This window comes from Bombina bombina, chromosome 1 (assembly GCF_027579735.1).
Source record: "Bombina bombina isolate aBomBom1 chromosome 1, aBomBom1.pri, whole genome shotgun sequence".
NCBI classification, from domain to species: domain Eukaryota; kingdom Metazoa; phylum Chordata; class Amphibia; order Anura; family Bombinatoridae; genus Bombina; species Bombina bombina.
In genome coordinates this window covers 1,524,228,859-1,524,300,947 of record NC_069499.1, presented here as the reverse complement: position 1 = coordinate 1,524,300,947, position 72,089 = coordinate 1,524,228,859, and positions in this window count along the sequence as shown.

The following is a 72,089-nucleotide window of genomic DNA, read 5'->3' as shown; positions in this document are numbered from 1 at the left end:
ATGTAGAAAAAACTTTCTCTTTAAAATGTTTTATTTGCATATAATGATTATTATAAAATCACAGGACAGAATAAAATAACAATTACTATGTTTAATCAAAATGCCCAAATCAAATAAAATAATGGTTGGCCAACCTTATATGATACAGTTTAATCCATATAGATATCGCAGGCTAGGGTAAAAACATAAACAGCATATGAAGCATAAAAAATCTCCCTGATATCTATATGGATTAAACTGTATCATATAAGGTTGGCCAACCATTATTTTATTTGATTTGGGCATTTTGATTAAACATAGTAATTGTTATTTTATTCTGTCCTGTGATTTTATAATAATCATTATATGCAAATAAAACATTTTAAAGATAAAGTTTTTTCTACATATTACATTTATTTCAAGAAATTATATCATACCTAAATTTTAAGAAATTATACTAACTCCTTTTTTGGGGATTTAAGCCTAATTGGAGGCGCTGGTTGTTTCTATCCTAACTCCTTGCTAACTTTATTAAAACCACACTTAAAAAGCATTGGAATATCCTGCAGGCTGACCTTGTGTTAGGACCCCATCTAGAGCCTTACCCAGTAACCATCTTTAAGAAAAATAGGAACATCAAAAATATTTTAGCACCATCAAAGCTGAGAGAATTGAATAACAAAAAGAAAGGGACCCTCTCAGATTGGTGTATAAATAAAGGAAGAACCTTCAAATGTGGTAGACTTAACTGTTGCATGTGCAGTCTTATCAGTAAGGGTGATAGTGTTTACAATTGGGATCATTCCAAGGAATTTAAAATTAAAGATAGAGCTTCATGTGTATCCATATATGCGGTGTATTATCTCATGTGTGATTGTAATTTGATTTACGTGGGAAGAACGAAAAGGAAAGTCAAACGCCGCATATATGAACACATAGAGAACATAACAAAAGGATACGAGAACCATAGTCTATCTGAACATTTCAGGAAGGTGCATAATAAAAATTCAAATAGTTTAAAGGTGAAAATTCTAGAGATTATACCACAGACAGTGGGCAATGAGCAACAGAGACTAATGCACCTCAGAAAATGTGAAACCAAATGGATTCACTTACTTAACTGTATGGCCCCAAAAGGGTTAAATGTCGACATAGACTTGCAAGCTTTTATGTTTTAAATTAGCAACTCTTGTTTTAAGTATAGCGTTTTAGTTTTAATTGACTCTTGTATTAACTCTTCTTTTTACTATGTAGGTTCCTTTAAAGAAAAACATTTTGAATGAATTCGTATCAACTTTAGTATTTTTAAAGAATGCGTATCATGTGTGTTAACTTTCTCGTGCAAGTTTTAGTTTTCCTTTATAAGATGTGTTTTTTATTATCGTATTAATCTGTGATTTATACAATGTTTATTTTTTATAGTCGATTTTACGATGTTTATTAAATTGTACTTTTAAGTGTTTAATAATATTTAATAGCCATATGATGTCATGTCAGATTTTATGTTTGCTCTACTCTAAGCGGAATCTATTGCCTGTAACAAGAGAGGCTTGTCCGCATACTGCTACCGGATAGGACAGTCATTATCCAATGAGAAACCACAAGTGGATGTAAATAGTGACTCATGGGAGCGTACTAGGCATCATCACTTCCTCTTGAGAAAGTCTGGACAGCAAAGATGAAACGCGTTGGGGGCGGAGCCAAGGACAGCTCTGATACATTGAGACTGTGTGTCTGTGTGTAAGCAATATCGAAGCGGCAGCACTGATAGCCGTGGACTGGAACAGATTCCTGAGAGAACTGGGACTTGCTTCTTGTTGTTCCCTATAAAGGGATTAATGCGACATCTTTTTATTCTGTCTGTAAGTGCATTATTTTCGTGTGTTAATTAAAAACTGTGAAACTACTACCTTGATGTGGGGTTGCGCTGTCTCTTCTTTTCGCCCTAGGATTCACATTTAAAGAGAGTGTTTGGAAACAAGCCTCTGGAACCAGCTGCACCTCATTATCAAAAATCTGTGAATAGGAGTTGGCAACATAAAAATCCTTGCAACTAACATTGCCATACGTGTGTACTCCTAAGACCACTTCCCTGCAGTGGGTAATATCATTCCAAAAAAACTCATCAGTATTTTTATTTACCTGTGTTTTTTATTTATTTATTATTTTTTTGCTCCTTTTAACAAATGTATTTATGAATGTGTACGAATATTTTGATTGGTTTACTAGTGTTTATTGATTTATTATTGTTGCAATATTAATTTCATAATCTTACAACTTAGAATTACTCGTAGCTATTTGCTATATTTGCTATATTTCTTATCTCTCCTTTTCCAACGCTTATTAATTTACATCCACCACTCTACCTAGCTGCGCTGTTAATACTTTTAGTGTAGTCTATATTAGGTTGTGTATTTATTTAATTTTTATCTTTATATCTATTAGTCCAGCAACTTTGGGGCAAAACTTCAACAAATTTGTAGGAATAATATTGTCCCCTTACTTTCTAATGAGAGACAAATTTGTAACATAATCCATCAGTAGCAATGTATTTTTGATTTTTATCCCTATATTTACTAGTGCACCAAATGTGGAGCAATAATATTGTTTGATATAGAAAGGGTATACAATTATAATAGAGTTTCTAATTTACTTTTATTATGTAATATTTCATTCTCTTGCAGTATCGAACATAAGGTTTCTGTGTTTTCAGACTCCCATTGATTTCAATGGCATCCGCGGCCTCAAGGGTGGCAGATTGAAAACTAGGTATGCTGCGTCTGAAATAGATGCAAGCGTACCTGTTAAATGTTTGATACATTTGGAAAAGGGTCAAATAGAGTTGAATCAGAATTCGAAACATCTGTAATGATGCAAGCATCAATCGCTTTGACAACTACGGCGGATCAATCTCGCGACAAATTTGACAGGATTCAAGCGTATTTTCAGTTGACGCTTTGATAAATATGCCCCATACACTCAATTGCAATTGAATTCAATGTGCGTTAGGATAGCGAGACTTCAGAGCTCTGCTTAACTGTTAACATTAAAAATCCGTTTAAAAAGTGCACTTACACTAATATTACTACTATTTAAAAAAAAAATCACTTGAAAGTTACATATATATAAGTTAATTGCAGCCCTTTGCAGTCAAGTAGCTGATAACATGTAACTTCATATTTCTGCAATATTGTGTAAGTAGTATAAATATTTAATATTCCAACGTTCTTCACATTGCTGAATGTTCTAAGTATTATACATATATATATAGTGCAACCTGACATGTGCAAAATGCTTGGTTCTAGCGCAGTTAACACTTGAGTGGGAATATTAAATAATTATTCACTTGTAATCTGGATCAAAATGTTTATTTTACATGAAAATATAATTGCTATTATTCGTTACACACTAATAAACATGCACATTTATGAACATTTGCTAATTAAAAATTATGTTGCCATGTTGTTTTTTTTTTTTTTTTTTTTTTTTGATAGAGAGATTACATTTTTTGGCTACAGCAAACATAATTAATGCTGGATTCCCAGATGTGTACACTGAACATTTATTTAAACAAATGGCCCATTATTTCCACAAGTGTTCATAACTCTATTTGTCTACTGCCCCAGTAGTGATTTAAAATAGCTATTGCTTTAAAATATCTCATGTGGAAATTTACAATCTTAAAATATCTAAACGTAAAGGGATAGTCTAATCAAAATTAAACTTTCATGGTTTCAAGCATTTTAAACAATTTTAAACAACTTTCCAATTCACTTTTATCATCAAATTTGCTTTATTCTCTTGGTATTCTTAATTGAAAGCTATACCTAGGTAGGCTCATATGCTCATGTCTAAGCCCTTGAAGACCACCTCTTATCTTAATGCATCTGACAGTTTTAGCTCATGTGTGCCATATGGATAACATTGTGCTCATGTCCGTGGAGTTACTTATGAGAGGGGACTGATTGGCTAAAATGCAAGTCTCTCAAAAGAACTGACATAACGGGGCAGTCTGCAGAGTCGTAGATACAAGGTAATCACAGAGGTAACAAGTATATTAATATAATCATGTTGGTTGTGCAAAACTGAGGAATGGTTAAAAGAAAGGGATTAGCTATCTTTTTAAACAATAACAATTCTGGAGTAGACTGTCTCTTTAAAGCAAAATAAACTTGTACCATTTCTTTTTTTCTTCTTTTTTTTTTTTTACTCAGCTCTTTAACCCCTTAGTGACCAGAGCACTTTTCCATTTTCTGTCCGTTTGGGACCAGGGCTATTTTTACATTTCTGCGGTGTTTGTGTTTAGCTGAAATTTTCCTCTTACTCATTTACTGTACCCACACATATTATATATCGTTTTTCTCGCCATTAAATGGACTTTCTAAAAATACCATTATTTTCATCATATCTTATCATTTACTATAAAAAACAATTATAAAATATGAGGAAAAATGGAAAAAAACACACTTTTTCTAACTTTGAACGCCAAAATCTGTTACATATCTACAACCACCAAAAAACACCCATGTTTCTAAATTTTGTCCTGAGTTTAGAAATACCCAATGTTTACATCTTCTTTGCATTTTTGGAACTTATAGGGCCATAAATACAAGTAGCACTTTGCTATTTTCAAACCTTTTTTTTTCAAAATTAACGCTAGTTACATTCGAACACTAATATCTTTCAGGAATCCCTGAATATCCATTGACATGTATATATTTTTTTTATAAGACATCCCAAAGTATTGATCTAGGCCCATTTTGGTATATTTCATGCCACCATTTCACCGCCAAATGCAATCAAATACAAAAAATCGTTAACTTTTTCACAAATTTTTTCACAAACTTTCAGTTTCTCACTGAAATTATTTACAAACTGCTTGTGCAATTATGGCATAAATGGTTGTAAATTCTTCTCTGGGGTCCCCTTTGTTCAGAAATAGCAGACATATATGGCTTTGGCATTGCTTTTTGGTAATTAGAAGGCCGCTAAATGCCACTGCGCACCACACGTGTATTATGCCCAGCAGTGAAGGGGTTAATTAGGGAGCATGTAAGGAGCTTTTTGGGGTAATTTTAGCTTTAGTGTAGTGTAGTAGACAACCCCAAGTATTGATCTAGGCCCATTTTGGTATATTTCATGCCACCATTTCACCGCCAAATGTGATCAAATTAAAAAAAAAAATGTTAAATTTTTCACAATTTTAGGTTTCTCACTGAAATCATTTACAAACAGCTTGTGCAATTATGGCACAAATGGTTGTAAATGCTTCTATGGGATCCCCTTTGTTCAGAAATAGCAGACATATAGGACTTTGGCGTTGCTTTATGGTAATTAGAATGCTGCTAAATGGCGCTGCGCATCACACGTGTATTATGGCTAGCAGTGAAGGGGTTAATTAGGTAGCTTGTAGGGAGCTTGCAGGGTTAATTTTAGCTTTAGTGTAGAGATCAGCCTCCCATCTGAAACATCAGACCCCCTGATCCCTCCCAAACCTCTCTCTTCCCTCCCCTACCCCACAAATGTCCCCACCATCTTAAGTACTGGCAGAAACTCTGCCAGTACTAAAATAAAAGGTTTTTTGTGCGTTTTTTTTTTTTTAGCATATTTACATATGCTTCTGTGTAGGATCCCCCTTAGCCCCCAACCTCACTAATCCCCCACCAAACAGCTCTCTAACCCTCCCCCTCTGACTTAATGTGCGCCATCTTGGGTACTGGCAGCTGTCTGCCAGTACTTAGTTTAGTGAAAAATATGCATTTTTTTTTTAAAAAATGTCCCTTTTCTGTAGTGTAGCTTCCCCCCCCCCAAGACCAACCCCCCACCCCTTCCAGATCCCTTAGATGCTTTACAAAAAAATTTATTTCATTTTTTTTTACACTTTTCTTTTAACTTTTTTTCCGTAGTGTAGCGATTCCCACCCGCTCCCGCCCCGTGCATGCGCCCGCCCGCCACCCCCGTGCACGCACGCCCTCCACCTTACACAGCTCACCGATGGCCGCCCAACCGCCTCCCAAGTTGGCTCCCACCCACCAACGATAACGGCCATCGATGTCCGGTGCAGAGAGGGCCACAGAGTGGCTCTCTCTGCATCGGATGGCCAGAAAGTGTTATTGCAGGATGCCTCGATATCGAGGCATCACTGCAATAACCGGAAAGCATCTGGAAGCGAGTAGGATCGCTTCCAGCTGCTTTCCAGACTGAGGACGTGCAGGGTACTTCCTTGGTCGTTAACTGACATCCTTTAGAGGACGTACCCTGCACGTCCTCGGTCGTTAAGGGGTTAAAGTCAAATTACTGTTCACTAATTAAAAGTAAAGTAGAAATTAAACTTTTATTAAACAGACAGGGAATGTATTTTTAAACAATTTTCCAATTCATTCTTTTAACAAATTTGCTTTCTTTTTAGTATCCTTTGCTAAAAAACATACACCTAGCTTACACCTAGCTTACGAGTTTTGCTTTCCGTTTTTTACGCTGAAAAAATGGCCATTTCAGTGTAAAAACCGGAATGCAGCCATTACGAGTCTTGTCGGTATAGCTATGCATCAAGCATTTTAGCTTGTAACGCAACTTCAATCCCGCACTCAAAAAAATGAAAAAAATTATTTTGGGGGGTTGGTTGGAGGGTTTTACTGTTGAGGGTCTTTTTTTTTTTACAGGAAAAAGCTGATTTTTTTAGGGCAATGCCTTTTAAGGGCTATTTGTAGTTTATTGTAGTCTAGGTTTTTTTTTTATTTTTGGGGGGTCTTTTTTTATTTTTATAGGGCTATTAGATTAGGTGTAATTTTTTTTATTTTCGATTATTTTGTTTGTTATTTTTCATAATTTAGTGTTCTTTATTTTTTGTAATTTAATATTTTTTATTTTTTCAATTTTAGAATGAATTTTTTTAGTAGTGTTAGTTTTTTTTGTATGTGTAATTTAGTTTATTTAATTTTGTAGTTATTTTAATTTTAGTATAATAGTTATGTTAAATTAATTGTTAGTTTAAACTTAGGTTTTTTAATTTCACAGGTAAGTTTTTATTTATTTTAAGATAGGGATATTGCAATTTTAATTTAAAGTTAGGGAGTTGTTAGATTTAGGGGTTAATAGTTTAATTTAGTTTTTTGCGATGTGGGGGGGTGGCGGTTTAGGGGTTTAAAGGTTTATTTAGTGGTGGTGATGTGGGAGGCCAGAGGTTTAGGGGTTAATAACTTTATTTAGTGGCGGCGATGCCGGGGAGCGGCGGAATAGGGTTTAATATCTTTATTACAGTGGCGGCGATGTTGAGGTGCGGGGGAATAGGGGTTAATAACTTTATTATAGTGTCAGCGATATCGAGAGCTGCAGATTAGGGGTTAATAAGTTTATTTTGGTGATGGTGGTGGCAAATTAGGGGTTAATAACTTTATTTAGGTGTCGGCGATGTTGGGGGCAGCAGATTAGGGTTGTTTAGACTTGGGGTTTATGTTAGGGTGTTAGGTTTAAACTCTCTCCCCATTGATGTCTATGGGGAAAGCGTGCATGAGAACATATTGTCAGCCCTTGGATTTTTTGCGGTACGGAGCTCATCGCCACCATATATCGCACGCACAAGGTGGCTTTTCAAAAATCTGTAATGGCAGCGATATGGAGGATGAAATAACTCAACTTTTGTTGCGTTCGTTTCGCACCCTCTGTAGCGCAAAACTTGTAATCTAGGTGATATTTAGATATGTTCTGGTGCAGAAATTTTCTTCTGGTAGCTAGCTAGAAATTAGTGGATGCTACATATGCTTCTTTTCATTAGCTTATCTGATGTATTCAGCTTGCATCGAGCTGATTCTGAGCCTAATACTGAGCCTTTACTACTGTACTAAACTTAAATGTGACTATGATATGGTAAGCCAGTTTAATGTCATCAGTACTATTAATAATTCAATTATGTAGAATAATATATATGATATCATTAGTGATGTATTATATTATATAGAGGGGTTCAAATGAAAAAAAAAAAATGAATAGCTACTCTGCATGCAATATTTGAAAAACAAAATATTTGAATGTGGTACAGAATATGATATTCAATAGCAAATTCAAGCCAAATATTATATTAAACATTTGTCATGACTGACACATTCAATATAAAGATTATTATATTTTTTTTTTTAAAACAATATGAAAATATTTGGCATGTTTGTTCGATAAGGACATTTACGAGTAGTAAACACATATCATGGAACACTTAACAAAATATTCACATATGAGAATGAAGACCATTGTATACACATATAAATAGGAGGCTGTATTCTATAAAGCTCTCTGGGCTTGTGGGATTTTAAAAGAAATCTTGAAGCCACTGTCTGCATTCTATAATGGCATTTTTTAATTTAGAAAGTGTGTTTTGCAAAGGGATGTTCCCTGCTTTTAAATTTGTGAAGGCGATGCATACATTACAATAGGATTCACAAAAATCATAATTAAAAAATAATTTAAATCAAATAAATTAAATATTGAAATAAATATATGCAGTAAAAAGTGTATTGTTTAATTGGATTTAAAATTCTAACAAAATTGTTCTGCAAATACATTCTCGCCAAAATTGAAATGCATATAGATGAATTATATGAATAGAAACATTATTATTGTTTGAATAGAAACATATTTAGAATACACATGTATTGCCAAAAATGTTTCTAGCAAAGGTTATCTAGTCTTAGTAGTTTTCTCTGCACGTGCATGTGAAGCATAGCTAGGTATTCTCAGTGCACCAGCATTTTAAATAATGCAGCTACTCATAGAGTCAGAGGGGCTTGTATCATGTCAGCAATAATGCAAATTGAGTTATTACCAGATTATGGGCTAGATTACAAATGGAGCAGAAGTTTGCCCTCATGTTCGAGCTCTTAAACCACTAGAAGTATTTTTTTGTGCTGGGAGAAACATGAACGCAAAATTGCATCCCCCAAACGCTTCTATGGGGCCAAAAAAGTTGAAAAAAATCTAGCGCCCACAAATTGCGCAAACACGATCACAAAGCATTTTTTAAATAAATGTATATTGCAAAAAGTAATCTATTCAAAATTAAAATGTACCCGTGTGTATTTGAATTTTGACTAGATTGTCCATTTAAATTTGTGTGTAACCATTTAAGGACTGTGAATTTTAAAGAAAAACTTGCCCAAAGTACTAGAGAGTTATTATCATTTTGCTATCACTTCATTTAAACAGAAATAAAGCCTTGTTTTTTTATTTACATATATATATAGTGTATATATATATATATATATATATATACAGTATATGTATTATTATTACTATTTAAAATCAATACAACCTAAGGTATTCATCTAGGCCCACTTTGGTATATTTTATGTCACCATTTTGCCACCAATCATATTACAATTTTTTCAACTTTTTCACAAACTTTGGGTGTCTCACTGAAATTATTTACACACAACTAATGTAGTCATACAGCAAATTATTGTAAAAGTTCTCTGGGGTCCCCTTTGTTCAGAAACAGCAGACATGCATGGCTTTGCCATTGGTTTTGAAAATTTGAAAGCCGCTAATTGCAGCTGCACAACACACTTCTGAAATTCAAGGAACGCCATATTGGATGACGTCCCTTAAAGGAACCTTCATTTTTGAAGAGCCATCGACAGAAGAGGATGCTCCCACCAGATATCTTGTAGATGGAGCCGCTCCACGTCGAAAAGGATGAAGATAGAAGATGCCATCTGGATGGACCACATCTTGCCGCTTGGATGAAGACTTATCCCGGCTTCATTGAGGACTTCTTGCCGCTTGGATGAAGACTTTTCCCAGCTTCGTTGAGGATGGATGTCTGGTCTTCAAAAACTGTAAGTGGATCTTCGGGGGTTAGTGTTAGTTTTTTTTTAAGGGTTTATTGGGTGGGTTTTAGTTTTATGCAATAAAACTACAAAAAGAGAGAAGGCTGTACCGGTTTAAGGTGCGACCGCAAAGACCAGGACAACAAGCAATCACCTTAAATAAATGAAATACCAATAAATATCATATATTTGCAATTTAATAAAAAAATCATAAGGCAAGAAACAAACATCCTAAATAAATAAACACATAACATTGAGAAATACATAGAACAGACAAACAAATCACATGGGCCCCTCATTCAACTCCTAAACTGTGACCTAAGCCGGCAATACAGTCCAGTTTCAAAGTGATATAAAGCACCATTCAAAGCCACAGCAGTTGTAAATCCACATATGAATGTAAATGAGTGAAATGACAAAATGGAAAATATCAATATGATGAATGATACTGATGATAAATGAAGGTGATAACTGTATGGAGCGGCACAGCAGTGATAATAACAAAGCAGCCAGCAATGAAGATGAAAAAGTGAATCACTTAGGCCACCTTGGAGCATATCAACATATTCAGCATTCTTGTAATCATAGGAATCTAGATGCCTAGTGTGGGGTATCCACATGCGAGAGTGTGTATGGGGGCGAGTGTAAAGGGTATTCAGACATCCATATGAAATGATCAACAGTTCGTACCAAACTCGATAACCCCCAGATAGCAATCACACAGGCAGGTGACCAGTCCCAATGCTACTCACTACTCCTCCACACTTCGGCTATCTGTACATCAAGTACATATGATGAAGCAGGTAATGCTAATCCAAAAAGGAGGTGGGGGGATCCCACGGACAAAACGCTGCACACCGACGCGTCCTTCTGTGCGTTTCACTCCTTACTCGCAGCACGGAGCTTCTTCCGGGAAGTGACATAATGTGTTAAGAAATCTCTTTTATTGGTAGTAGGAAGAACATGTGACCATTAGGTCATGGATCCTTAAAATGGCACTTAATTTTTTGTTTTCAGCAGCCATAATAAGAAAGTAGTTTACTCCTTAAAGCGGCAATGTATTTCAAAATGCCAAACGGAATACTTGATTAAACCTACTATACTAGATATATAACACAATCGTCACTTAGCAAAACAGACAAAAACACAAGGACAACATAAACACAAAAAAGTTATCTAAATATTTAATCATATTTACAAACATTACATATTGAAACCAAGGCATTAAACATTGATTTTAGAAAAAAAAACACTAAATCAGTATTTAAAATGTGTACAAAAATTCTATGTATCTCTATGTGATAGAATATGTATTCAATATCATATTTCTGCTATAACAATATTTGAAAATTTGCAAATTCAAATTGTACGTAAAGGATCAGATTGGTGCCCTAGGAAGGTCCCAGTCACTGAAAGAAGGGAAGATGTACAACTTATATACATATTTTATTTTAACCCCTTAATGACCAGACCATTTTTCAATTTTCTTACCCTTAATGACAAAGGCTATTTTTAAATTTCTGCTGTGTTTGTGTTTAGCTGTAATTTTCCTCTTACACATTTACTGTACCCACACATATTATATACCGTTTTTCTCGCCATTAAATGGACTTTCTAAAGATACCATTATTTTCATCATATCTTATAATTTCCTATAAAAAAAATATAAAATGTGAGGAAAAAATTGAAAAAAACACACTTTTTCTAACTTTGACCCCCAAAATCTGTTACACATCTACAATCACCAAAAAACATCTATGCTAAATAGTTTCTAAATTTTGTCCTGAGTTTAGAAATACCCAATGTTTACATGTTCTTTGCTTTTTTTGCAATTTATAGGGCCATAAATACAAGTAGCACTTTGCTATTTCCAAACCCCTTTTTTTCAAAATTAGCACTAGTTACATTGGAACCCTGATATCTGTCAGGAAAACCTGAATATCCCTTGACATGTATATATTTTTTTTTAGAAGACAACCCAAAGTATTGATCTAGGCCCATTTTGGTATATTTCATGCCACCATTTCACCGCCAAATGTCATCAAATAAAAAAAAAAGTTCACTTTTTCACAAATTTTGTCACAAACTTTAGGTTTCCCACTGAAATTATTTACAAACAGCTTCTGCAATTAAGGCACAAATGGTTGTAAATGCTTCTCTGGGATCCCCTGTGTTCAGAAATAGCAGACTTATATGGCTTTGGGGTTGCTTTTTGGTAATTAGAAGGCCGCTAAATGCTGCTGCGCACCACACGTAAATTATGCCCAGCAGTGAAGGGGTTAATTAGGTAGGTTGTAGGGAGCTTGCATGGTTAATTTTAGCTTTAGGGTAGTGTAGTAGACAACCCCAAGTATTGATCTAGGCCCATTTTGATATATTTTATGCCACTATTTCACCGCCAAATGCGAGCAAAGAATTAAAAAAAAAATTATTTTTCACAATTTTAGGTTTCTCACTGAAAGTATTTACAAACAGCTTGTGCTATTATGGCACAAATTGTTGTAAAAACTTCTTTGGGATCCCCTTTGTTCAGAAATAGCAGACATATATGGCTTTGGCATTGCTTTTTGGTAATTAGAAGGCCGCTAAATGCTGCTGCGCACCACACGTAAATTATGCCCAGCAGTGAAGGGGTTAATTAGGTAGGTTGTAGGGAGCTTGCAGGGTTAATTTTAGCTTTAGGGTAGAGATCAGCCTCCCACCTGACACATCCCACCCCCTGATCCCTCCTAAACAGCTCTCTTCCCTCCCCCACCCCACAATTGTCCCCGCCATCTTAAGTACTGGCAGAAAGTCTGCCAGTACTAAATAAAAGGAGTTTTTCTTTTTTTTTTATAAAAAAAAATAAAATGTTTTAGCTGTGATGGACCCCTGCCTTAGCCCCAACCTCCATGATCCCCCCCCCCAGCTCTCTAACACTCTCCCCTACCTATTTGCCGCCATCTTGGGTACTGGCAGCTGTCTGCCAGTACCCAATTTGCCCCCAAAAACAAAAGTATATTTTTCTCTTTTTGCAATTATTAATATTTTCTGTAGTGTAGCATCCCCCCACAATACCCCAACCCCCTCCCAGATCCTTATATATTTATATTTTTAAAATCTTTTTCCCCCCTCTTCCCTCCTCATTGGTGTCAGTGGCCAGCTAATCGCGCGCGCGCACGCGCGCCCCCGCACGCTCCCGGCACCCGGCGTGCACATTGCACTTACAGGAACCGGATGCCGGGTAGCGATGGGCCGCCCACCCGCCTCCCTGTTATGCTCCCACCCACCAACGAACCGGCACCATCGCTACCGGTGCAGAGAGGGCTCTCTCTGCATCGGAGTCTTCTAAAAAGGTATTGCAGGATGCCTCCATATGGAGGCATCACTGCAATACCCTGAGAGCTGCTGGAAGCGATTGCGATCGCTTCCAGCACTCTCTTAGACAACTGACGTACCAGGTACGTCTATTGTCATTAACTGGTTGTTAATGCATGACGTACCTGGTACGTCAGTTGTCATTAAGGGGTTAAACACAGACACTAATTCTTTGGGAGAAATTAGGCAAACTCTAATTTTTCATTTAATCCTATAGGGGGCAGAGTTCTTAGATCGTAAATCCATCTTGTTTCTTTTTGAAGAAGGATGGTATCAACATTGCCACCTCTTCTGTGCTGTTTTACCTGCTCAATTCCAATGAATTCCAAACCATCCAACTTGGAATCATGGAATTGGGCAAAGTGTCTAGCAATTGGACTGTCTACATTTAATTGTTTGATATCATCACGATGTTCATAAATGTGTGCCCTAAATTCCCTATATGTTTTCCCTATATAAAAACAAGGCCACGCACAGGATATCAAATAAATAATACCTGTACTGGAGCAGTTAATAAAGAATTTAATATGGTAACTTCTACCAGTATTGGTTTCAAAAGTCTTAGTTTGCTTAATAAAGGAACAAGCCACACAATGACCACAGGGGGAGCACCCCCACAATATTTTGTGAATGGTTAGATAACCAATCCATTTGGGTCATTTTCACAAATTCACTTTTCACAAGTAAGGCTTTAAGGTTACTAGCTCTCCGTGCTGTCATTGATGGGTATTCACCTATGTATATAATTATTTAGCTCTGGAATACGAGTAGTCATACTCACAGAGTTTCTTTAAGGAAGCAATCTTGTTATTGAATTATTACTTTTTTCAAATAATTGTTTAAAATTTACATAAGACATAACGTTAAATAATTCAATTTGTGTTGAAGGGTCAGGTTGGTGTCCTGTTTTGGGATGGCCTTTAAGTTATCTGATGAGCAGTGGAAGATTGATATAACTGAAGCATTTACTATACCAGAAGGTATGCAGATTGAGGGTGAGGAAGATGTAATTAATGATGTAATCTCAGCGTTTAAGAGCTATAAGGAAAAAACTCACTAAACAGGTAAAAATTAAGTGGGAACACCAAAGTCTAACTAATTATTTAAAATTGGATATAATCCCCAAAGGATTACGCATAAGGCTAGATCCTGGTATTAATCATAGGGGGATTGATGCAAATGCTGAATTTCTGTCAAAATGGAATGAGATTCTAACTAAATGTTCCTTAGAATTAATTGCACTCTTGATAGCTGAAGATGAAAATAAACTAGACCTATTTAAAAAAGAGGTTGAGACGGTATATGATTGTTTGATGAAATATGAGGCAGATTCTTCTTTTGATAAACTTAATAAAGAAGTTCAGAAATTGATTGAGAAATTACAAGGTGAATTAAAGTGTCGAAAAAGATGCATATTGATAAGGGAACAGGAAGACTATGGTAAAGACAAAGTATATATATATATATATATATATATATATATATATATATATTTATATATATATATATATATATATATAGGAATAGATTTTACACACGTAATTTCTATGACTCTGGAACTGACCATTCAGATTTTGACTCAGATAATAAGAAATCCACCTAATCCCCTGTAAATAGTGAACAGATCCCTTTAGGCCCAGGAATAGAGGGGGAGGAAGGAGAATGCACGATAGGAAGAACTCAGATAAACAGGAGAGGGGGAGGTGGGGGTGAACAAATAAACAACAGAAGATATCACATGGTGACTTGAAACAGGTTATGCTACAATTAAGCAGCACAGACCAACCCACTTCACTCCTGGGTGATCCCCCTTCCAAATGTAGTAATATAGTCAATCTGAATTTGATTTAAATTTGGAACATATTAAACTTTTGGAAAAAGGGCTAAGCTTTTGTCCTAGTGCAAGATTAGACACTTTTGAAGTGATTAAAAATCTTCACCTCTTTGCACGTAAATTGGCACTTAAGAAAATTATGACACCAAGAACCACCATTGATCTAACTGACCAAAAAGATAGAGAAGCCATCAATACCCTTGAACAACTGCTGACTGACCACAAAATTGGTGTTAGAACTGAGATAAACCCTAAGACGGGTTTCAAGAAAAAATCTACATATTTGCCTAGTTTTTCAACCATACCAAGCATAGCTTCTTTTGTTAAAAATGTTACTGTAGAAGTTGAACAGATCCAACTTACTGGCATTATAAATGATAATCTGACCCGTAAAGAACGCCTTGCACTGAATGAACTAATGCGGCACCATGAGCTACTGATAAAACCAGCCGATAAAGGAGGGAATGTAGTTATTCTTGATCAACAATATTATATGGAAGAAGCCAACAGACAATTGGCTGTTGTTGAACAATATCAAAAAGTAACCCAGGAAGAATTCCTTAAATCCCATAATGAGTTATTATTTTTGCTTAACGATGCAAGAAGGGAAGGCCTTGTAACAGGGCAAGAACAAGGCTTCCATTATAATGATAAACCTAAAGTGCCAGTTTTTTATTGGATTCCAAAGTTACATAAGTCGGCAACCAGACCCCCGGGACGCCCAATTATATCTGGGATAGGGGGACCCACTGAGGGTATCAGCCAATATGTAGATTCTTTCTTGAAACCCTTTCTACCTGAATTGAAAACATTTACCCAAGATTCAATAGACGTGATCAGAAAACTGGATGGCATCATTGTATCAGAAAACACTCTCTTTGTTTCATTGGATGTTGAATCTTTATACTCCTCCATCCCACATGATATAGGTATTCAAGCATGTGGAAGTTTTTTAAAAACAAGAGGTACTGATTTTGATATGCATACCAAATTTGTAATTAAGCTTTTGGATTTTGTACTAAAAAACAATATATTCATGTTCAATGGTAAATATTACAAACAAATTTGAGGTACTGCCATGGGTGCGATGTGTGCTCCCACCTATGCCTGCCTAAACCTGGTTGTATTTGGAGAACTGGCTTCCTGGGTGGAAGCACACGTGACCCTATGGATTAGGTACATGGACGATATTTTGATACTATGGGAGGGCTCTAATAATGAGTTACAGGAATTTGTAGCTATTTTGAATTAAAATAGTTTCAATATTTTTCTTACATGTACAAGTAGCTTTTCAAACATTATATTCTTAGATCTGCTTATAAGCAAGAAAGGTAACTTGATCCACACAGAGGTTTACAGAAAACCTACTGCCTCTAATAGTGTACTGCTAGGTACCAGCCACCATCCTGGAAATTTGAAAAAAGGAATCCCTTACAGCCAATTCCTTCGCTTACATAGGGCATGTTCTGATGTACACACTTTTAATAAGCAGGCTTTGGAAATGGCTGACAGATTTCATAAGAGAGGGTACTCAAAAAGAGCAGTAAAGAGAGCTAAATTTCAAGCTTTAAAACAAGAAAGACATGACCTTTTGTATGGTCAAAGAGAACAGCCTACTGAAGAAAACAAAATACGTTTCATAACTAAATATAACTCACATTGGCAAAAGTTGGGAATGATTCTCAAAAATAATTGGCACTTACTGTCCCAAGATGAAGACCTTTCTGAATGTATAGGTGAATACCCAGCAATGACAGCACGGAGAGCTAGTAACCTTAGAGACTTACTTTTGAAAAGTGAATTTGTGAAAATGACCCAAAAGGATTGGTTATCTAACCATTCACAAAAATATTGTGGGGTACTCCCCCTGTGGTCATTGTGTGGCTTGTTCCTTTATTAAGCGAACTAAGACTTTTGAAACCACTACTGGTAGAAGTTACCATATTAAATCCTCTATTAACTGCTCCAGTACAGGTATTATGTATTTGCTACCCTGTGCGTGCCCTTGTTTTTATATAGGGAAAACATATAGAGAATTTAGGGCATGCATTTATGAACATTGTGATGATATCAAACAATTAAATGTAGACAGTCCAATTTCTAGACACTTTACCCAATTCCATGATTCCAAGCTGGAATCACTACCCAAAAGAAGCTCTGTGCTGCGAGTAAGGAGTGAAACGCGCAGAAGGACGCGTCGGTGTGCAGCGTTTTGTCCGTGGGATCCCCCCACCTCCTTTTTGGATCAGCATTACCTGCTTCATCATATGTACATGATGTACAGATAGCCGAAGTGCGGAGGAGTAGTGAGTAGCATTGGGACTGGTCACCTGTGTGATTGCTATCTGGGGGTTATCGAGTTTGGTACGAACTGTTGATCATTTCATATGGATGTCTGAATACCCTTTACACTCGCCCCCATACACACTCTCGCATGTGGATACCCCACACTAGGCATCTAGATTCCTATGATTACAAGAATGCTGAATATGTTGATATGCTCCAAGGTGGCCTAAGTGATTCACTTTTCATCTTCATTGCTGGCTGCTTTGTTATTATCACTGCTGTGCCGCTCCATACAGTCATCACCTTCATTTATCATCAGTATCATTCATCATATTGATATTTTCCATTTTATCATTTCACTCATTTATATTCATATGTGGATTTACAACTGCTGTGGCTTTGAATGGTGCTTTATATCACTTTGAAACTGGACTGTATTGCCGGCTTAGGTCACAGTTTAGGAGCTGAATGAGGGGCCCATGAGATTTTTTTGTCTGTTCTATGTATGTCTCAATGTTATGTGTTTATTTATTTAGGATGTTTGTTTCTTGCCTTATGAATTTTTTATTAAATTGCAACTATATGATATTTATTGGTATTTCATTTATTTAAGGTGATTGCTTGTTGTCCTGGTCTTTGCGGCCACACCTTATACCGATACAGCCTTCTCTCTTTTTGTAGTTTTATTGCAGTACACTTACCAGGTAGCATATCCCTATATAAGTTATTACAAGATAGGTTGAGCTTTTTCATTTGTTCTTTTTGGGTTTTATTTTTAGCTTAGGGTTTGGGCTGAAAAAGAGCTAAATGCCCTTTTAAGGGCAATGCCAATCCAAATGCCCTTTTCAGGGCAATGGGGAGCTTAGTTTTTTTTAGATAGGATTTTAATTGGGGGGTTTGGTTGCGTGGGTGGTGGGTTTTACTGTTGGGAGATTGTTTGTATTTTTTTTACAGGTAAAAGAGCTGATTTCTTTGGGGCAATGCCCAGTAAAAGGCCCCTTTAAGGGCTATTGGCAGTTTAGTTTAGGCTAAGGTTTTTTTTTATTTTGGGGGGGCTTTTTATTTTGATAGGGCTATTAGATTAGATGTAATTAGTTTAAATATTCAATAATTTCTTTTTTATTTTGTGTAATTTAGTGTTTATATTTTTTTGTAATTTAGTTAATTGTATTTAATGTAATTTATTTAATTTTAGTGTAAGGTTAGGTTTTAGTGTAACTCAGGTTAGGTTTTATTTTACAGGTAAATTTGTATTTATTTTAAATAGGTAGTTAGTAAATAGTTAATAACTATTTACTAACTAGACTACCTAGTTAAAATAAATACAAACTTAGATGAGAAATAAAAATAAAACCTAAGATAGCTACAATATAACTATTAGTTATATTGTAGCTAGCTTAGGATTTATTTTACAGGTAAGTATTTAGTTTTAAATAGGAATTATTTAGGTATTAATTGTAATTTTTATTTAGATTTATTTTAATTATGCTAAAGTTAGTGGGTGTTAGGGTTAGGTTTAGGGGTTAATAACTTTAGTATAGTGGCAGCAATTTTGGGGGCAGCAGATTAGGGGTTAATAACAGTAATGTAGGTAGTGGCAATGTTAGGGATGGCAGATTAGGGGTTAATAATATTTAACTAGTGTTTGCGATGTGGGAGTACGGCGGTTTAGGTGTTAATATGTTTATTAAAGTGGCAGCGATGTCGGGAGCGACAGATTAGGGGTTAATAATTTTATTTTAGTGTTTGCGATGTGGGAGGGCCTCAGTTTAAGGGTTAATAGGTAGTTTATGGGTGTTAGTGTACTTTTTAGCACTTTAGTTATGAGTTTTATGTTACGGCTTTGTAGCTTAAAACCCATAACTACTGACTCTCAGTTTACGGTACAGATCTTGACGGTATTGGCTGTACCGCTCAATTTTTGGCTGGACAGGCAAACTCTTAATACCGGCGCTATGGAAGTCCCATTGAAAAATAACTTTTTGAAAGCTGCGGTAGTTACGTTGCGTTACGGACAAAAAAGTGCGCGGTACAGATATACCTGCAAGACTCGTAATACCAGCGGTAGTGAAAAAGCAGCGTTATGAGGCTTTTTCACTCATAACGCAAAACTCATAATCTATCTGAAAGTATATTAACCCCTAATCTGCCATTAATCCACATCAGAACTAATAATAAAAGTATAAACCCCTAATCCACCATTCACACACATCGCAAACTACCTAATAAAAATATTAAACCGTATATCCGCCAACCCCAACATCTCAAACTACCTATTAAAACTATTAACCACTAATCTGCCATTAACCCACAATGCAATAAACCCAATAAAACTATTAACCCCTAATCCGCAAAACCCCACAATGCAAATAACTTATCATTAAGACCCCAAACCTAACACCACCTAAATTAATCCCATTACATAAATTAAAATAATACTAAATTACAATTAAAATAAAAAACCTAACATTACTTTAAAAATAAAAAAATAAACAAGTTTAAATTAAGCTAAAATTACAGAAATAAAAAAAAAAGTCTAACATTACATAAAATAATAAACAAAATTATATCTAATCCCTATGAAAATAAAAAGCCAATCCCAAAATAAAAACACCTCCTAATGTAATACTAAACTACCAATAGCCCTTAAAAGGGCCTTTTGAAGGGCATTGCCCTAAGTTAAACAGCTCTTTTCCTTAAACAAATACTAATCCCCCCTCTAACAGTAAAACCCCCACCCACCAAACCCCCCAAAATAAAAAACCTAACATTAAAAAAATCCTAAACTACCCTTGTATGGGCATTGCCCTTAAACTGGCATACAGCTCTTTTACTGCCCTTAAAAGGGCATTCAGCTCTTTTTCAATTGCCCGAAATCCCTAATCTAAATTTTTTTTTTTTAAAAAGCCTAACTCTAACCCCCAGATAGGTACTCACAATTCCTGAAGTCCGGCGGAGAAGGTCCTGTTCAAAGCGGTGAAGTCTTCTTCTAAGCGGCCGACATCTTCTTCTAAGCGGGGACCTCTTCTTTCTTCATTCAGGACCAAGCCGTCGATGACCGCGGACCCGGGCCGTAGACCGTGGAGCCATGGAGCATGGAGGATCCTCTTCGTACGATCGCTGCCGTACACTAACTATTAAATGCAAGGTACGCAATTAAAAATGCCGTCCTTTGCATTCCTAATGGTTGATTTGATTCTTCAAATTCAAATCAGTCAATAGGATGAGAGCTACTGAAATCCTATTGGCTGTTCAAATCAGACTTTTAGGGAATTGAAAAAGAGCTGAATGCCTTGTTAAGGGCAAAAAAAGAGCTGAATGCCCTTTTATAAGGGCAATGCCTGAACAAATGTCCCTTTAGGGGCAATTGGTAGTTTAGGATTTTTTAGTGAGGAGTTTGGTGGGTGGGAGGACTTAGTATTTTTTTAAGGAAAATTGCTGTTTAACTTAGGGCAATGCCCTACAAAAGGCCCTTTTAAGGACTATTGGTAGTTTAGTATTAGATTAGGGGGTGTTTTTATTTTGGGGGGGTTATTTTCATAGGGATTAGGTATCATTTTTTATTTTTGATAATGTGTTTATTATTTTATGTAATGTTAAACTTTTTATTTTCTGTAATTTTATCTTAATTTAAACTTATTTTTTTATTTTTAAAGTAATGTTAGGTTTTTTATTTTAATTATAATTTAGTATTATTTTAATTTATGTAATGGGTTAATTTAGGGGGTGTTAGGTTAGGGGGCTTAGTGATTAGTTATTTGCGTTCTGAGGTTTGGTGGATTAGGGGTTAATAGTGTTATTAGGTTTATTGCATTGTGGGTTAATGGCAGATTAGAGGTTAATACTTTTATTAGGTATTTTGCAGTGTTGGGGTTGGCGGATTTAGGGATTAATACTTTTTTTAGGTAGATCGCGATGTATGTTAATGGCGGATTAGGTGTTAATAGTTTAAATTGGGCATATTGCATTGTGGGGGGTTGTCGGTTATGGGGTTAATACTTTTATTATTAGTTCTGATGTGGGTTTGATGGTGGATATAGGGGTTTTACGTGTCAGGTTTATTTTTGGGAGACGGATTAGACTTTTATGGGACATTTTTTTTTTTTTTCTTAGGTGCCAGCAGTTTCTAAAGTCACTAGCGACTCCAGAAATTTGTATTTACGGTCATTTCTGGACATCGCTAGTTTATCCGATTTACGGCATTTTATGAACTGCCTGCAGGGTTTATTGTATACCCCGATGTGCGAGGTGAAATTACGTGCAGCGCGGGTTTCAGCGTTTGCGCTGAAGCCTGTGCCATATATGCAAACTCGCCCTTAGTGTTTATTATTTTTGGTAAATTAGGGAGTTTTAGATTATAGGTGGGAGATTAAGAGTTAGGTAGTTAAGTAGTGTAGGGGTTGTTTGTGTTGGTGGGTTGTGGCAGTGTATGGGTTAATAGGAGTGGGCTATTAACCCCTGCTACAGGTTAATAGCAGGGGCTAATAGGTTAGAAAGTTTATTGCAGTAGGCTATTGGCGGTATAGGAGTTCAGTAATGTACGGTTAGTTTGCGGTGGGGGGTTATGGCGGTTTGGGGTTACTTAGGTATAGTTATTAGGCTTGGTGCCATATATTTAAAAGGGATCCTTTACTTTACATCACCAATGTAGGTCCCGAGGCTGTTAGGAATATCTCGCCAGCATTCCTATCCATTGCGATGTAGAGTATAATGCCCCCCTGCAATGCTACCTTTAAAGAGTAAGGCTGGAACTTTTGAATATTTCGCCAGTATTCTCAACATTGCATCAGATCCCTTTTGAATATTTCACCACTTCTCAGCACTTCCAACCATCGGGGCCTCAGTGTTGGGCTTTTGTTTACAAACAGGTATAATATATGGAAACAAGTGTGTGTACACAAAGTGATAACAAAATGAGATATAATTTTACTTGCAAACTCAACCCATTGTAATAGGCTGTGGTTTCAAAGCACAAAACCAGCAATCTCATATAAACAAATAAACCTAATTCTATATCCTGCAGCTGGTATAGCAAGTCATTGTAAATAAATTAAGGGTAAATAAAGTGTACAGTATACTGTCCCTTTAATTATTTTTCATAATATGAATAATACTATAATACTATATCCATGCATTTTATAAACTCATTTTTGTACAATTTTTTTCTTACTATTTCCAAACAAGCAAACTCCTCAAAAATATTAAACATTAAATGAAAATAAAAAACAAAGGTGTGTTTTATTGTTCACTAGTTATTTTTCTATATAATGGTTTTACAATATCACATGCCAGCATTTTTTTAATATATAACACCCCGTGATGGTTCAACGGCAACATCTGAAAGGAACATGTGCATAGCCAATCATATCCTGTAGGAGGTTTCTAGGCTATGAACAAAGTCAAGATGGTTTAAAATTAATGAGTACACCATATTGCTTTATGATCATAATAAAGTATTCATTATAAACTCAGGTTGTTTCATAGATCTTGCAAACTACTCCTTAGGGTTATTGAGATATTTGAAAGAATTATAAATGGATGAGTAATGTTGAAAATGGCAAAAAAAAAATAATAAAAAAATGAAAATGAAACAGATGCTGTCTGATAGCTTTGTGAACACAAATTCTATAAGAGAAAAACTATGAATATGGTTTTGCTTCCTATCATATTATAACAGACGGTCTACCTGATTTGCATTCACTTTACATTCTCTCTTATCTTCGACCTATCCTTTCGAAGCCATTCAAGGAAGGGAATGTCAGTTTATCTACCTGCTGGGCTGCCATCTGTCTTTGCAGTGCATGAATAGTCTGAAAATTGTATTTCCTTTTCAAAACTTGAATGGCAGAAGTACTCACCGGACTTCATATATATACAAAATAATCCAATATTATCTTCTCAGTGTGGGAATAAAACATAATGGCACAACACATCTGTGCAGTTTTGCCAGTAACAGGTGCTTAACAAAGCTTTTTTTTTTTCGGATTCCCGGAATGTTGCATAATTTCCCCAAAAGTTCTCCCATCGTCTCTCCTGTCTTAAACACTTTACTTTTGCTAATCTCTGGGGATGTGTTTAACTATAATCTTTAAATCATTTATACACTGAAAAACACAAAACATATCTCAGGAGGTTCTGGCAGAACTCCAACAGAATCACATAAGTGTTTTCTTCATATAATGTAATGATGCATATTTGCGTATTATGACTGATATTTTTTTTTTGCTTGTGTTTTAAATGCAGATTGTTGATTAATTTATTGTGTTCTAAATGTCAGCATTTTTTTTAAAATTTGTTTAACACCTTACATAAAATTAATATACTCGTTATTGTGAGGGTTTTCTGGAAGTATTAGGTGTATTGGAAATATTATACATATAAAATAATCTGCCTTTTTACTAAACTTTGCTACATTATTTAAAAAATGGTCATTAGCAAGAATAATAAAGTAGAACGCAAATAACAATATAAAAAATATAAAAATGTATATTTATAAACGATTGTTATCACTGTGCTATTTTGTGTACTATTTATTTTTTGATCTTCTCAGAGGACCAGATTTCAATTGCTGCAAAATTAATGAGCCAAGAATTAATGGCACTCCTGGTACTATCACACTATTAAATTAAAGGTGCTAAATTAGTTAACTCAAATGGCTTAGTGACAACTATTAATAGCTGTTACTTTCTATGTAATGATAAAAACAATCGGCTAGATTACGAGTTGTGCGTTAGGCTGAAAAAGCAGCGTTAACAGGTCCTAACGCTGCTTTTTCACTACCGCTGGTATTACGAGTCTTGCTGGTTTAAGGGCACTGCACACTTCTTTGGCCTTACCGCAAAACGACTCACGTAAACTTCGTAAAGTCATTTTTCTATGGGACTTAAATAGCGCTGATATTACGAGTCCCTCTACCTCCAAGATCCGTAACGCATTTTAAAGTCAGTAGTTAAGAGTTTTATGGTACAACGCTGTAGCATAAAACTCATAACTAAAGTGCTAAAAAGTAAACTAACACCCATAAACTACCTATTAACCCCTAAACCAAGGCCCTCCCACATTGCAAACACTAAAATAATTTTTTAACCCCTAATCTGCCGCTCCGGACATCGCCGCCACTATAATAAACATATTAACCCCTAAACCGCCGCACTTCCGCCTCGCAAACACTCCCAACATCGCCAACACCTACATTATTTTTATTAACCTCTAATCTACCGCCCCCAATGTCGCCACAACCTAACCTAAGTTACAATAACACCTAACCTTACACTATAATTAAATCAATTCCCTAAATTAAATACAATTAAATAAATTAAATACAATTATCTAAAGTGAAAAAAAAACAAACACTAAATTACAGAAAATAAAAAACAAATTACTGATCTTTAAACTAATTGCACCTAATCTAATAGCCCTATCAAAATAAAAAAGCCCCCCAAAAATATAAAAACCCTAGCTTAAACTAAACTATCAATAGCCCTTAAAATGGCCTTTTGCGGGGCATTGCCCCAAAGAAATCAGCTCTTTTACCTGTAAAAAAAATATACAAACACCCCCCCAACAGTAAAACCCACCACCCACACAACAAAAACCCCAAATAAAATACTAACTAAAAAAACCTAAGCTCCCCATTGCCCTGAAAAGGGCAATTGTATGAGCATTGCCATTAAAAGGGCAGTTAGCTCTTATGCGGCCCAAAGCCCTAAGCTAAAAATAAAACCCACCCAATACAGCTTTAAAAAAACCTAACACTAACCCCCTGAAGATCGACTTACTGTTCTGAAGACCGGACATCCATCCTTAAGGAAGCAGCAGAAGTCTTCATCCAACCGGGCCGAAGTCCTCAATGAAGCTGGGAGAAGTCTTCATCCAAGCCGGGCGAAGTGGTCCTCCAGACGGGCAGAAGTCTTCATCCAGACGTCATCTTCTATCTTCATCCATCCGACACGGAGCGGCTCCATCTTCAAGACATCTGACGTGGAGCATCCTCTTCATCCGGAGTCTTCTTACTGAATGATGATTCCTTTAAGTGACATCATCCAAGATGGCGTCCCTTAGATTCCGATTGGCTGATAGAATCAGCAAATCGGAAATTAAGGTAGAAGAATTGAAGTCCAATCCTATTGGCTGACCAATCAGCCAATAGGATTGAGCTTGCATTCTATTGGCTGTTCCAATCAGCCAATAGAATGCAAGCTCAATCCTATTGGCTGATTGCATCAGCCAATAGGATTTTTTCTACCTTAATTCCGATTGGCTGATATAATTCTATCAGCCAATCGGAATCTAAGGGACGCCATCTTGGATGAGATGTAGAAACTCGGATATTTCCACCGTGCTGAATCCCTCTCCCCACAGACTTCTATGGGGTGAGCTACATAAAAAAACTATTAGTTACCGCTTACATGCTAACCTGACACTGTGCTAGATCAAATGCGCTAGTGCTGAAGGTGTGTTGGGAGTACTTACATTCCTATGTTCTTCAAATAGAAGAAACAGTTATTTTTATTTTGAAACAGATAATATATATATATATATATATATATATTTGTAAAATATTTATCTAAATAGCTGTTGTATATACTGTACATCTATTTAAAAAATAAAAAGAATCTAAGAATGTAAAGTATTTCTATAAAAATATATCCAATCATATTAAAAATGTTTCAAAATGATAAAGATAGGAACAAGTCAAATTTCTAACACGCCCTGTACAATTTCGAAGTCGCTCAAACATTGGAATCTTTCTAGTCAACACCTTGCCATATACCATATCCTTTTTAAACCTTTTAAACCCTTCTTAAAGTGAAGGTAAAGTTCGTTATATCTCATTATTGCATTATACAGCCCAGCCTAAATGAATGGCACTTTCATTCATCAATTTTTTAAAATTTTATTCTAAAGTCTGTTTTCGCCGTTTTTACTTACTTTATTTCAATATGTAAATTCAACCCGTTCATGTAATTTTTTTTTACTTGCTGGTCACGTTTTTCCAGCAGCCAATTGAGATTCTGGCCGTTAGGCGGCCGTCATCGGCCGTCATTCAACGTCATTGCCCTGTTTGACAATATGCGCATGCGTTCCTATTCTTTTCTCTTCCTTGGAAGAAAAGTGCTCCTGTTTTGCGCATGCCTATTGCAATTGTTGCAATACGTAGGCTTCTTTCTCCAAATGGGAAACAAGATCAGAGGCTGAAATCCCTTTATGCACATGCGTACTTATTGTGATCCACGTAAACGAGCCTAAGAGAGACGTATTGAGCGAGTGGGACCGCTCTATACGTCAGACATCAGGAAATGGCTGATGGGAGGAGTCCGTTACACCACGGTAGGGATAATATAAATCATGTTTATTGGGGAAATAGATGATGACATGTAGAAAAGAAGTTAGCGATTAGATTATTTATGATGTTAACAATTGAATAGTGTTTATAGATAGTTCAAACTTTACCTTCACTTTAATGTGAAAATTAATTTTTTTTTTGTATTAAAAACTGTACATATGAGTGTAATACTTTATTTTAATATGTTTCTGATGTGATTTGCAAACCCTTACACTTTACTTCAGGTCTAAAGTCACACTAAATATTCTTTTGCAGTTTCGACTTTCACTTGAGCATAAATTATAACTTTCATATTGTGATACCAATGCTATTTAGTGTGGTCAGAATATCCATTGAAAGTATAGGTTGCGTTAGAGTGATCTCAGATGAGCTAACCCTTCTCTGGTAAATGGGATTTACCATGGACTTGTAACATCAAGGTTTGCACTAATGTTAGCATGATCAAGTGATATTGCTTTTGAGACCCACATTATCATTAGTGTGCCACTTGTATTCTGGTCCAGAGTTGGGACAGCATAATTACCTTGATAGATAACCCCTCACTTGCAAACTTTCCTTCTGAACCAGGAGACCTTGGTTCACTAATTATACACTCAGAATCATGAAGAATTGTAATTTAGACATTGGTCTCTCCTTTGTAAAGTCTGATGTGTTAATTGTTTTAAATAATTTTAAAATTAAAAAACAACCCAGGAGAGATATGGTTTTTGCATAGGCATTATTTAGCGTCTGGAGCCTCTTAGGGTCTGAGGAGTTCTTTGAGTGTTTTGGAGTTAGAAGCTCCATGCAGTAGAACAGTGTCTCTCAACGCCGGTCATCAGGTAACCCCCAACAGGCCAGGTTTACATAGCTGAACCAGAGCACAGGTGAAATAATAAACTGATCAGTAACTATGGTTACTAATCTGCTCTCACCCATCAGCTGATTATTTTTCCTGTGCTCTAGTTCAGCTATTATGAAAAGCTGGCCTGTTAGGCGTACTTGAAGACCACGGTTGAGAAACTCTGTAGTAGAAACTTATATTGGAATTGGAATCCAGTTGTTAAGTTGTTTATAATGTTTAGAGATGTTTAGTTTAGCTGAGGCTAGTGCGGTCAGAATGAATTATAGTAAGGTGTACTAAGTTAAGTCATGGGTAGAAAATCAGGGGAAGTTATGGTTAGAATGGTCACAATAGGGTAGCTATGGAAAAAAAACTTTGTACCTCACAATTGATCACAAACAACCATGTCCTGCTTAACCACAGACTCAGATCTTTGCTTCTTTAAAAAAACATGATGTCTTCTTATCATCCTCTAATCTTCAGTGCCTTTAATTCAATTACTTCTGAATTGCTGACCTCTCTTGTATTCTTCAGACACATTATATTCCTCAAAACAGGGCAATTTCTATCATTCTGCAAACATGCACTAGTCAAAACTTTCATTAAATAACAAACCTTTCCTTAAAAAACACTTGATTACTCCTCTTTCTCCCACTACTGTTAGATCCCTCTACTCACTGTTTACCCTAGGCATGTTACTAATATATCTGTGTTTTGCACTTTTTTACATCCCGTTTGCTACTTAACCATCTTCAATGTGGGTTTCTTCTCCAAAGCTTCCAAACACTGCAATCATTAAGGTGACAAAAGCCAATAGCCAAGTCTAAAGGGCTTTTAACTCTTTAAATGCATCTTAATGCATCTGCAACCTTTGATACTATTGACCACCCTTTTCCTGTCTCTCTAGGTTTTATTCTCTGTGTATCCTTCTGAGCCTAAGGGGTAGATTTATTAAATCTCGAGCAAACATGATTCGCTATAGCGAATCATGTTCGTTCAACATTAATAAATGAAGACAGCATACGCTGTCCAGCGAATCATGTCTGTTCAACATCAATAAATGAAGACGGCATACTCTGTCCAGCGAATCATGTCCGTTCAACATCACTAAATGAAGACAGCATAAGCTGTCCACATTTATCATTGCACAAGCATTACTAGTGAAATACTTGTGTAATGCTGCCCCATGCTCACTGGCAGCCAATTGGCCACTAGCAGAGTTTGCCAATCATTCTGATCGTATCAGATCGGGATGATTTCAATCCACCACCTAAAAGACAGCGGGAAGGTTAAATAACTTAAGATCTTATGAGATCTTATGACCGCTGCTTCTTAACTTCAGTTTCAGAGGTGCTTGAAATTATGGGCCTCCAAAGCAACATCAACTGCTTAATAATTGGAGTCCTAAGACTTTCTGCCAAATTAGCACAGTGCTCTTTTCTTGTACCCCTTCTCTTTGTAGTCCACATATCATTCCATGAATTTTAGTATAATCTGTATGCAGATGACACTCAAATATATCTCTCTGCAACAATTCTTCCAACTTGCTTGTGTCGCTATCTATCAAGTATTTCATCTAGGATGTCCTCTTAATGTCCAAATCCCCAAAACTCCTCTCCCCTTCTTTATTTGCAATCTCTGCCTATTAAATCTCAATTACTTTCAGTGCTACAACCACTCATTTCTTCTGGTTTAAATCAAAAGTAAGTCTGAACTTTAATTTAATTTTTTCTGTGCCGTTTGTTTTCTAACACTCTGCAGTGTTTGTGTTTTGGCATGGATTCTCAGTTCCTGTTATGTGTTACTGCCAAAAAACACCTTAATATGTGTTCAACAACATCTCCTGAGTACAGTGATAGCACCCATGTATAGGTGTGTTGGGCTCTCTGGGGGCTAAAAAGACTTATTTTTAGGGGGTGCATTCCAGTTTTTCAACTTGGAATTTTCACATCTGTCATCATGCACCCATGTCCTATTTGCGATATTTCTGAAGCCGGCCAATGTATATTACCCCCAACAAACCATATATTTTTTTAAAAGTAGACACCCTAGGGTATTTCAAATGCTGGTATTTTAACTCTTTCCATGCACTAATTTAACCACCAGTCTTTGTTAAACTTTTGGGTAGTCATTTCTTTGTGTTATTTTTCACACACATTGTACTTTAGGCATGGATTCTCAGTGCCAGTTATGTGTTACTGCCAAAAAACTCCTCAATATGTGTTCAACAACATCTCCTGAGTGCAGTGATACCACCCATGTATAGGTGTGTTGGGTTCTCTGGGGGTTAAAGGCCTTATTTTTAGGGGACGCATTCCAGTTTTCTAACTTGAAATTTTCACATCTGTCATCATGCACCCATGTCCTATTTGCGACATTTCTGAAGCCGGCCAATGTAAATTACCCCCAACAAACCATATATTTTTGAAATGTAGACACCTTAGGGTATTTCAAATGCTGGTATTTTAACACTTTCCATGCACTAATTCAACCACCAGTCTTTGTCAAACTTTTGGGTAGTCATTTTTTTGTGTTATTTTTCACACACATTGCATTTTTGGCATGGATTCTCAGTTCCTGTTATGTGTTTCTGCCAAAAAACACCTCAAAATGTGTTCAACAACATCTCTTGAGTACAGTGATAGCACCCATGTATAGGTGTGTCGGGTTCTCTGGGGGCTAAAAGGCCTTATTTTTAGGGGGCTCATTTCAGTGTTTCAACTTAGAATTTTCACATCTGTCATCATGCACCCATGTCCTATTTGGGACATTTCTGAAGCTGGCCAATGTAATTTACCCCCATCAAACCATATATTTTTGAAAAGTAGACACCCTAGGGTATTTCAAATGCTGGTATTTTAACACTTTCCATGCACTAATTCAACCACCAGTCTTTGTCAAACTTTTGGTTAGTCATTTTTTGTGTTATTTTTCGCACACATTGTACTTTAGGCATGGATTCTCAGTTCCTGTTACGTGTTACTGCCAAAAAACACCTCAATATGTGTTCAACAACATCTTCTGAGTACAGTGATACCACCCACGTATAGTTGTGTTGGGTTCTCTGGGGGCTAAAAGGCCTAATTTTTAGGGGGCGCATTCCAGTTTTTCAACTTGGAATTTTCACATCCCATGCACCCATGTCCTATTTAGGACATTTCTGAAGCCGGCCAATGTAATTTACCCCAATCAAACCATATATTTTTCAAAGGTAGACACCCTAGGGTATTTGAAATGCTTGTATTTTAACACTTTGCAAGCACTAATCCAACTACCAGTCTTTGTCAAGCTATTGGGCAGTCATTTTTTTGTGTTATTTTTCACACACGTACTTTAGACATGGATTATCAGCTCCTGTTATGCGCTACTGCCAAAGAAGAATGTGTGTTCTGTTCACCAACATCTTCTGAGTACAGTGATATCACCTATGCATAGGTTTGGTGGCTTTTTGGGGGGGTGCAATGCCAAATATCTGACATGTGTTTGTGATTTTTTTTCCCAGTTAACATATTTTCTTTGCCTATCATCTTTTTGGGGGTCTTTTTACATACCCCAATTTATTTGTTTTCCATAAATGTGCATATATTTGAAAAGTTGACACCCCAAGGTATTGTATATGGAGTATTTTGATGCTTTCGATGCAACCATTTTAGCCAAAAAAATTGGAGAATGTGTTTGGTGATAATTTTTCAATTTTCCTTTTTACACACACATTGCTTTTTGACTATGATTTAGGAGAGACTGTTGTAAGTTATTGCAATAAACCGCTCCAGGTTGTTTTCTGCAATACCTCCTGAGTACACCTATGCCCCCCATGCATAGGTTTGCCAGGATTTTGGGAAGGTTCAGTTACAATTTATTGACTTGTAATTTGAGTTGAAAGTGAGAGTGTTTCTTCTGATAGGCCTATCTTTAGTTTGGGGCCTATTGCATACCCCAGTTTTATTTATTGCCATGAAAGTGTATATATTTGAAAAGTTGACACCCCAAGCTATTGTATATGGAATGCTTTGATGCAACCGCTTTAGCCAAAAAAAATGGAGAAAGTGTATGGTGGTAATTTTTCCATTTTCATTTTTACACACACATTGCTTTTTGACTATGATTTACTTCAGGTTGTTTTCTGCAAGGCACCCTGAGTACACCTATGCCCCCCCAATGCATAGGTTTGCCAGGATTTTGGGAAGGTTATGTTACAACTAGTCGATAAGCCTACCCAGATGGCAGTCTAATTATTTTTTAAACTACAGATGTAGAAACAACATAAGTTTACAAAAAAAAGAAAAAAAACTAACATTACAGAAAATAAAAAAATCAAATTACCAAATTTAACAAAATTAAACCTAATACCTATTAAAATAAAAAAGACCCCCCAAAATAAAAACACCCCCTACTCTAATAATAAACTACCAGTAGCCCTTAAAAGTGCTTTTTGCAAGGCATTGCCCCAAGATAATCAGCTATTTTACAAAAAATATACAAAGTCCCACCTAACATTAAACCCCCCCACCCCCCAAAATAAAACCTAAACTACCTATTGCCCTGAAAAGGGCATTTGTTTGGGCATAGCCCTTAAAAGGGCATTTAGCTCTTTTTCTGCCCATCCCTAATCTTAATAAAACAAATCCCCCCAAAAACCCTTAAAAAATCCTAAGTCTAACCCCTAGGTTGGTACTCATTGTTCCTGAAGTCCGGCGGAGAAGGTCCTGTTCCAGGCGGTGAAGTCTTCTTCCAAGCGCAACCTCTTCTTCTTCCAGGAACATCCTGCGTGGAGCTGAACTGAAGACTGAAGACTGCGGAGCTGAAGACCGGTGACCCTGGAACTGAAGACCGGCGACCACGGAGCCATGGAGCGTGGAGGATCCTCTTTGTACGATCACTAAACACAGGTCTCTTTCTCTCTCCAACAAAATCACAAGTGAGGAGAGTGAGGGAGATCCACACTGATCAGAGTCAATATTTACAAATATTGGCATGATCAGACAAATGGGATATTTTATTATATGGGTGACCCTAGCTTGCCCCTATGATGAGGCAGACTAGGGACACCCCCCAGAGGCCCCATATTGCCCTGGGCATTGCCATCTTGGAAGCCTCATAGTGGTGGGGGGGCTATATGGGGCTTTTTATTTTATGTAAAAAACATTTTTTATTTTTTTATTTTCCTTTATTACTAACTAAGTGTCTCGACCCACCAAGGCACTTAGCACACAAGCAAAGCATCGGAAGCCTGTCCGATCACTTCTGATGATCTGCTGCACTGCCTGGCTCCATGTGGAGAAAACCGGAAGTATTCACTCGTGGGGGAGTGATCAATCCGGTCCCGGCACTTGGGGACAGTATTGCAGGATGCCTCAACATCGAGGCATCGCTGCAATACTGTTAGAGCAACTGGAAGCGATCTCGATCGCTTCCAGCGCTCAGTTTAGCAGAGGACGTACGCCGTACATCCTCAGTCATTAACTATATATTTTTTTTGAGGACGTACGGCGTACGTTGTTGGTTGTTAAGGGGTTAAATAACGTAACTTTTGTTGCATTCGTTAATTTCCCTATTGCGCGCAATACTTGAAATCTAGCTGTATATTACCCAAAAATAGTCTTATAATATTTTAAATAATCCACCAGAGATTTGTACACAAATTTATCAACTCAACATATACCACTTAATATAGCATTAAATAGTTCCAACTTAGCCACAATAATAAATGCAATTTCTAAAATATATCACAGTAACTCAATTTAACTTATGACACAATACAAAAATCTTTCCCTCTTAATAGTAAATCGCTTAATGCTAGATATGATTTGTATAGACTACACAGGTTTGTGAAATATAAATTATAACTTATAAATTACCCCTTTAAATACAGCTTCAATTAAACTATGGCTATAAAGAATATCTTTGCTATTAACTTTTAAAAGTATTAGATTGTGATACTATATCAGATACCAATAAGAGAGCTTTAGCTTTTCCAATCAGATATTTTCCAAAGTCATACGTAAAGGTATTTTTGCAAACAGTGTATCACAAACACAGAGGTATTTCTCGATTTTCAAAATAGAGTTACTCCAAGTCAGACCTCAAATCAAAGTGTTTTTTTTTCCTTCCCTTCTTTGCATAGTCTTTTTGTCTGAGACCAAACTCACCTTCATTTCTAAATTACCCAATGGAATTTTCTGGGTATGTCCTTTTAGTCTGAGCTTATCTCTCATTGGCCCTTGGAAATGCATATGGTAATTTTAAATCCCCTGACAATTTAAAATACCCTCTGGTTGCAATTCTTGTATTGAACACCGGGGGACAATAGGCAATGGAATGTAGTTTCATTAGCAAATACTACTACTACAGAAAAGTATATTTTCTTAAATGTATATTCAATATATTTATTATTTCCTAGTATTAATAAACTATCTGTTTAGTATATGGCCCACCTAATATAACTGAGTGCGCATTTTTGAGACTAAACATGGGTACACTTAGAATATATATATATATGTATATATATATATATATATATATATATATATATAAAATAATTCCAGACAGTGTGCACTCCTGAATAATGAGAACAACAGCCTTGCGTGCAGCCAAATAACAATAATAGCTCCGGACAAAAAGCGCGACTCCACAGGTCTTTTGCAAAAGAATAGTCACTTTATTGTGAACGTTTTTGGTTTTAGAAAAATATTTATATGAGTGGTCTAGTAGTTATAATTCAATATAGATATATGTATATTTGACTTTATTTGTGTATCAGTTGATAATTAGTCATACTATTATTTGATTTTAATAGAATCATATCATTCCATACCTAGTGTATCTCTAATGCTGAGTGTATAAAAACATATGCTATAATTCACAGCACAAATTACATAGGCCTTTATATAGCAGTATCTACTAGTCATATTTGGAACCTCATTTTCACACCAGATTCCTGAAACAAAGAAAAATAAATGTAGTTTTATTTTGAAATACAGTCAAATATTTTAATTCACCAATACAGCTACCCACTCAATACAGCCAACACTTTTCTATTATAGTATATCAGGCATAAAGATAAATCTCCAAGACCAATATATATATTATTTATATAATCTGAGTATTTTAATAGATCTAATAATTATACTATTTATATATTTGCTTTTAAAGTTTTAATCTTATATGCTTTCAAAATACACAGTTTTTAAAAGACTTTCTTAGATACCTTTAACTCAGATGAGGAGTCTATGGTTTTGTATATTAAACTCAGTATGGAATAATTAAAGGGACAGTCTACCCCAGAATTTTTATTGTTTTAAAAGATAGATAATCCCTTTATTACCCATCCCCCGGTTTTGCATAACCAACACAGTTATATTAATATACTTTTAACCTCTGTGATGATCTTGTATCTAAGCCTCTGCAAACTGCCCCTTTATTTCAGTTCTTTTGACAGACTTGCAGTCTAGCCAATCAGTGCCTGCTCCCAGATAACTTCACGTGCACAAGCACAGTGTTATCTATATGAAATACGTGAACTAATACCCTCTAGTGGTGAAAAACTGTTAAAATGCATTCTGAAAAGAGGCGGCCTTCAAGGTCTAAGAAATTAGCATATGAACCTCCTAGGTTAAGCTTTCAACTAAGAATACCAAGAGAACAAAGCAAAATTAGTAATAAAAGTAAATTGAAAAATTGTTTAAAATTACATGCTCTATCTGAATCATAAAAGTTTATTTTGGCCTAGACTGTCCCTTTAACACTTAGATGATAGACATTTACATTTCCTGGCCATCCTCAAACTGCAAACTTCCAGTCTCTCTCTGACTATAGGAGTTCAGGTGATCTAATTATTTAGGCAGGAAACTCCATATATGGGCGTTCAAACCTGAGAGTGTCATGTGATAAAAATCCCTTTGAAGTGACCTTCACTATTGGGACAAATGTTTATTTCCTTTTGTTCTTTGAGGCATCTATCTTTATTTGTGTATAGCTCGGAGGAGGTCTGTGCCTGGGATGTAGTTTCAGCCCTGTTTGAATAGACCTGTACTTTACAATTTCAAAACATTTGTACCCAGGGATAATATTTTAAGATAAATTCATTATTGATCTATATAATGCATATATATGTGTATATACCTTATATAGGGCCATATTTATCAAGTTCCGTATGGAGCTTGATGCCCTGTGTTTCTGGCGAGCCTTCAGGCCGCGAATCTGCAGGGGGCGGCATTGAACTGCTGGTGCCATGATAAATGCAGAGAGTGTATGCTGTCGGCATTTATCGATGTGCAGCGGACATGATCCGCAATATTGGATCATGTTCGCTGGCACAATGATAATTCGGCCCCATAATTTCACTTAGCAATACCCTGGCAAAAGTTTAATTTACTGTCCCTTTAAAACTCTTCAAATCAGCAAAGCTGGCTTTTTACAATTCATTTTAACCATTGCTTGTTTTAAAACTGAATTTATAAATTATATTAAAGTAATAAGTGAAAACATTGGTGTCAAATATAGAGCTAGATCAGAATCCACACACATATTGCAGCGACACAGTCTGCACATTCCTATTATACTGCAGCTGCAATGTACAAGTAGTTATAATTAAGATACATAAAAATGTAGCAGCAGCTTTGACTGTGGTGCCACAAGTATATATGACAATGAGAGTTGCTACATCAACTTAAAGGGATAGGAAAGTCAGAATTAAACTTGCATGATTCAGCTAAAGCATGTAATTTTAAGACACTTTTACATTCACTTCTATGTTCAAATGTGCTTTGTTCTCTTGGTATCCACTGTTGAAAAAGAATATGCACATATACTACACTAGTGGGAGCTAGCTGCTAATTGGTACCTGCACATATTTGTCTCTTGTAATTGTCTAATTATGAGCCGGATTACAAGTCTATGAGCCAGATTACAAGTGGTGCGGTAAACCCATTGCGTACATACCACGCAAAATTTGACCGTACCGCTATTTGCACAGCACCGCCATAAACACCATAAAACTTTCTTTTCTTGTGCGGTATGGTGTAGTAAGCAACATACCACACAAAAACCAAGTTCCGACTTGGCGTGCGAGTGCATGTATTCCCTCAATGGAGAAAAAAAATGTAGGAAAAACACTAGTGATTGTGAAATCCATACCGCATTTTCTCATTCCCCATTGAAGTCTATAGAAAAAAGAAAGTTTTACAAAAACTTAACACCCTAACATAAACCCCTTGTCTAATAATCCCTAAACCGCCATCCCCCGACATCGCCAACACTAAATAAAGCAATTAACCCCTAAACTAAATTAACCCCTAAACTTCCATCCCACCACATCGCCAACACTAAATAAATGTATTAACCTCTAAACCGCCATCCCCATTACATCACCAACTCTAAATAAACCTATTAAAGCCTAAACCACAGCCCACCCACATCGCGACTACATTGATTAAACTATTAAATCCTAAACCTACCTCCCCCTAACTTTAAATTAAAGTTACAATATACTAACTACCTTAAAATAAATTAAAGGTTACATATAAAAAAAAAAAGACATAAACCCAAATTACCCCCCCCAAAAAAAATCCTATTCTAATACCCCCAGTTAAAAAACCCACCCCAAAATATAAAAAAAACTAATTTCTAAATAAACTACCAATAGCCCTTAAAAGGGCCTTATGTAGGGCATTGCCCTAAAGTTAACTACTCTTTTGCAAAGAAAATAAAGACATTACCCCCTAACATTACAAACCCCACCCTCACACTCCCCAAAATAAAAAAAACCTAACTAAAATAAAAACTAATCTACCCATTGCCCTGAAAAGGGCATTTGTATGGGCATTGCCCTTAAAAAGGCATTCAGATCTTTTTAAACCCATAAAAATAAAAAAGGCCAAATCTAAAAAAAAAAAAAAAAAAAAAACACCCCCAAACACTAACACTAACCCCCTATTTCTGAAGTCCGGCGATCCATCTTCACCCAGGCGATTCCATCTTCATCCGTTGCGGAACCATATTCTATCTTCTTGGTGGAGGCGGAGTTGTCAGCGGATGCGGAGCGGTCGGCAGAGGGGAGATGAAATCCTCTTCATGCAATTTTTTTTTCTTTTTTTCTTATAGAAATTACTTTTATTCTTCATGCAATTGTCCGTCGCACATTGAAGATAGAATGCAAGGTACCCCTTTTATATGGAGAAGGGGGTACCTTGCTTTCCTATTGGCTGAAACATTCAAATCAACCAATAGGATGAGAGCTGCTTAGATCCTATTGGCTGATTTGACTTTGATCAAATCAGTCAATAGGATGTAAGCCTGTAACAGAAACGGTGCACACTCAAAGATCAGTAAAATCGTCACCTTTTTTTACAGCTGTATAATGTGCTTCAGGTTAGTGTGCAACATAGATTTTTGCATTTTATACACAGTTTTAAATTTACACAAAAAAAATAAAAAATAAAAAAATATATATATATGGAAATCAGGAGACAGCACTCACTGGTCTTGACAATACTGGATTTATTCAGTGACGTTTCGGGGAATACACCCCTTCATCAGACCCTGGGTCTGATGAAGGGGTGTATTCCCCGAAACGTCACTGAATAAATCCAGTATTGTCAAGACCAGTGAGTGCTGTCTCCTGATTTCCATATTCTACACCATATTCTAGCACCCTGGCATTTGGAACTAAAGTGTTAGTGAGAGTGCACCTGCCAATACCTGCTGTATATATATATATATATATATATATATATATATATATATATATATATATATATATATATATATATATATATGAAAAAAAAAAACACTCAACAATAATATAGAGCAATGCAGCCACAGCAAAAAATGTAAATCTCCTGCTTTGTATCATACATCCTAACTTGAAGCACATTATACAGCTGTAAAAAAATGGGAAATATCACTGATCTGTGATGTGCACTGCTTCTGTCACAGGCTGTGAAAATACCTGAGCTCCAAGATGGCAGCCTCCAGTACATAGAGGCGGAGCTTCACTATCTGGCACATTGAAAAGAGCTGCAAGAACAGGATGAAATGCAATAACATACACCAAGATTACAAGTTGTGCACTAAACCTGGTGCGTAAGTAACGCAAATAAATGAGCGGTATTGCACTCTCCATAGCACTGCCGTTACAAGTTTCACAAAAATCTTCTTTTGTTGTGCGATATGGTGCGTTAAGCTTCATACAGCAAGTTTTCCCCCATAAACATCAATGGAGAGAAAGTGTTAGAAAAAAAACTAACACCTGCGATTGCGGAATGGTGATCGCTATAACGCATTCCCCATTGATGTCTATGGGGAAAGGAAAGTTATGTGAAAACCTAACACCCTAACATAAAACCCTAGTCCAAATACCGACACTAAATAAATATATTAAGCCCTAATCCGCCGCCCACCCGCATCGCTAAAACCTAAATAAACCTATTAACCCCTAAACCGCAGGCCCCCCACATCACAACACACTAAATTAAACTGTTAACCCCTAAACCTAACACCCCCTAACTTTAAATTAAAATTACAATATAACTACCTTAAAATAAATAAAAACCTACCTGTGAAATAAATAAAAAACTAAGATTAAACTATAAATTAACCTAACATTACTATTTAAAAAAAAATAAAAATAAAAAAAAAATAAATTACAATATTAAAAAATACTAACACTAGGAAAAGTAAAAAAAAAACCTAACATTACAAAAAACAAACAAACACTAAAATTACAAAAAATGTAAAAACCTAACATTACCAAAAAAACACACACTTGAGGCTCCATGTACTAAGCAGCGGGTGGACAGCCTCTCAACTCGTGAAGCAGTCCGCTCGTCTTCGATACACACGGGTAGCGGATCTGATGATCCGCTGCCTGTATGTATCATTACACACTCATCAGAGTATGTAATGCCCGTCCCTTCATTCGCGCGAAAATAAAATAACCTAAGTCTAAAAAAACCTAAGCTATCCATTGTCCCTAAAGGGGCATTTGCATGGGACAATCAGCTCTTTTGCATTCATATAAAAAAAGCCCACCCCAAAAAAAAAAAAAATAACACTAACCCCAGAAAATGTACTCACCATTCCTGAAGTCCAGACGGAGCAAAGTCTTCATCCAGGCGGCCAAGATTTTCTTCCAGGGTGGCATCATCTTCTATCTTATTCCCGGATGTGTGGAGCGTTCTTCGCCGATGTGCAGATTTGGAGCGCTGGTCCTCATCTGGAGCACTGGTCCCCTTCAGCTTGCATGCAAAATACCCCTTTTATATTGGGGTACCATTGCATTCCTATTGGCTGAAATTTTCAAATAAGCCTGTAGGATGAGAGCTGCTTAAATCATATTGGCTGTTGAAATGTTTGTTTGTTTTTGTAATGTTTTTTTTATGTTTATTTTATTTTTTTTAAATAGTAATGTTAGGTTAATTTATAGTTTAAACTTAGGTATTATTTATTTCACAGGTAAGTTTTTATTTATTTGAAGGTAGTTATATTATAAGTTTTATTTAAAGTTAGGGGGGTGTTAGGTTTAGGGGTTAATAGTTTAATTTAGTGTGTTGCGATGTGGGGCGCAGGCAGTTTAGGGGTTAATACGTTTCATATAGTAGTAGCGACATAGGGGCGGCGGTTTAGGGGTTAATAGGTTTATTATAGTAGTAGCGATATGGGTGGGCAATAGATTAGGGGTTTATAGGTTTATTATAGTTTTTGCAATGCGGGGGATAATGATTTAAGGGTTAATACTTTATTTTAGTGTTGGCGGTTGGTGGGTGGCGGATTAGGGGTTAATTGGTTTTATATAGTATTTGCGATGCTGTGGTTGGCGGTTTAGGGGTTAATAGTGTAGTTTATGGGTGTAAGTGTACTTTGTAACATTTTTGTTATGAGTTTTGTGAAATATTTTGTTCCGCAAAACCCATAACTACTGGTCTTTGATCGCGGAATGGATCGTGGCGGTATAAGTTATAACGCTAGCGTTATAGCCGGAAGAGAGTTGCGTAAAGGCTAAAATGCTAGTGGTATAGCTGTACCACCGCGACTTGTAATACGGGAGACCTGCATATTCCGTGCGCAATTATTCTGCAGTATAGCCATACTGCAAAACTTGTAATCTTGCTGATAAGGAGTATTAAACATTCTAGGGTAGTTGTGCCCAGCAAATTAATGTCCCTTTAAGGGATTAAAGGGACAGTATACTGTAAACGTGTTTTTCCCTTAATGTGTTTCCAGTGATTTGTTATACCAGCTGCAGAGTATAAAATGTATGAAAAATTGTGTTTTTAGGTTTATTTGTGTATATGAAATAGCTGGATTATTGCTTTTAAACCACAGCCTATTACAATGGGTTGAGCTTGCAGGTAATATCAAATCTCATTATATTATCACTTTGTGTACACACACTTGCCTCCTTATCTTATATTTGTCTGTAAACTAAAGCTCAATATATAAAGAGAACAATAGAAAATTCATATTTTATTACTATCCTACAAGCCACCGGGGGTGTAATTTCTTCTGCTGGCTGTGTTTACATAGGCTTATCAGTAGACTAGACTCCAGTATAAAAACTTTTAGTGTAGGCTGGGATTCCACAGGCTAAATCAGCTATTTCAAATACCAAAATATGGGTAAAGGAGCTACTTGTAAAAAATTTAATACACTCCAGCAGGTAAAATGGATCACTGGGAACAATTTAAAGGGGGGAAAATGCTGGGATAAACTGTCCCTTTAAGCTATGCAACAACAATCTCATTTATATATAGGGGGGTAGTTATCAACGTGTCTACTTTTCCTGCCTTCGCCGGCCCAATACGCCCGCCCAAGCTCGCCTCACATCGCCGCCGCGGACCTGCAAAAATTCGCCTAAGTTATCAAAAAAGCTGTCAAAAAGCCGCGCACCAAGTACGGGGCGATGAGCAGCGGACTGTGAGAGTTATCACTCATCCGATCTCGCTGCTCTTCGGCTTTTTTACAGCTTTCTTGCTAGCCTGTCACTAAGCACCCACACTATACTACACTGTTCTACCCCCTATACCGGTGCCCCCGGAGCCCCCCGCAACTAAATAAAGTTACTAACCCCTAAACCGCCACTCCTAGACCCTGCCGCAACTCTTATAAATGTATTAACCCCTAAACCGCCGCTCCTAGACCCCGCCGCAACTCTTATAAATGTATTAACCCCTAAACCGCCACTCCCGGACACCGCTGCCACCTACATTATACCTAGTAACCCCTATCCTGCCCCCTATACCGTCGCCCTCTATAATAAAGTTATTAACCCCTATCCTGCTGATCCCGCACCTCGCCGCAACTAAATAAATAGTTTAACCCCTAAACCGACGCTCCCTGACCCCGCCGCAACCTATATTAAATTTATAAACCCCTATCCTGCCCCCCCTACACCGTCGCCACCTATAATAAATTTATTAACCCCTATCCTGCCCCCCACTACACCGCCGCCACTGTAATAAATTTATTAACCCCTAAACCTAAGTCTAACACTAACCCTAACACCCCCCTAACTTAAATATTAATTAAATAAATCTAAATAATATTTCTATTATGAACTAAATTAATCCTATTTAAAACTAAATACTTACCTTTAAAATAAACCCTAATATAGCTACAAAATAAATAATAATTATATTGTAGCTATCTTAGGATTTATTTTTATTTTACAGGCAAATTTCAATTTATTTTAACTAGGTACAATAGCTATTAAATAGTTATTAACTATTTAATAGCTTACCTAGCTAAAATAAAGAGAAATTTACCTGTAAAATAAAAACTAACCTAAGTTACAATTAAACCTAACACTACACTATCATTAAATTAATTAAATAAATTAGCTACAAATAACTACAATTAAATACAATTGCATAAACTAACTAAAGTACAAAAAATAAAAAAGCTAAGTTACAAAAAATAAAAAAAATAAGTTACAAACATTTAAAAAATATTACAACAATTTTAAGCTACTTACACCTAATCTAAGCCCCCTAATAAAATAACAAACCCCCCCAAAATAAAAAAATGCCCTACCCTATTCTAAATTTAAAAAGTTCAAAGCTCTTTTATCTTACCAGCCCTTAAAAGGGCCTTTTGTGGGGCATGCCCCAAAGAATTCAGCTCTTTTGCCTGTAAAAGAAAAATACAACCCCCCCCAACATTAAAACCCACCACCCACATACCCCTAATCTAACCCAAACCCCCCTTAAAATAACCTAAGACTAATCCCCTGAAGATCATCCTACCTTGAGTCGTCTTCACTCAGCCGAGCAGCGATGGAACCGAAGAGGAGACCCGGAGCGGCAGAAGTTATCCTCCAAGGGGTGCTGAAGAAATCTTCCATCCGATTGAGCTCGCATTCTATTGGCTGATCGGAACAGCCAATAGTTAGTGTTAGACTTAGGTTTAGGGGTTAATAAATTTATTACAGTGGCGGCGGTGTAGTGGGGGGCAGGATAGGGGTTAATAAATGTATTATAGGTGGCGATGGTGTAGGGGGGGCAGATTAGGGGTTAATACATTTAATATAGGTTGCGGCAGGGTCCGGGAGCAGCGGTTTAGGGGTTAAACTATTTATTAAGTTGCGGCGAGGTGCGGGATCAGCAGGATAGGGGTTAATAACTTTATTATAGAGGGCGGCGGTATAGGGGGGGCAGGATAGGGGTTACTAGGTATAATGTAGGTGGCGGTGGGCTCCGGGAGCGGCGGTTTACGGGTTAATATGTTTATTATAGCTTGCGATGGGCTCCGGGAGCGGCGGTTTAGGGGGTAATAACTTTATTTAGTTGCGGCGGTGTAAGGGGGACAGATTAGTGGTGTTTAGACTCGGGGTACATGTTAGGGTGTTAGGTGCAGACATCTCCCATAGGAATCAATGGGATATCTGGCAGCAGCGAACTTGTACTTTCGCTATGGTCAGATTCCCATTGATTCCTATGGGATCCGCCGCCTCCAGGGCGGCGGTTTGAAAACCAGGTATGCTGGGCCGGAAAAGTGCAGAGCGTACCTGCTAGTTTTTTGATAACTAGCAAAAGTAGTCAGATTCTGCCGAACTTGTGTGCGGAACATCTGGAGTGACATAAGAATCGATCTGTGTCGGACTGAGTCCGGCGGATCGAAGTTTACGTCAAAAAATTCTTCTTTTGCCGGTCTCTAGCCTTTGATAACTAAGGCGAATCAGCCTCGCCACAAATACGCTGCGGAATTCCAGCGTATTTGAGGTTGACGGCTTGATAACTAGGCCCATAGTCACTGCTTATGTAAAGCTGTCTCTACATTGTTTTTATGTGTCACTAGACAAAGTATAATAGTGCAAACAGGTACCCACAAACAAAGTAATGCAGATGATTAGATAAAAAACAGTGAACTAATTGTGTTTGGATGCACAGATGTACTACCACAGTAAATTCTTTTATTTAATTTTGCTTGCGATTGAGGGATTTTTCTCTTGCATTTTTTCTCAACATTACTTGTATTGAGGCAGATATATATATACATTCAGCTGGAATAAGAATGAGAAACCTTCTGTTGTATGTTGCATATAAGATATATGAACAGTATCAGATGAGCATAAAGTCCAAAACCCGGGACCCTAAAACAGCCACACAATGCAAGCTCTTAATCCAACAAACTGGGAACAAATGAAGGGTGCACAGCTTATGTAATCACCCTAGACATATACAAAACATGGAAGGGGACTGAACTCTCAGACTGGACTGGGTACACATCCCTTGATATATATATAAACTTTGCAATTTTCATTGTTTATTTTGTCCCCTTTTCCTGTAATTCCATGCTGAATTTGTAAAATTTCCTGTTAGAAAAAGAAGTGTAGACCACTGTTATATTACACACAGCCATTGGCTGCACACTCTAGTGACCTATTTATAACTAGTGATGTCGCGAATAGTTTGCCGGCAAATAGTTCCCGGCGAACATATCATGTTTGCGTTCGCCGCAAAGGGCGAACATATGCGATGTTCGATCCGCCCCTATTTGTCATCATTGAGTAATACTTTGACCATCTACCTCACAGTCAGAAGACAAATTCCAGCCAATCAGCAGCAGACACTCCCTCCCAGACCCTCCTACCTCCTGGACAGCATCCATTTTAGATTCATTTGGAAGCTGCATTCTTAGGGAGAGGAGGGACAGTGTAGCTGCTGCTGATTAATAGGGAAATCTATAGCTAGGCTAGTGTATTCAGTGTCCACTACAGTCCTGAAGGATCTCTGCTGTAAGGACAGCACCCGAAAAAGCCCTTTTTAGGGCTGCTTTTTATTTCCCTGTGTAATCTAATTGCAGTTGCCTGCCTGCCAGCGTGTGTGTCAGGCTCACAGCCTATACTGTGCCCACTTGCCCAGTGCCACCCCTCTGGTGTAACAGTAGTGTAAATTAAAAAAAAAAAAAAACTTTTTTTACTGTGAAACATCAGTCTGCTTGTGTAATCTAATTGCTGTTGCCTGCCTGCAAGCGTGTGTGCCAGGCCCACTTGCCCAGTGCTACCACTCATATCTGGTGTAACAGTAGTGTAAATTTAAAAAAACAAACTTTTATGACTGTGAAATATCAGTCTGCTAGTGTAATCTAATTGCAGTTGCCTGCCTGCCAGCGTGTGTGCAAGGCCCACTTGCCCAGTGCCACCACTCATATCTGGTGTAACAGTAGTGTAAATTTAAAAAAAAAAACTTTTTTGACTGTGAAACATCAGTCTGCTAGAGTAATCTAATTGCAATTGCCTGCCTGCCAGCATGTGTGCCAGGCTCACAGCGTATACTGTGCCCACTTGCCCAGTGCCACCACTCATATCTGGTGTAATAGTAGGGTAAATTAAAAAAAACAAAACTTTTTTGACTGTGAAATATCAGTCTGCTTGTGTACTCTAATTGCAGTTGCCTGCCTGCCAGCGTGTGTGCCAGGCCCACTTACCCAGTGCCACCACTCATATCTGGTGTAACAGTAGTGTAAATTTAAAAAAAAAACTTTTTTGACTGTGAAACATCAGTATACTAGTGTATTAAAATTGCAGTTGCCTGCCTGCCAGCGTGTGTGCCAGGCTCACAGCGTATACTGTGCCCACTTGCCCAGTGCCACCACTCATATCTGGTGTAACAGTAGTGTAAATTTAAAAAAAAAAAAAATTTGACTGTGAAACATCAGTCTGCTAGTGTAATCGAATTGCAGTTGCCTGCCTGCCAGCGTGTGTGCCAGGTTCACAGTGTATACTGTGCCCACTTGCCCAGTGCCACCACTCATATCTGGTGTAACAGTAGTGTAAATTTTAAAAAAAAACTTTTTTGACTGTGAAACATCAGTCTGCTTGTGTAATCTAATTGTAGTTGCCTGCCTGCCAGCGTGTGTGCCAGGCTCATGGCGTATACTGTGCCCACTTGCCCAGTGCCACCACTCATATCTTGTTTAATAGTAGTGTAAGCGTACATTTAAAAAAACTAAAAACTTTTTGGACTGTGAAACATCAGTCTGCTTTTTTGTGTCAGGCTCACAGCGTATACTGTGCCCACTTGCCCAGTGCCACCACTCATATCTTGTTTAATAGTAGTGTAAGTGTACATTTAAAAAAAAAAAATTTTTGGACCGTGAAACATCAGTCTGCTTTTTTGTGTCAGGTTCACAGCGTATACTGTGCCCACTTGCCCAGTGCCACCACTCATATCTTGTTTAATAGTAGTGTAAGCGTACATTTAAAAAAACTAAAAACTTTTTGGACTGTGAAACATCAGTCTGCTTTTTTGTGTCAGGCTCACAGAGTATACTGTGCCCACTTGCCCAGTGCCACCACTCATATCTTGTTTAATAGTAGTGTAAGTGTACATTTAAAAAAATAAAAACTTTTTGGACTGTGAAACATCAGTCTGCTTTTTTGTGTCAGGCTCACAGCGTATACTGTGCCCACTTGCCCAGTGGCACCACTCTGGTGTAACAGTAGTGTAAATTAAAAAAAACAACAACTTTTTTTACTGTGAAACATCAGTCTGCTTGTGTAATCTAATTGCTGTTGCCTGCCTGCCAGCGTGTGTGCCAGGCCCACTTGCCCAGTGCCACCACTCATATCTGGTGTAACAGTAGGGTAAATTAAAAAAAAAAAAAAACTTTTTTGACTGTGAAACATCAGTCTGCTTGTGTAATCTAATTGCAGTTGCCTGCCTGCCAGCGTGTGTGCAAGGCCCACTTGCCCAGTGCTACCACTCATATCTGGTGTAACAGTAGTGTAAATTTAAAAAAAAAACTTTTTTGACTGTGAAACATCAGTCTACTAGTGTAATCTAATTGCAGTTGCCTGCCTGTCAGCGTGTGTGCCAGGCTCACAGCGTATACTCTGCCCACTTGCCCAGTGCCACCACTCATATCTGGTGTAACAGTAGTGTAAATTTAAAAAAAAAAAAACTTTTTCGACTGTGAAACATCAGTCTGCTAGTGTAATTGAATTGCAGTTGCCTGCCTGCCAGCGTGTGTGCCAGGTTCACAGCGTATACTGTGCCCACTTGCCCAGTGCCACCACTCATATCTGGTGTAACAGTAGTGTAAATTTAAAAAAAAAACGTTTTTGACTGTGAAACATCAGTCTGCTTGTGCAATCTAATTGCAGTTGCCTGCCTGCCAGCGTGTGTGCCAGGCTCACAGCGTATACTGTGCCCACTTGCCCAGTGCCACCACTCATATCTGGTGTAACAGTAGTGTAAATTTAAAAAAAAAACGTTTTTGACTGTGAAATATCAGTCTGCTTGTGTACTCTAATTGCAGTTGCCTGCCTGCCAGCGTGTGTGCCAGGCCCACTTACCCAGTGCCACCACTCATATCTGGTGTAACAGTAGTGTAAATTTAAAAAAAAAACTTTTTTGACTGTGAAACATCAGTATACTAGTGTATTAAAATTGCAGTTGCCTGCCTGCCAGCATGTGTGCCAGGCTCACAGCGTATACTGTGCCCACTTGCCCAGTGCCACCACTCATATCTGGTGTAACAGTAGTGTAAATTTAAAAAAAAAAAAAATTTGACTGTGAAACATCAGTCTGCTAGTGTAATCGAATTGCAGTTGCCTGCCTGCCAGCGTGTGTGCCAGGTTCACAGCGTATACTGTGCCCACTTGCCCAGTGCCACCACTCATATCTTGTTTAATAGTAGTGTAAGCGTACATTTAAAAAAACTAAAAACTTTTTGGACTGTGAAACATCAGTCTGCTTTTTTGTGTCAGGCTCACAGCGTATACTGTGCCCACTTGCCCAGTGCCACCACTCATATCTTGTTTAATAGTAGTGTAAGTGTACATTTAAAAAAATAAAAACTTTTTGGACTGTGAAACATCAGTCTGCTTTTTTGTGTCAGGCTCACAGCGTATACTGTGCCCACTTGCCCAGTGGCACCACTCTGGTGTAACAGTAGTGTAAATTAAAAAAAACAACAACTTTTTTTACTGTGAAACATCAGTCTGCTTGTGTAATCTAATTGCTGTTGCCTGCCTGCCAGCGTGTGTGCCAGGCCCACTTGCCCAGTGCCACCACTCATATCTGGTGTAACAGTAGGGTAAATTAAAAAAAAAAAAAACTTTTTTGACTGTGAAACATCAGTCTGCTTGTGTAATCTAATTGCAGTTGCCTGCCTGCCAGCGTGTGTGCAAGGCCCACTTGCCCAGTGCTACCACTCATATCTGGTGTAACAGTAGTGTAAATTTAAAAAAAAAACTTTTTTGACTGTGAAACATCAGTCTACTAGTGTAATCTAATTGCAGTTGCCTGCCTGTCAGCGTGTGTGCCAGGCTCACAGCGTATACTCTGCCCACTTGCCCAGTGCCACCACTCATATCTGGTGTAACAGTAGTGTAAATTTAAAAAAAAAAAAACTTTTTCGACTGTGAAACATCAGTCTGCTAGTGTAATTGAATTGCAGTTGCCTGCCTGCCAGCGTGTGTGCCAGGTTCACAGCGTATACTGTGCCCACTTGCCCAGTGCCACCACTCATATCTGGTGTAACAGTAGTGTAAATTTAAAAAAAAAAACGTTTTTGACTGTGAAACATCAGTCTGCTTGTGCAATCTAATTGCAGTTGCCTGCCTGCCAGCGTGTGTGCCAGGCTCACAGCGTATACTGTGCCCACTTGCCCAGTGCCACCACTCATATCTGGTGTAACAGTAGTGTAAATTTAAAAAAAAAACGTTTTTGACTGTGAAATATCAGTCTGCTTGTGTACTCTAATTGCAGTTGCCTGCCTGCCAGCGTGTGTGCCAGGCCCACTTACCCAGTGCCACCACTCATATCTGGTGTAACAGTAGTGTAAATTTAAAAAAAAAACTTTTTTGACTGTGAAACATCAGTATACTAGTGTATTAAAATTGCAGTTGCCTGCCTGCCAGCGTGTGTGCCAGGCTCACAGCGTATACTGTGCCCACTTGCCCAGTGCCACCACTCATATCTGGTGTAACAGTAGTGTAAATTAAAAAAAAAAAAAAATTTGACTGTGAAACATCAGTCTGCTAGTGTAATCGAATTGCAGTTGCCTGCCTGCCAGCGTGTGTGCCAGGTTCACAGCGTATACTGTGCCCACTTGCCCAGTGCCACCACTCATATCTGGTGTAACAGTAGTGTAAATTTAAAAAAAAAACTTTTTTGACTGTGAAACATCAGTCTGCTTGGGTAATCTAATTGTAGTTGCCTGCCTGCCAGCGTGTGTGCCAGGCTCATGGCGTATACTGTGCCCACTTGCCCAGTGCCACCACTCATATCTTGTTTAATAGTAGTGTAAGTGTACATTTAAAAAAAAAAAAAATTTTGGACCGTGAAACATCAGTCTGCTTTTTTGTGTCAGGTTCACAGCGTATACTGTGCCCACTTGCCCAGTGCCACCACTCATATCTTGTTTAATAGTAGTGTAAGCGTACATTTAAAAAAACTAAAAACTTTTTGGACTGTGAAACATCAGTCTGCTTTTTTGTGTCAGGCTCACAGAGTATACTGTGCCCACTTGCCCAGTGCCACCACTCATATCTTGTTTAATAGTAGTGTAAGTGTACATTTAAAAAAATAAAAACTTTTTGGACTGTGAAACATCAGTCTGCTTTTTTGTGTCAGGCTCACAGCGTATACTGTGCCCACTTGCCCAGTGGCACCACTCTGGTGTAACAGTAGTGTAAATTAAAAAAAACAACAACTTTTTTTACTGTGAAACATCAGTCTGCTTGTGTAATCTAATTGCTGTTGCCTGCCTGCCAGCGTGTGTGCCAGGCCCACTTGCCCAGTGCCACCACTCATATCTGGTGTAACAGTAGGGTAAATTTAAAAAAACAAACTTTTTTGACTGTGAAACATCAGTCTGCGTGTAATCTAATTGCAGTTGCCTGCCTGCCAGCGTGTGTGCAAGGCCCACTTGCCCAGTGCTACCACTCATATCTGGTGTAACAGTAGTGTAAATTTAAAAAAAAAACTTTTTTGACTGTGAAACATCAGTCTACTAGTGTAATCTAATTGCAGTTGCCTGCCTGTCAGCGTGTGTGCCAGGCTCACAGCGTATACTCTGCCCACTTGCCCAGTGCCACCACTCATATCTGGTGTAACAGTAGTGTAAATTTAAAAAAAACAAAACTTTTTCGACTGTGAAACATCAGTCTGCTAGTGTAATTGAATTGCAGTTGCCTGCCTGCCAGCGTGTGTGCCAGGTTCACAGCGTATACTGTGCCCACTTGCCCAGTGCCACCACTCATATCTGGTGTAACAGTAGTGTAAATTTAAAAAAAAAACGTTTTTGACTGTGAAACATCAGTCTGCTTGTGCAATCTAATTGCAGTTGCCTGCCTGCCAGCGTGTGTGCCAGGCTCACGGCGTATACTGTGCCCACTTGCCCAGTGACACCACTCATATCTTGTTTAATAGTAGTGTAAGTGTACATTTAAAAAAAAATCATTTTTGGACCGTGAAACATCAGTCTGCTTTTTTGTGTCAGGTTCACAGCGTATACTGTGCCCACTTGCCCAGTGCCACCACTCATATCTTGTTTAATAGTAGTGTAAGTGTACATTTAAAAAAATAAAAACTTTTTGGACTGTGAAACATCAGTCTGCTTTTTTGTGTCAGGCTCACAGCGTATACTGTGCCCACTTGCCCAGTGCCACCACTCATATCTTGTTTAATAGTAGTGTAAGTGTACATTTAAAAAAAACAAAACGTTTTGGACTGTGAAACATCAGCCTGCTTGTGTAATCTAATTGCAGTTGCCTGCCTGCCAGCGTGTGTGCCAGGCTCACGGCATATACTGTGCCCACTTGCTTAGTGCCACCACTCATATCTTGTTTAATAGTAGTGTAAGTGTACATTTAAAAAAATAAAATAATTTTGGACTGTGAAACATCAGTCTGCTTTTTTGTGTCAGGCTCACAGTGTATACTGTGCCCACTTGCCCAGTGCCACCACTCATATCTTGTTTAATAGTAGTGTAAGTGTACATTTAAAAAAAACAAAAAACTTTTTGGACTGTGAAACATCAGTCTGCTTTTTTGTGTCAGGCTGACAGCGTATACTGTGCCCACTTGCCCAGTGCCACCACTCATATCTTGTTTAATAGTAGTAAGTGTACATTTAAAAACAAAAAAAACTTTTTGGACTGTGAAACATCAGTCTGCTTTTTTTTGTCAAGCTCACAAAGTATACTGTGCCCACTTGCCCAGTGCCACCACTCATATCTTGTTTAATAGTAGTGTAAGTGTACATTTAAAAAAATAAAAGTTTTTTGGACTGTGAAACATCAGTCTGCTTTTTTGTGTCAGGCTCACAGCGTATACTGTGCCCACTTGCCCAGTGCTACCACTCATATCTTGTTTAATAGTAGTGTAAGTGTACATTTAAAAAAATAAAAGCTTTTTGGACTGTGAAACATCAGCCTGCTTGTGTAATCTAATTGCAGTTGCCTGCCTGCCAGCGTGTGTGCCAGGCTCACGGCATATACTGTGCCCACTTGCCCAGTGCCACCACTCATATCTTGTTTAATAGTAGTGTAAGTGTACATTTAAAAAAATAAAAAAATTTTGGACTGTGAAACATCAGTCTGCTTTTTTGTGTCAGGCTCACAGTGTATACTGTGCCCACTTGCCCAGTGCCACCACTCATATCTTGTTTAATAGTAGTGTAAGTGTACATTTAAAAAAAACAAAAAACTTTTTGGACTGTGAAACATCAGTCTGCTTTTTTGTGTCAGGCTGACAGCGTATACTGTGCCCACTTGCCCAGTGCCACCACTCATATCTTGTTTAATAGTAGTAAGTGTACATTTAAAAACAAAAAAAACTTTTTGGACTGTGAAACATCAGTCTGCTTTTTTGTGTCAGGCTCACAAAGTATACTGTGCCCACTTGCCCAGTGCCACCACTCATATCTTGTTTAATAGTAGTGTAAGTGTACATTTAAAAAAATAAAAGTTTTTTGGACTGTGAAACATCAGTCTGCTTTTTTGTGTCAGGCTCACAGCGTATACTGTGCCCACTTGCCCAGTGCCACCACTCATATCTTGTTTAATAGTAGTGTAAGTGTACATTTAAAAAAATAAAAGCTTTTTGGACTGTGAAACATCAGTCTGCTTTTTTGTGTCAGGCTCACAGCGTATATTGTGCCCACTTGCCCAGTGGCACCACTCATATCTTGTTTAATAGTAGTGTAAGTGTACATTTAAAAAAATAAAAGCTTTTTGGACTGTGAAACATCAGTCTGCTTTTTTGTGTCAGGCTCACAGCGTATATTGTGCCCACTTGCCCAGTGGCACCACTCATAACATAATTTATGTAAGAACTTACCTGATAAATTCATTTCTTTCATATTAGCAAGAGTCCATGAGCTAGTGACGTATGGGATATACATTCCTACCAGGAGGGGCAAAGTTTCCCAAACCTCAAAATGCCTATAAATACACCCCTCACCACACCCACAATTCAGTTTAACGAATAGCCAAGAAGTGGGGTGATAAAAAAGTGCGAAAGCATATAAAATAAGGAATTGGAATAATTGTGCTTTATACAAAATCATAACCACCACAAAAAAAGGGCGGGCCTCATGGACTCTTGCTAATATGAAAGAAATGAATTTATCAGGTAAGTTCTTACATAAATTATGTTTTCTTTCATGTAATTAGCAAGAGTCCATGAGCTAGTGACGTATGGGATAATGACTACCCAAGATGTGGATCTTTCCACACAAGAGTCACTAGAGAGGGAGGGATAAAATAAAGACAGCCAATTCCTGCTGAAAATAATCCACACCCAAAAATAAAGTTTAACGAAAAACATAAGCAGAAGATTCAAACTGAAACCGCTGCCTGAAGTACTTTTCTACCAAAAACTGCTTCAGAAGAAGAAAATACATCAAAATGGTAGAATTTAGTAAAAGTATGCAAAGAGGACCAAGTTGCTGCTTTGCAAATCTGGTCAACCGAAGCTTCATTCCTAAACGCTCAGGAAGTAGAAACTGACCTAGTAGAATGAGCTGTAATTCTCTGAGGCGGAGTTTTACCCGACTCAACATAGGCAAGATGAATTAAAGATTTCAACCAAGATGCCAAAGAAATGGCACAAGCTTTCTGGCCTTTTCTAGAACCGGAAAAGATAACAAATAAACTAGAAGTCTTACGGAAAGATTTCGTAGCTTCAACATAATATTTCAAAGCTCTAACAACATCCAAAGAATGCAACGATTTCTCCTTAGAATTCTTAGGATTAGGACATAATGAAGGAACCACAATTTCTCTACTAATGTTGTTGGAATTCACAACTTTAGGTAAAAATTCAAAAGAAGTTCGCAACACCGCCTTATCCTGATGAAAAATCAGAAAAGGAGACTCACAAGAAAGAGCAGATAATTCAGAAACTCTTCTGGCAGAAGAGATGGCCAAAAGGAACAAAACTTTCCAAGAAAGTAATTTAATGTCCAATGAATGCATAGGTTCAAACGGAGGAGCTTGAAGAGCTCCCAGAACCAAATTCAAACTCCAAGGAGGAGAAATTGACTTAATAACAGGTTTTATACGAACCAAAGCTTGTACAAAACAATGAATATCAGGAAGAATAGCAATCTTTCTGTGAAAAAGAACAGAAAGAGCAGAGATTTGTCCTTTCAAAGAACTTGCGGACAAACCCTTATCTAAACCATCCTGAAGAAACTGTAAAATTCTCGGTATTCTAAAAGAATGCCAAGAAAAATGATGAGAAAGACACCAAGAAATATAAGTCTTCCAGACTCTATAATATATCTCTCGAGATACAGATTTACGAGCCTGTAACATAGTATTAATCACAGAGTCAGAGAAACCTCTTTGACCAAGAATCAAGCATTCAATCTCCATACCTTTAAATTTAAGGATTTCAGATCCTGATGGAAAAAAGGACCTTGTGACAGAAGGTCTGGTCTTAACAGAAGAGTCCACGGTTGGCAAGAGGCCATCCGGACAAGATCCGCATACCAAAACCTGTGAGGCCATGCCGGAGCTACCAGCAGAACAAACGAGCATTCCTTCAGAATCTTGGAGATTACTCTTGGAAGAAGAACTAGAGGTGGAAAGATATAGGCAGGATGATACTTCCAAGGAAGTGATAATGCATCCACTGCCTCCGCCTGAGGATCCCGGGATCTGGACAGATACCTGGGAAGTTTCTTGTTTAGATGGGACGCCATCAGATCTATTTCTGGAAGTTCCCACATTTGAACAATCTGAAGAAATACCTCTGGGTGAAGAGACCATTCGCCCGGATGCAACGTTTGGCGACTGAGATAATCCGCTTCCCAATTGTCTATACCTGGGATATGAACCGCAGAGATTAGACAGGAGCTGGATTCCGCCCAAACCAAAATTCGAGATACTTCTTTCATAGCCAGAGGACTGTGAGTCCCTCCTTGATGATTGATGTATGCCACAGTTGTGACATTGTCTGTCTGAAAACAAATGAACGATTCTCTCTTCAGAAGAGGCCAAAACTGAAGAGCTCTGAAAATTGCACGGAGTTCCAAAATATTGATCGGTAATCTCACCTCCTGAGATTCCCAAACTCCTTGTGCCGTCAGAGATCCCCACACAGCTCCCCAACCTGTGAGACGTGCATCTGTTGAAATTACAGTCCAGGTCGGAAGCACAAAAGAAGCCCCCTGAATTAAACGATGGTGATCTGTCCACCATGTTAGAGAGTGACGAACAATCGGTTTTAAAGATATTAATTGAGATATCTTCGTGTAATCCTTGCACCATTGCTTCAGCATACAGAGCTGAAGAGGTCGCATGTGAAAACGAGCAAAGGGGATCGCGTCCGATGCAGCAGTCATAAGACCTAGAATTTCCATGCATAAGGCTACCGAAGGGAATGATTGTGACTGAAGGTTTCGACAAGCTGCAATCAATTTTAGACATCTCTTGTCTGTTAAAGACAGAGTCATGGACACTGAATCCATCTGGAAACCCAGAAAGGTTACCCTTGTCTGAGGAATCAAATAACTTTTTGGTAAATTGATCCTCCAACCATGATCTTGAAGAAACAACACAAGTCGATTCGTATGAGATTCTGCTAAATGTAAAGACTGAGCAAGTACCAAGATATCGTCCAAATAAGGAAATACCACAATACCCTGTTCTCTGATTACAGACAGAAGGGCACCGAGAACCTTTGTAAAAATTCTTGGAGCTGTAGCTAGGCCAAACGGCAGAGCCACAAACTGGTAATGCTTGTCCAGAAAAGAGAATCTCAGGAACTGATAATGATCTGGATGAATCGGAATATGCAGATATGCATCCTGTAAATCTATTGTGGACATATAATTCCCTTGCTGAACAAAAGGCAAGATAGTCCTTACAGTTACCATCTTGAACGTTGGTATTCTTACATAACGATTCAATATTTTTAGATCCAGAACTGGTCTGAAGGAATTCTCCTTCTTTGGTACAATGAAGAGATTTGAATAAAACCCCATCCCCTGTTCCGGAACTGGAACTGGCATAATTACTCCAGTCAACTCTAGATCTGAAACACATTTCAGAAATGCTTGAGCTTTTACTGGATTTACTGGGACACGGGAAAGAAAAAATCTCTTTGCAGGAGGTCTCATCTTGAAACCAATTCTGTACCCTTCTGAAACAATGCTCTGAATCCAAAGATTGTGAACAGAATTGATCCAAATTTCCTTGAAAAAACGTAACCTGCCCCCTACCAGCTGAGCTGGAATGAGGGCCGCACCTTCATGTGGACTTAGAAGCAGGCTTTGCCTTTCTAGCTGGCTTGGATTTATTCCAGACTGGAGATGGTTTCCAAACTGAAACTGCTCCTGAGGATGAAGGATCAGGCTTTTGTTCTTTGTTGAAACAAAAGGAACGAAAACGATTATTAGCCCTGCTTTTACCTTTAGATTTTTTATCCTGTGGTAAAAAAGTTCCTTTCCCACCAGTAACAGTTGAAATAATGGAATCCAACTGAGAACCAAATAATTTGTTACCCTGGAAAGAAATGGAAAGTAAAGTTGATTTAGAAGCCATATCAGCATTCCAAGTTTTAAGCCATAAAGCTCTTCTAGCTAAAATAGCTAGAGACATAAACCTGACATCAACTCTGATAATATCAAAAATGGCATCACAGATAAAATTATTAGCATGCTGTAGAAGAATAATAATATCATGAGAATCATGATGTGTTACTTGTTGCGCTAAAATTTCCAACCAGAAAGTTGAAGCTGCAGCAACATCAGCCAAAGATATAGCAGGTCTAAGAAGATTACCTGAACACAGATAAGCTTTTCTTAGAAAGGATTCAATTTTCCTATCTAAAGGATCCTTAAACGAAGTACCATCTGACGTAGGAATAGTAGCACGTTTAGCAAGTGTATAAATAGCCCCATCAACTTTAGGGATTTTGTCCCAAAATTCTAATCTGTCAGACGGCACAGGATATAATTGCTTAAAATGTTTAGAAGGAGTAAATGAATTACCCAATTTATCCCATTCTTTGGAAATTACTGCAGAAATAGCATTAGGAACAGGAAAAACTTCTGGAATAACCACAGGAGCTTTAAATACCTTATCCAAACGTTTAGAATTAGTATCAAGAGGACCAGAATCCTCTATTTCTAAAGCAATTAGTACTTCTTTAAGTAAAGAACGAATAAATTCCATTTTAAATAAATATGAAGATTTATCAGCGTCAACCTCTGAGACAGAATCCTCTGAACCAGAAGAGTCATCAGAATCAGAATGATGATGTTCATTTAAAAATTCATCTGTAGGGAGAGAAGTTTTAAAAGATTTTTTACGTTTACTAGAAGGAGAAATAACAGACATAGTCTTCTTTATGGATTCAGAAACAAAATCTCTTATATTATCAGGAACATTCTGCACCTTAGATGTTGAAGGAACTGCAACAGGCAATGGTACTTTACTAAAGGAAATATTATCTGCTTTAACAAGTTTGTCATGACAATCAATACAAACAACAGCTGGAGGAATAGCTACCAAAAGTTTACAGCAGATACACTTAGCTTTGGTAGATCCAGCACTAGACAGCGATTTTCCTGTAGTATCTTCTGACTCAGATGCAACGTGAGACATCTTGCAATATGTAAGAGAAAAAACAACATATATATATAAAGCAAAATTGATCAAATTCCTTAAATGACAGTTTCAGGAATGGGAAAAAATGCCAAAGAACAAGCTTCTAGCAACCAGAAGCAATGAAAAATGAGACTTAAATAATGTGGAGACAAAAGCGACGCCCATATTTTTCGCGCCAATAAGACGCCCACATTATTTGGCGCCTAAATGCTTTTTGGCGCCAAAATGACGCCACATCCGGAACGCCGACATTTTTGGCGCAAAATAACGTCAAAAAATGACGCAACTTCCGGCGACACGTATGACGCCGGAAACGGAAACAAATTTTTTTTTTTTTTTTTTTGTTTTGCGCCAAAAAAGTCCGTGCCAAGAATGACGCAATAAAATGAAGCATTTCAGCCCCCGCGAGCCTAACAGCCCACAGGGAAGAGTCAAATTTTTGAAGGTAAGAAAAAATGATTAAATCAAATGCATTATCCCAAATATGAAACTGACTGTCTGAAAATAAGGAAAGTTGAACATTCTGAGTCAAGGCAAATAAATGTTTGAATACATATATTTAGAACTTTATAAACAAAGTGCCCAACCATAGCTTAGAGTGTCACAGAAAATAAGATTTACTTACCCCAGGACACTCATCTACATGTTTGTAGAAAGCCAAACGAGTACTGAAACGAGAATCAGCAGAGGTAATGGTATATATAAGAGTATATCGTCGATCTGAAAAGGGAGGTAAGAGATGAATCTCTACTACCGATAACAGAGAACCTATGAAATAGACCCCGTAGAAGGAGATCACTGCATTCAAATAGGCAATACTCTCCTCACATCCCTCTGACATTCACTGCACGCTGAGAGGAAAACCGGGCTCCAACTTGCTGCGGAGCGCATATCAACGTAGAATCTAGCACAAACTTACTTCACCACCTCCATCGGAGGCAAAGTTTGTAAAACTGAATTGTGGGTGTGGTGAGGGGTGTATTTATAGGCATTTTGAGGTTTGGGAAACTTTGCCCCTCCTGGTAGGAATGTATATCCCATACGTCACTAGCTCATGGACTCTTGCTAATTACATGAAAGAAATCTTGTTTAATAGTAGTGTAAGTGTACATTTAAAAAAAATGACAGGCAGAGGCAGGCCACCCCGCAGGTGCCGTCGTGGTCATGGTGCTGTGATTCCCTTTGGCCCTAGAATAAAGCCCAGTGTTCAGAGGCCACGTACCATGAACTCGAAAAGTTCTGAGGACATAGTTGACTTTTTAACACAGGACACACAATCTTCTATAGCTTCCGCTCCGAACCTTGATGCACAATCCTCCTCCAGCTTAGCTTCGGGCAGCACCTCTCAAGTTACCACTCGCCCGCCTGCCACCACGACCAACACTAGCACCACAGCCGCTTCACTTGATCTGTCAGAGGAGTTATTTACACATCAGTTGGAAGAAATTAGTGATGCGCAACCGTTATTGCCAGAGGATGTAGATAAGAGGGATATGTCCCAGTCAGGCAGCATTACACACATGGACGTACGGTGTGATGATGATGATGTTGTACACGCTGCGGGAGTTTGGTCTGTCACTGTGAAGTGGGCGTAACCCTTACACTACCTGATCGATACAGCATCATACCTGATGTTTTAAAGCACGTTATTCCAAACAATTTAGGAATGTTATGTGATTTATGCCCTTTATGGATTAAAACCAGACTCTGCATTAACTATGTAATTTTCCATGGGAGTTTTGCCATGGATCCCCCTCCGGCAGGCCACAGTCCAGGTGTTAGTCCCCTTGAAACAACTTTCCCATCACTATTGTGGCCAGAAAGAGTCCCTGTGAGTTTTAAAATTCGCCTGCCCATTGAAGTCAATGGGGGTTCGCCGGTTCGCAAACTTTTGCAGGAGTTCGCGTTAGTAGTTCGCGAACTCAAATTTTTAGGTTTGTGACATAACTAACTGCCTCTAACTGGCAACAACAGAGAAAAGTAACCTAAGTTACAACATGGCAGCTCCCATTGTTTTATAGACACTAAACTTTACACTTATTTTGTCAATATTAAAACAACTAATGAAACTTTAAAAAAATACAGCTAAATGTTATTGTCTTTTTTATGATTGCATCATTCTATCTAGCATTTATTTAAATCATGATATGATATAGGAGAATATGGTTGTCTATATTGTTAATTTAAATGCAGGGTGGTTTATATTCAATGAGAAACGATTGGCTTGAGTTTAATGGCTATATCCAGCCTCTATATATATATATATATATATATATATATATATATATATATATATATATATATATATATATATATATAATTAGTAAATTTCCTAAATTAGATAATGTAAAAAAAGTGCAAATATTGATTACATTTATAATAAATAAAAACAGTCTTTTTATATGTATCCATTGACACTTTACTTACAATACACTTCTGCTTCGAGTGAATGTATTGACAGTGCAATTTGCTAGGTATGACAAATGTTATTGAATGTTTTCTAATGTTGCTTTAGTTTCCAAGTGTTCATAATTAGATACAATATTTGGATTGTAAAATTTGATTTACAGGAAAAGTTAAAGGGGCAGAGTCTAGCCTAAAATAAACTTTCATGATTTAGATATAGAATGTAATTTTAAACAATTTTCCAATTTATTTTTATCACCAATTTTGCTTTGTTCTCTTGGTATTCTTAGTTGAAAGCTAAACCTAGGAGGTTCATATGCTAATTTCTAAGCCCTTGAAGGCCGCCTCTTCTCTCAGGGCACTTTGACTGTTTTTCACCACTAGAGGGTGTTAGTTCATGTGTGTCATATAGATATCACAGTGCTCACGCTCGGGAAGTTCCAGTGAGCCAATTTTAATTGACTAAAATGCATGTCTGTCAAAAGAACTGAAATAAGGGGGCAGTTTGCAAAGTCTTAGATACAGGATAATCACTGAGGTAAAAAGTGAAATTTCTATAACAGTGTTGGTTATGAAAAAATATGGGTAATAAAGTATGGGTAATAAAGGGATTATCTATATTTTTAAACAATAAAAATTTTGGTGTAGACTGTCCCTTTAACTCTCATTTACCCCCATGCTGCATCTCAAAGAACATTGAAAAAAAGTTAGAGTTTAATTCATCAGTTTTTGACATGTTTAATATTAAAGCTTGTAATGTACCTTTTAAAATTATATGTTCTCACGCTGTAACTCAGCCTTGGTATGAAAAAAATTAGTGTTTAGAAATTATGAATATCGTTAAAAATGTTTTTATTGGTCCCCCACTTGCGTCCCAATAGACTCGCTATACGCCCACAATATTAAATACGCATGTGTGTCTCTCAAGTGATTCATTCTTTTAATGGATCACAGCAGAGATTCTAGTTTTAGGCATGCACAACAAGAGAGGATTGGATGGAACATGCAAGGATGAACACGTAATAGCGGGTGGGACCGCTCTTACGTGTGAAAATGAAAAAGCAGGAAATGAGCGGGTGGGCAGAGGATGGCAAAAGACGGTATGTAATAAAACATACAATTATATCAAAAATAAAAAGTATTTGGGGAAATAAAATTTAGCAACTTCATTAGTGTGTAGATGATTAATGTATGGAATTAATGTGTACTTAGAAAATTTACTTTCACTTTAAAGTGAAGTTCAAGTCCGCGGCTCTCGATTACAGTATTATAATTATCAATAAAAAAAAGTATAATGTTCATTCATCAAAAATGTTAAAATTATTGCTGTTGTTTCATTTTTTAATTTACATTTACCGTCCGTATTGCCGCAATTGTCCGCCCGACATTGTTTGTCTTTTGATTGACATGTTTTCTAATTTTTCAACCCAATCCCTTCACTTCCCCCGGGGCGTCCTGCCCCTTTTTACCCGCGTCATCATACAGTCTCGCGCATGCGTGTAAAAGCGATTGTCCTGCTATTCGTCATGCTCGTGCAACTCTGCTCTGGTATATATAATGTAACTCTGCTCTGCAATGAACTGCGGGACAGACTGAAAATTTGTACGCATGCACAAAAGAAGATAGAATACGCATGCGCATATCGAATCCGTTCTTGTGCACGAGCATTGAAATGACGACGTCAGCTTGTTCTTACGATCGCTACGTCATTAGAGGAAAATAAGGAAGTAGACAGAGGGGAGGAGTAACAGTAAGAAACATTGCTATAATATATATATATATATATATATATATATATCTATATGCTCCTTAAAAAAAGATACTAAAAGAATGAAGCACAATTGATAATAGAAGTCAATTAGAAAGTTGTTTAAAAATGCTCTATCTGAACCATAGACTTTTTTGGGGGGTATTTAATTCCCCTTTAAACTCAGAAACGGGGTAAATGCTACAGACTTTTCCCTGAAGCCCTTTAAAGCCTAGTTACATACCTGCTTAAGGGCCAGATAATGAGTGGAGCGCTAATTAGAGCTTTTGCTAGGCTGCTAATTTCTCTAGAAGTAAACTTTTTGCACACATCGGGTGGCGCTGGTATTACGAGTTGAAATTAAAAAGTTATCACTCTAGAGCTAACCTGATGCGCGCAAAAAGCCGAACTTACAATATTGTGCACATGATAACCTATTTACCGATAAAAGTCAATGGAGCAACAACAAAAAACACCCTACTCGCGCAAACCCGATCCCATATTATCATGTGCGCTAACCTGACATATACTGTATATATAGGAATATATATTTATGAATACATATATCACTATATGTATACATACGTATTTTTATGTTTATATGTGTGTATATGTCTGTAAATACATATATACACATATAAATACATTAATAGATATGTACACACATATAGACATGTATATATACATACATATATATACCTAGACATGTGTATGTATGTATCTCAATTTTAAAGCCATTTGCCTGTCTTTTTTTTTTTCTTCTAACATCTGAGACCTTATGGCCTCGATCCGATATGCAGCGTCACCTGCAGAAGCCAGCAACGCCAAAATTTGCGCGGGTTTGGTATCCTATATACGGCGTAACCTAGAAGTTACGTTCATATATTTCTGCCTTCGCCGTAGTTTTTTGGGCCATAGACAGGTATACCAAACCCACGCAGTTTGGTATCCAATATACAGCGTAAGGACTTACGTGGCGAAAATGGAGAAATCTTACTCCATTTTCACCTTGCCACAAATTGCAGCCGTAGTAAGCCTTACGCTGTGTATTGGAGCCCCGTAACTCCCTAAACTACCTGCAAAATAAAAGCTAACACCTAACGCATGCGCAATGTCTATCTACCTGTCAACCGCGATCCCCCGCCTCAATCCTTAATAAAGTATTTAATGCCTAAACCGCCGCTCCCGGACCCCGCCGCCACCTACATTAACCCCTTAATGACCACAGCACTTTTCCATTTTCTGTCCGTTTGGGACCAAGGCTATTTTTACATTTTTGCGGTGTTTGTGTTTAGTTGTAATTTTCTTCTTACTCATTTACTGTACCCACACATATTATATACCGTTTTTCTCGCCACTAAATGGAATTTCTAAAGATACCATTATTTTCATCATATCTTATAATTTACTATAAAAAAAATTATAAAATATGAGGACAAATTGAAAAAAACACACTTTTTCTAACTTTGACCCCCAAAATCTGTTACATATCTACAACCACCAAAAAACACCCATACTAAATAGTTTCTAAATTTTGTCCTGAGTTTAGAAATACCCAATGTTTACATGTTCTTTGCTTTTTTTGCAAGTTATAGGGCCATAAATACAAGTAGCACTTTGCTATTTCCAAACCACTTTTTTCCAAAATTAGCGCTAGTTACATTAGAACACTAATATCTTTCAGGAATCCCTGAATATCCCTTGACATGTATATATTTTTTTTTAGTAGACATCCCAAAGTATTGATCTAGGCCAATTTTGGTATATTTCATACCACCATTTCACCGCCAAATGCGATCAAATACAAAAAATTGTTAACTTTTTCATAAATTTTTTCACAAACTTTCGGTTTCTCACTGAAATTATTTACAAACAACTTGTGCAATTACGGCATAAATTGTTGTAAATTCTTCTCTGGGATCCCCTTTGTTCAGAAATAGCAGACATATATGGCTTTGGCGTTGCTTTTTCGTAATTAGAAGGCCGCTAAATGCCACTGCGCACCACAAATGTATTATGCCCAGCAGTGAAGGGGTTAATTAGGGAGCTTTTAGGGAGCTTGTAGGGTTAATTTTAGCTTTAGTGTAGTGTAGTAGACAACCCCAAGTATTGATCTAGGCACATTTTGGTATATTTCATGCCACCATTTCACCGTCAAATGCGATCAAATTAAAAAAAAACGTTAAATTTTTCACAATTTTAGGTTTCTCACTGAAATCATTTACAAACAGCTTGTGCAATTATGGCACAAATGGTTGTAAATCCTTCTCTGGGATCCCCTTTGTTCAGAAATAGCAGCCATATATGGCTTTGGCATTGCTTTCTGGTAATTAGAAGGCCGCTAAATCCTGCTGCGCCTCACACGTGTATTATGGCTAGCAGTGAAGGGGTTAATTAGGGAGTTTTTAATGAGCTTGCAGGGTTAATTTTAGCTTTAGTGTAGAGATCAGCCTCCCACCTGACACATCCCACCCCCTGATCCCTCCCAAACCCCCCCGATCCCTCCCCCACACCACAATTGTCCCCGCCATCTTAAGTACTGGCAGAAAGTCTGCCAGTACTAAAATAAAAGGGTTTTTAAAAAAAAAAAAAAAATTTTTTTTTAGCATATTTACATATGCTACTGTGTAGGATCCCCCTTTAGCCCCCAACCTCCCTGATCCCCCCCAAAACCGCTCTCTAACCCTCCCCTCTGCCTTATTGGGGGCCATCTTGGGTACTGGCAGCTGTCTGCCAGTACCCAGTTTGCAAAAAAAAAGTGCTTTTTTTGGGTTTTTTTCTGTAGTGTAGCTTCCCCCCTACACAGACAAACCCCCACCACCTTGCTGATCGTATTTTTGTTTTACTTTTTAGGCATTTATTAACATTTTTTATTGTAGCATTTTCTGTAGTGTAGCGGTTCCCACCCGCTCCCTCCCCGTACATGCGCCCGCCCTCCCGTGCAGGCGCGTGCACCCGTGCCCGCCCATGATCCCACCCCCCTACACATCACCCGGGCCATCGATGGCCGCCACCCGCCTCTTGGTCCGGCTCCCACCCACTGGATGGCTTAAAAAGGTTATTGCAGGATGCCTCCATATCGAGGCATCACTGCAATAACCGGAAAGCAGCTGGAAGCGAGCAGGATCGCTTCCAGCTGCTTTCCACACCGAGGACGTGCAGGGTACGTCCTCAGGCGTTAGCTGCCTTTTTTTTTGAGGATGTACCCTGCACGTCCTCGGTCGTTAAGGGGTTAAAAGTATAACCCCCTAATGTGATCCCCCTACACCATCGCCAGCTACATTACATACCCCCTAATGTGAGCTCCTACCCCGCCGCCAGCTACATTAAACTACCCCCTAATGTGAGCTCCTACCCCGCCGCCAGCTACATTAAAATTATTAACCCCTAATCTAATCCCCCTACCCCGCCGCCAGCTACATTAACATTATTAACCCCTAATCTAATCCCCCTACCCCGCCGCCAGCTAAATTAAATTTATTAACCCCTAATTTAATCCCACTACACTGCCGCCAACTATATTAAATTAATTAACCCCTAATTTAATCCCCCACACCACCGCCAGCTATATTAAATACATTAACCCCTAATCTAATCCCCCTAAAGTAATCACCTCTATTACCAACCCTTAAAAGGGCCTTTTGCGTGACATTGCCCCAAAGTAACAGCTCTATTGCCAGCTCTTAAAAGGGCTTTTTGTGGGGCATTTCCCCAAAGAAATCAGCTCTTTTACCATCCCTTAAAAGGGCTTTTTGCGGGGCATAGTCACAAAGAAATCAGCTCTTTTGCATCTAATCTATATAATATAATATATAGTTAATATCGTTATTATATATATATTTTATATATATATATTATATATATATATATATATATATATATATTATATATATATATATATATATATATATATATATATATAATAACCCTATCTAACTCAAACATCCCTAACTAAATTCTTATTAAAATAAATCTAATTAATATTATTAATTAAAATATTCCTATTTTAATCTAAATACTTACCTATAAAATAAACCCTAAGATAGCTACAATGTAATTAATAATTACATTGTAGCTATTTTAGGGTTTATATTTATTTTACAGGTAACTTGGTATTTATTTTAACTAGGTACAATAGCTATTAAATAGTTAATATCTATTTAATAGCTACCTAGTTAAAATAATTACCAATTTACCTGTAAAATAAATCCTAACCTAAGTTACAAATACACCTACACTATCAATAAATTAAATAAACTACAAATATCTAAACTAAAATACAATTAAATAAACTAAACTAAATTACAAAAAAAAAACACTAAATTACAAAAAATAAAAAAAGATTACAAGATTTTTAAGCTAATTACACCTATTCTAAGCCCCCTAATAAAATAATAAAGCCCCCCAAAATAAAAAAATGTCCCTACTATATTCTAAATTAAAAAAAGTTAACAGCTCTATTACCTTACCAGCCCTTAAAAGGGCTTTTTGCGGGGCATGCCCCAAAGAAATAAGCTCTTTTGCCTGTAAAAAAACCCCCACAATACCACCCCCCAACATTACAACCCACCACCCACATACCCCTATTCTAAACCCACCCAAACCCCCCTTAAAAAAAACCTAACACTACCCCCCTGAAGATCTCCCTACCTTGTCTTCAACCAGCCGGGCCAAACTCTTCATCCGATCCGGGCGATGGCTTCAATCAAGCGGCAGAGAAGAAGTCTTCCATCTGGGCGATGTCTTCAATCAAGCGGCAGAGAAGAAGTCTTCCATCCGGGCGATGTCTTCAATCAAGCGGCAAAGAAGAAGTCTTTCATCCGGGCGATGTCTTCAATCAAGCGGCAGAGCAGAAGTCTTCCATCCGGGCTAAGTCTTCAATCAAGCGGCATCTTCAATCTTCTTTCTTCGCTCCTCCGACGCGGAATATCAATCCTGAACAACGACTTCCCGACGAATGAGGTTCCTTTAAATGACGTCATCCAAGATGGCGTCCGTCAAATTCCGATTGGCTGATAGGATTCTATCAGCCAATCGGAATTAAGGTAGGAAAAATCTGATTGGCTGATTGAATCAGCCAATCAGATTCAAGTTCAAAAATGACGGCGGCTCTAAATGAAGCAACGGTTTAAAGGAGCACTGCCTGTGAAGAGCTATCTTAATCAGCGCATGTGCCTTGCCTTCTCTGTAAAAGCCTGCACTTTATCTCTCACTGTACTGTGTGCTGGCTTTTAGAGAGAGGATAGGGCAGATGTGCTGCCCCTCCCAAATCTGCTGCCTTAGGCACCGGCCTTGTTGGCCTAGGCTATAATACGCCCCTGCCTTCAACTTGTAATACCAGCGCAATTTAAATATGCATGCAAATGAACGTAAAAACCTGATATCGCTCACACTCAAATGTTTTCGCTTCTTTCGTAATCTGGCCTTAAGTGTTTTAAGTATGTTTTCACACAGAATATACTAGTTATATTTTCTAAAAAATAAATGTTTTGTACATGTAGTAAAAAGTAAATAAATAAACCTTTAAAGTGAGGAAAACTGAAAGAAAATATTGATCAGTTAATTACAAATTGTATTGGAAGGGTTTTTAGACTGGTCTTGATATAAATATTTCCTATTTCTGAGATAATGTATGAAGCTCTTTTACTAAGGTGTACAATATTATGCACACTTTAGTTATTAGGTTTCATTAAATTACATACAGCTAGATTACGAGTTATGAGCGCTATAGGGAAATTAACGAACACAAGAAAAGTTGCGTTATTTAACCCCCTATAGCGCATCAATTACAAGTGTTTCAAAACCCGGCTTTAGCGCGTGATACGATGCTTATAAGCACCATACCACACCAAAAACAAACGCTGTTTTGACGTGCTCGTGCACGCTTTCCCCATAGACATCAATGGGAAAAGCGGGTCAAAAAAAGTCTAACACCTGCGATCGCGGAAAGAAAATCAACGTAACGCAGCCCCATTGATGTCTATGGGGAAAAATAACTACTGTTTAAACACCCTAACATAAACCCTGAGTCTAAACACCCCTAATCTGCCCCCCAATGACATCGCCACCACCTACGTAATGTTATTAACCACTAATCTGCCGTCCCCGATATCGCCGCCACCTAAATAAAACTATTAACCCCTAATCTGCCGCTCCCGATATTGCCGCCACTTTACTAAAGTTATTAACCCCTATTCCCCTGCACCCCAAAATCGACCACACTATAATAAATCGATTAACCCTTATTCTGCCACTCCCTGACATTGTCGCAACGTAATAAAGCTATTAACCCCTAAACCTCTGGCCTCCCATATCACTACCACTAAATAAATCTTAACCCCTAAACTGCCAGCCCCCCACATCGCAAGAATCTAAATTTAACTATTAACACCTACACCTAACCCTAACACCCCCTAACTTTAACATAATTACAATAGAGCTAAATTAAATTTACAATTATTAACTAAATAATACCTATTTAAAACTAAATACCTGTGAAATAAAACCTAAGCTGCATACAATATAACTAATAGTTATATTGTAGCTAGCTTAGGTTTTATTTTAATTTCGCAGGTAAGTTTGTGTTTATTTTAACTAGGTAGACTAGTTAGTAAATAGTTATTAACTATTTACTAACTACCTAGTTAAAATACAAACGTACCTGTTAAATAAAACCTAAGCTCCCTTACACTAAAAACTAACATTACAAAAAATTAAAAAACACTAAAATCACAAAAAATAAAAAAAACCTACCATTAATAAAAAAAAATTATCCCCCCCCAAAAAAAATTCCTATTCTAATACCCTTTAAAAAAAAAAAAAAAAAATAAGAAAGGCTAATGTAGAATAAACTACCAAGGGCCCTTAAAAGGGCCTTTTGGGGGCTCTTAAAAGGGCCTTTTGTAGGGCATTGCCCTAAAGTTAACAGCTCTTTTGCTACAAAAAACTCAAACACCCCCTAACAGTATACAAACCCCACCCACAAAATAAAAATAAAGTAAAATCTAATCTACCCATTGCCCTGAAAAGTTCATTTGTATGGGCATTGCCCTTAAAATGTCATTTAGCTCTTTTGCTTCCCAAGCCCTAATCTAAAAATAAAAACCCACCCAAAATGAAAAAAAAAATACATTACACAAAATAACAAATAAATTATCAAAAATAATAAAAAGCATTCCTATTCTAATACCCATTTAAAAAAAAACACCACAAAATAAAAAACATAATCTAGAATAAACTACCAATGGCCCTTAAAAGGGCCTTTTGAAGGGCATTGCCCTAAGTTAAACAGCTCTTTTACCTGTAATAAAAATACAAACACACACTAACATTATAAACCCCCACCCATCCAAACCCACAAAAAAAAAAAACTATCTAAAAAACCTAAGCTACCCATAACCCTGAAAAGGGCATTTGTATGGGCATTGCCCTTAAAAGGGCATTTAGCTTGTTTATAAATAGCCCAAACCCTAATCTAAAAAAACCTAACACTAACCCCCGACTATTCACATACAGTTTTTGAAGTCCAGCTTGAACGATCTTCATCCAGGTAGCAAGAAGTCTTCATCCAGGCGGCCTCTTCCATCTTCATCCAGGTGGCAAAGTCCTCATCCAGGTGGCAAGAAGTCTTCATCCAGACGGCCTCTTCTATTTTCTATTTTCATCCAGGCAGCAAAGTCCTCATCCAAGCGGTGAGAAGTCTTCATCCAGACGGCATCTTCTATCTTCATTCAGGCGGCATCTTCTATCTTGATCCCGGCGACGCGGAGTGGCTCCATCCTGAAGACATCCGGTGCAAAGCATCCTCTACATATGGCCATTGCCCTACACTAAATCTTTAATGCAAGGGAGCCGTTTCAAGATGGCATGCCTTGCATTCCTATTGGCTAATAATTTTGAATCAGCCAATACGATTTAAGCACCTCTCATTCTATTGGATGATGAATCATCCAATAGAATGAGAGCTGCTTAAATCCTATTTGCTGATTTAAACAGCTAATAGGATTTTAGCAGCTTGGCTGATTCAAAATTTTCAGCCAATAGGAATGCAAGGGACTCCATCTTTAATCGCATACATTGCATTGAAGATTCAGTGTACGGCGGCGACTGTATGAAGAGGATGCTCCGCGCCTGATGTCTTCAGGACTGACCCGCTCTGTGCCGCCAGGATCAAGATAGAAGATGCCGTCTGGATGAAGATTGAAGAGGCCATCTGGATGAAGACTTCTCGCCGCCTGGATGAGGACTTCACCACCTGGATGAAGATAGAAGAGGCCGTCTGGATGAAGACTTCTCGCCGCTTGGATGAAAATGACTGACCCGCTCTGTGCTGCCAGGATCAAGATAGAAGATGCCGCCTGGATGAAGATTGAAGAGGCCGTCTGGATGAAGACTTCTCGCCACCTGGATGAAGATAGAAGAGGCCGCTTGGATGAAGACTTCTCACCGCTTGGATGAAGATAGAAGAGGCCATCTGGATGAAGACTTCTCGCTGCCTGGATGAAGATCGTTCAAGTGGGACTTCAAAAACTGTAAGTGGATCGTCAGGGGTTAGTGTTAGGTTTTTTTTAAGGGTTTTTTGAGTGTTTTTTTTTTAGATTAGGGTTTGGGCTATTCCTAAACAAACTAAATGCCCCTTTAAGGACAATGCCTATACAAATGCTCTTTTCAGGGCAATGGGTATCTTTGTTTTTTTGTTAGAGCTAGGTTTTTTATTTTGGTGGGTTGGTTAGGTGGTGGGTTTTACTGTTGGGGGGTCTTTGTATTTGTATTTTTTTTTACAGGTAAAAGAGTTGTTTAACTTAGGGCAATGCCCTACAAAAGGCTCATTTAAGGGCCATTGGTAATTTATTGTAGGCTAAGGTTTTTTTTATTTTGGGTGGGCTTTTTTATTTTGATGGTGCTATTAGATTATTTGTAATTCTTTTTTTTTGTGATAATTTTGTTTGTTATTTTTCGTAATTTAGTGTTTTTAATTCTTGTAATTTAGTCTTTTATTTTTTGTAATTAGATAGTTTGTATTTTTTAGAGTAGTGTTAGGATTTTTTAATGTGTATTTTAGTTTAATTTAATTGGTAGTTAGTGTTATTTTAGTTTTATAATTATATTAATTTAATTGTTAGTTTAAACTTAGTTCTTTTATTTTGACAGGTAAATTTTAATTTAATTTAAGCTAGAAAAATTGTAATTTTAATATAAAATTAGGGGGCGTAAGGTTTATGGGTTAGTAGTCTAATTTAGTTTATTGCGATGTGGGGGGCTTTCAGTTTAGGGGTTAATAGTTTATTTTAGTATATTTCATTGTGGCGGCGGTGTAGGGCTTAATATCTTTAGTATATTGGGAGCGATGTGGGCGGACGGCAGATTAGGGGTTAATTATATTTACATAGTGTTTGCGATGCGGGAGGGCGGCGGTCTAGGGTTTAATACATTTATTATAGCGGTGACTATATTGGCGGAATAGAAGTTAATATTTTTTTTTTAGTGGCGGCGATAACGGGGGCGGCAGATTAGGGGTTAATAAGTTTAATATAGCATTTGCAATGCGGGAGGGCCTCAGTTTAGGGGTTAATAGGTTGATTATGGGTGTTTAGTGCACTTTGTAGCAGTTTAGTTATGAGTTTTTTGTAACAGATTTGTAGCGTAAAACTCATAACTACTGCTTTTAGATGGCGTTACTCGTAATGGCAGCGCTATGGGAATCCCATAAAAAAATGTCAGTTTTACGAGTGCGGGACTGATGTTGCTTTACAGGCTAAAAGGCTTGCGGTACATCTATACCGACAAGACTCGTAATGGTTGTGGTGCTGTTTGAACTCTGAAAATGACCATTTTTTTAGCGTTAAAACACGAACGCACAACTCATAATCTAGGTGATAGATATTAAGGAAGATTCTAATACTATAGCTCTTTATATTCTATATATTAAAATAATATGTATAAAACTAAATCAAAGAAGGGGAAATAAATAGTTTTTGGTATTTAATTCAGCTTTCTTCTGTACTTTGCAGTATATTGTATAGTAGTTTAAGTACTTAAGTTCAAGACAAGCTTTCTGAAATGCTGAGTGATGGATAAGGACATATATATTGTAGGCAATAATGCAATACTTTATTGTTAAAGTATGTAACATTTCAGACCCATTCCTGTCTCAGCAAGTGATTGCATTTTTCAACTAAGTGCTAAATATTTGGATGCTATCTAAAGGACACTGCAACCACTTTCATCATAGTGACAACTACATTTATAGCATTGATAGAATAGAAGATCAAATCTTTATGGATCTTTGTTTAGTATTCACTGATAACTTCTAAACTTCACAGATAACCTTGTTAAATTGTATTAATTATTTCCAGTACAACTTGGATTTCAATGTATTTGCCTCTGTGTCAAAAACATATTTACTTATGTGCTGTAGAATGTTTGTAAGTTCAATAAAATCATTTTTAAGGACTGCAAGTTTAAAGGAATACAGTAATATGTAAAAAAATCCCCAAAACAATAAAGGCCGGATTACAAGTAAAGTGCAAAAATATTAGCACCTTTGAGTAGTAAGACCTCTCAAGTTAAATCAATAGCACTACAACTCTTGCACTTGTATTAACTAACTCCCTCAGCCTATAGACTTCTATAGGGTTTGCTGCCTCTTCTGGCTGTTGCTCATGCACTATGACAACTGTGCTAAATCAATATATATATACATAAGTTCTCCACAAACGTAGGCACTCACTGGTCTTAATTAAAAAGAGAAAATTTATTTAATCCGTTAAAAAGGTATCCATGGATACCTTTTTAATGGATTAAATAAACGTTCTCTATTTAATTAAGACCAGTGAGTGCCTACGTTTGTGGAGAACTTTTATATTATGGATTGTAGAGCACCTTGGCAATCTATTTGTGTGAGATTGTGCTTTCCTTAACTTGGA